Source organism: Silene latifolia, chromosome 7 (assembly GCF_048544455.1).
Source record: "Silene latifolia isolate original U9 population chromosome 7, ASM4854445v1, whole genome shotgun sequence".
Taxonomy (NCBI): Eukaryota; Viridiplantae; Streptophyta; class Magnoliopsida; order Caryophyllales; family Caryophyllaceae; genus Silene; species Silene latifolia.
In genome coordinates, this window is record NC_133532.1 from 41,891,928 (window position 1) to 41,964,016 (window position 72,089).

The 72,089-nt window shown below is 37.1% G+C and overlaps 3 protein-coding genes across 3 annotated transcripts; 2 read left to right on the forward strand and 1 right to left on the reverse strand.

The window, feature by feature from the left end:
- Nucleotides 1–21,351: 21,351 nt before the first annotated feature.
- On the forward strand, nt 21,352–22,453 carry LOC141591034 (uncharacterized). The gene is made up of 3 exons (XM_074411501.1): nt 21,352–21,654; nt 21,747–21,836; nt 21,948–22,453. Exons 2-3 carry the CDS (start codon nt 21,771–21,773, stop codon nt 22,383–22,385), a joined length of 504 nt encoding a protein of 167 aa, XP_074267602.1. The 5' UTR covers nt 21,352–21,654; nt 21,747–21,770; the 3' UTR covers nt 22,386–22,453.
- A 17,869-nt stretch (nt 22,454–40,322) lies between these two features.
- On the forward strand, nt 40,323–53,706 carry LOC141590001 (uncharacterized). The gene is made up of 3 exons (XM_074410619.1): nt 40,323–40,781; nt 40,852–41,905; nt 53,393–53,706. The coding sequence occupies exons 1-3, from the start codon at nt 40,323–40,325 to the stop codon at nt 53,704–53,706; spliced, it is 1,827 nt and encodes a 608-aa protein (XP_074266720.1).
- A 922-nt stretch (nt 53,707–54,628) lies between these two features.
- On the reverse strand, nt 54,629–57,870 carry LOC141591035 (transcription factor bHLH119-like). The gene is made up of 7 exons (XM_074411502.1): nt 57,759–57,870; nt 57,113–57,452; nt 55,983–56,054; nt 55,836–55,901; nt 55,583–55,648; nt 55,123–55,486; nt 54,629–54,986 (listed from the first exon to the last, which is right to left on the reverse strand). Coding segments are annotated over exons 1-7 (948 nt in total). The 5' UTR covers nt 57,761–57,870; the 3' UTR covers nt 54,629–54,948.
- Nucleotides 57,871–72,089: the final 14,219 nt, after the last annotated feature.

The following is a 72,089-nucleotide window of genomic DNA, read 5'->3' on the forward strand; positions in this document are numbered from 1 at the left end:
AGTTATTTCACGAAAGGAATTTTGGAAGAGAAAGAAATTTTAGAAGATTGAAGAATGGAATGTGAAAGCAAGATAAACGGTGCAAAGGTTTTATAGCCGCAAAAATACAACGGATATCACAAGTGGACAAATCCAATCATGACTCTCCTAGGGTTTGATGAACCTACCTCATTTATGAAGACTAGCCGTTATAGAAGTTGAAAGGAACTCAAACTCTTTTTCCGGTAAAATATTCCTATACATTTTTTGCCTGGCCCGAATTTTTATCTCCTTATCCCTGGCCAGCCATTGGGAATAAGAAGATAAGGGGCGATTGTTGGGCCCAGAATTACCCTGCCTGATCAGACAAGAATCAGGCAATGTTCAAAGCCAAGCCTGAACGGAAGACATTCCATACAAAATATTAGAACACCTGAGCAGGCACCAACCAGGAGGGAAAGACAGGTCAGGCATTCGTTAAAGCCGGGCCTGAGAAGATATCTCACCAAGCCACATGATAAAGCACTGTAATACCCGTCCTTTTGGAGACTCGTTGACTGACCATAGACACCTATCTTAACCTTCAGAAACCTTACGAGTTAAACCTCGTGACGTTGTGAGCCTTTGAGTTTGTGTTACTCGATCTAGCGGAGGCTACTCGATCGAGTAGTCTAGGCACTCGATCGAGTAGAGGCCACTAGATCGAGTAAGTGGGTTACTCGATCGAGTAACGTGAGTTCAGTAGGGAATTATAAATCGTAAAATCGTGAAACCCAAATCATTTCTCCACCTTTCTTCCCAAACCTAGATGCCGCCATTCCACTTCTCCTTCACCATGGTTCATTTCCTTGAGGCTTTTGAGAGTGGTTACACCATAGGGGTTGGATGCTTAAGTCGGGTAGCGGTCTTGACGCCGGATTGCTTTGTATAGGTATGTTGTTGTTAGGCCTGGAAATCCGCAGATATTTCAGGATAACATTTCACCCTGCCCTGACCATCAGGACGTCAGGCCATCAGGGTATCAGAAGACAGGCGCCAGCCAAGGAGAGGACAACAGTCAAAATAGAAGGATAATATTTGACCAATTCAAAGATGATGTTATAGTCAATTCGGACAATAATTGGAGCATTAATGGAGAATATTTGGTAATAAAAGCTGGCAAATAAGAGTATAATTAAGCGCATTAAAGAGCATTAACCCGAGCAATTAAGGAGGAATATTCAGCATTAAGTACAAGATCAGGCAGCCATTCAGCATGGGCTATATAAGGAGCACTTGAAGATTATTTGCACAGACAACACATACTCTAGCATACAATACTTTCATACAATACTTGAGCTATTTTACGATCATTTGTGCTTATTACTCAAGAATATAGTGAAACCCTCTCCTGGCTTGGTGCCCGTGGTTTTTTCCCATTTAAGGGTTTTCCACGTACAAATTCCTTGTCTTATTTTTACTTATTTATCTTGCTTTACTTTTCTTATTTCGTACCCTGCCCTGCATATTCATAGATAAGTTCGAGTTAGTTAACCCTGCCTAGACTTACCCTGACCTGATTTCACCCCGCGTAAAATCCATACAAAACAATTGGTGCCCACCGTGGGGCATCTGGCTCTTTAAAATCTTTTTTCCTTATCTCACAAAAATCCAAATAATCTACAAAAATGGCCCAGCCTACCATCGAAGAACAATTGAACGCAGCCCTCCAGCAACTAGCTGAGTTGGAAGGTTTGAAAGACAAGGTAGCCCAAACTGAGGCTGAAATCCTTCAGTTAAGAGAATCTGAGTCAGCTCTGAGACAAAAACTGGAAAAAACTCAAGGAGCAGGCTCTAGATTCCGACCAGGAACACCATTTGCATCAATTATCAAAAACATTGATTTCTCCAACTTTGGGAGTCCAAGTGGCTCTAAATTTATCAATGCTGATGGTTATGGTGAGCCAAACAATAACAATGAAAAACCCGATGAATCCGCAGCAGCCATCATGATGGCAGTGGTCCAGGAGATCAAGAAACTAAAAGAAAAATTCGAAAAGATACCTGGAATTCCTGCCAGCTTGGAGGAGGCTGCCCCTGACAGTTATGCTGATTCACCTTTTATAGACGAAATAATAAAAGTGAATCTGCCTAAAAAATTTGTGATTCCGTCTATGAAAATTTATGATGGGACCACAGATCCACAGAATCATGTAGCTCTCTATAAACAGAAAATGTTAGCTGCGTCTATCTCAAGTGAGATCAGGCAAGTTTGCATGTGCAAAGGATTTGGAACAACCATGACCGGACCTGCTCTACAATGGTACATCAACCTACCAACCGGGAGCATCCATTATTTTGCCAACCTGATCAATAACTTCAACCGGCAGTTTGCAAGCAACAGGGAGTTGGAGAAGCGGTCCAGTGATCTTTACAGGATTACACAGAAGCCAGAGGAGACTCTCAGGGTATTCCTGCCAGGTTCAACAAGGAGAAAGTGTCCATTCCCTGGTGTGACGTTGGAACAGCAGTGGAGGCATTCAGACAGGGGCTACTACCTCATAGTGATTTATACAATGAACTCACTAAGTATCCATGTCATACCTTCGAAGATGTCCAGGCTAAGACTCTTGCATATATCAGGCTGGAAGAATACAAAAGCTACAAAGTTGGATCATCCGATGGATCAAAGGACTATGAAAAGAGCAATAGGAAGAGCAACAAAGGAAACAATTACAGACCTACTCCATATTCCAGGCCAGACCATTCAGAAGTTAACCTGGCATATGAGTATCAAGGTAAGGCTAAAGTATTCCCAGCTATTTCTGAACATAACTTCAGTGTTGCTATTGCAGGCCTGATCCAGCGACTTGACAGCATGGGACCAGCAGTCAGATGGCCTAGGAAGGTGGAAAATACCAACCCTAGGAGAGACAACTCCAAGTGGTGTGAATTCCACATGGACATTGGACACACAACGGATGATTGCTTCACCTTGAGGAAAGAAGTGGCCTACCTGTTAAAAACCGGATACCTAAAGGACCTGATCAGAACAAAGGGCAGGAATGGAGATCAGAGCAAGGAGAACCAGGAGCAAAAACAGGACCGCAACCTTCCTCCACCACCCCCAATTTACGAAGTAAAATTCATATCTGGTGGATCGAAAATCTGTGGCCTGACCAGTTCAGCAGCAAAGAAGATAGCCAGGACACCAAGGACTACAATACCCTGCAAACTAGATCATGGCCCATCAATCACTTTCAGTGATTGCGACCTGGTAAGGATTCCTGATGTTCATCATGATGGCTTGGTAATCTCAATGCAGATTGGAACTTCTACAGTGAGGAGGATTTTGGTAGATGGAGGCAGCTCCGTGAACCTAATCATGCTTGATGTACTTGAAGCGATGAATATTAGTGAAGAGCAAATCACCAAGAAATCCAGTGTGTTGGTAGGATTCAGTGGAGAAACCAGAAGCACATTGGGAGAAATCCATCTCCCTACTTATGTTTAAGGTGTCTCATCCTATGAGAAATTTGGAGTCCTAGATTGCTTATCGTCCTACAATGCAATCCTGGGCAGGCCATGGATCCATAATGTCAAGGCTGTACCATCAACCTATCATCAGTGTATCAAGGTGCCAGCAGACTGGGCATAACAACAATCAAAGGAGAACACAAGACAGCTCAAGAATGCTATACAGCAGCCTTGAAACCTTCCAAGGCAGGTAAGTCCCTTGCATAGCAATTATCGTACCCTGTCAGGAGCACTTATGTGGCGCCGTCCAGAATGGAGACAAATCAGGTAATCTTAGACCTTAAGTATCCTGACAGGTATGTTCTAGTTGGGTCTGACGCTCCAGATTGTGTCAGGCCAGAACTGGTAAAATTTCTTAAAAATAAATCATCTTGGTTTGCTTGGTCTCATTTTGATATGACTGAAATTAGTGCTGATATAATTACACATAAACTTAACATTGATCAATCTTTTAAGCCGGTGCAACAGAAAAGACGAAAATTTGCATCTGAAAGAAACGCAATAATTAATGAGGAAGTGGAGAAACTTCTAGATATGGGCATGATCAGGGAAGTAATGTACCCTGAATGGCTAGCTAACGTGGTTGTAGTGCAGAAAAAGAATGGTAAATGGAGAGTTTGTGTAGATTACACTGACCTGAATAAAGCTTACCCTAAAGATCCATTTCCCCTGCCACATATTGATGCCATGGTAAATGCCACAGCAGGGAATGAGATGCTGACATTCATGGATGCCTCCAGTGGATTCAATCAAATAAAAATGCTCCCTGCTGACCAGGAAAGTACTGCATTCATTACAGACTGGGGCATATACTGTTACACAACCATGCCTTTCGGCCTGAAGAATGCAGGGGAAACATACCAGCGCCTGGTCAACATGATGTTCAAGGATCAAATAGGTGATATCATGGAAGTCTATATAGACGACATGGTAGTAAAATCTAAAAATGCAGAAGATCATGTGAAGCACTTGGAAGTAGCATTTCAAATATTGGAAAGATATAACATGAAACTCAACCCTGCAAAGTGTCATTTTGGAGTCTCTGCAGGTAAGTTCCTTGGATACATGGTGACGAAAAGAGGCATAGAAGCCAGTCCTGAGCAGATAAAAGCCATCCTGGAACTTCAGTCACCCAAGTCTGTCAAAGACATCCAGAAATTGACAGGCCGGGTAGCTGCCCTGAATCGGTTCATATCAAGATCCTCTGAAAGGTGTAAAATATTTTACAATTTGCTCAGAAAAAATAAACAGTTCCATTGGACACCTGAGCACGAAGCGGCCTTTCAGGACTTAAAATCGTACATGTCATCTCCACCTTTACTGGCTAAACCAGAAAAGGGAGAACCCCTGTTAGTATATCTATCTGTCACTGACACAGCAGTAAGTGCAGTCCTGGTAAAGGAACAAGAAGGCCAGCAACATCCTGTCTATTATGTAAGTAAAAGCCAGTTAGATGCTGAAATGAGGTATGGTTTACTTGAAAGATATGTTTTAGCTTTAATTATATCATGCACTAAGCTGCGTCCATATTTTGAGTGTCACCCTATCATAGTCAGGACCAACCTACCCATAAAATCTGTCCTGCGCAAGCCTGAATTGTCAGATAGGATGGCCAAGTGGTCAGTCCAGCTCAGTACGTATGATATTAACTTTGAACCCAGGACAGCGATTAAATCGCAGGCCTTAGCAGACTTTGTGGCTGATTTCAGCCCTAATCTAGAATCTGACCTGAAAAAAGAAGTTAACCAGTTAGAAAATAAAACCCCAGACCAAGAATGGACTTTGTTCATAGATTGAGCATCTAATGCTATGGGGACAGGATTAGGACTAGTCCTAAAATCGCCACAGGGGGACATGATAGCTCAGGTTGTAAGCTGCGAGTTCAAAGCTGCCAATAATGAAGCAGAATATGAAGCCCTGATAGCAGGCCTAAAGGTATGTCTAGACCTCGGTGTTCAAAACTTAAAGGTAAAAACAGATTCACTTTTAATTGGTAATCAAATAAAGGGAACTTATACGGCAAAGGATGCAAAAATGATTTCATATTTAGAATATGCAAAAAATCTTACCGCCAAGTTTGCTTTGTTTGACATAGATCAAATACTAAGAGACCTGAATACGCAGGCTGATGCTTTGGCCAGCCTAGGTTCAAATTTTACCCCCACAGTTTTTGATAAAATTTGCTTGTGTGGAATTATTCCTTACTCTTTCAAGAGTCCTAGTCCTCAAGGTTCTAAAAAGCCTTTCGGGGTCGGAGTTGAATAGAAGAGCTTGGTGATTCCTTCTAGGCATACACTTGACAAATCGTAAGTCTCCTAGTATTTTTACACACTAGGGAAAGGCAAAAATCACACACACTCTACAAACAACGCTCAACTACTAAAGCAACTAACAATTGAGATAAGACTAAATCAAAGACTCTAAATAAAACCAAGCATAACCTAACGCCATCCCCGGCAACGGCGCCATTTGATAATAGGGAATTTGTCGTCTACTCCCTATACCAAAACTATTTATGAAAACCCGATTAAGCGTAGTATTTAGTCGGGGTCGAACGCGAAGACGGCGGGGGTTTCTACTAAGTTCAATTAAGAGTCAAGTTTAGTCAATCAAAGAAGGAAAGTGGTTTTGGTCTTAATTACTAGAGCAATTGAACAAACAAGTCGATGAAAATGAATACGATTAATTAAAAGTTAGGGCTTTCGAAGTCATCTAAATGGTTTAAGGGCAAACATGATGAATCAAGAGGTCAATGATAAGAGTTTATCCAAGGATGTAAAATCAATGTCTTGAATATCCTAAAGGTGACAACTAACTCTCATTAAGTATCACACTTCTCTTAAACATACAACAAGACCTCCACAAACTTTCATTCAATGGGGGAATTAAGCAATAATGAAAAAAAGGCACAAGCTTTCACTCATGCAATTAATCAAACACCTTGTGTGCATGAACAAGAAAGATAAACAATCCACCAAACACCCAAATAATCATACAATCATGCCCATAAAAACCCATATAGACTCCCCCTAAACCCTAGAAGGAAATCTACTCACTCATATTGGGGATAATTATGCTAATAAGTGGGGAAGAACAAATAACATAGAGAAAAGACATGATGATTATTATAGCAATTATAAGAGACAAGATAAATGTAAACAAATGATTAACAAGCATATAAGAGAGGAGATTATACTAAAAGACGCAATTTTTAACACAAACAACTCAAAGATAGAATCTTTGGGTGGAAATAACAAGTATGAACTAAGAAAAAATGAACAAAAGTAGAAAACAACAACAATCAAACAACAAGGATGCAATTTTAACAAAAACAATTAAACAAACTAGAAGGAAAAGCAATATGTGAACTAATGAAAAGAGAGAAATAAACAATACCAACTCAATAGCAAAGATGAATTAGGATAGAATAATAAAGAAGGAGAAACCTTCAATCTTCTTACAACCCAAATTCTATTGCTAACTTAATTCAAGAACTTATCTAATTAGAGAATGATTAACAAAATGATTAATAAAGTTTTGAACTTGGAAAGGAAATATTCTGAGATCTAGGGTTCTGTCTAGAATGAATTAAGGAGGGGGTGTAACACCCCCATATCCAGAGGAGCCTTAACTAGGCCTTCCTTAGCATATAAGGGCGTTACCATCTCGGTTGCCCGAGGAAAGTAACTATCAAACGTCAATAAAAGAACTATTAAGTTATATTACAAGTGATTCAAACCAAAATACGATACAAAGGTACAACTCAAAGACTACTTGCTATGACCACCATATCTCGTGAAGACTCATCCCTGCCCGGACCTCAGCTATCAACAACATCAACACCTGCTAAGACCGACTGCTCACCATAAGGGATCACGGCAGACACATAACAAACAAACAACCACACAAGGTCAGTACTGAGATAAGGTAAGACAACGGCAACTACAAATATCAATGCAAACAACATTACCAACCCCAAACGCATTCACCACAATCCGATCAACTCTGTCACTGACTGTCCACTGGACCAGCCCTGCCAGTGGGGGACCGCAGCCGTTCCCACCTAAGCCCCGCTCATCATACCGAGCGATAACCCTGTCCATTAATGTGCACATCCCCTCCCGTGGCGGGTTCCACGGAGGGCGAAACTAGGGCGTGAAGCCACTCCCGCAAGTGACCCCACTCAGCCGAGAACGCGTCTCGAGAACCATCAACAACGATCACCACCACAATCACAGTACAACACAATTACTATATCAAAATACCACCATACTACTATAACGACCGACACACTAGACCATCTACAGAAACTGAGTAGGCGAACCTACCTTTAAGCAACCGCAACCAATCCACGCCGACAGATAACATATCCAGCGACCAAGCAAAGCCTATAACCACCATACAAATATCTATTACTAACAAGCAAACCCTAACTATAGAGACAAAGACACGGATGATGATTGTGACATACCTATAGGGAGAGACAAGGCAAAAGACCGCTACCCGACTCAAGAGACGCTCTCCTAAGGCACAAGGATCTTTACAAAGGCTTCTATGGAGGTTTTGAGGTGAAGGGAAGGGAAAGAGGCGACTTAAGGATAGGAGGAAAGTGGCGGAAGTGATTTGCGGATTTAACAAAACGCGATATAAAACCCTCGCTGAAAACCCAGCACTCGATCGAGTACCCAACCTACTCGATCGAGTGGCCCCCTACTCGATCGAGTAACCAAGCTACTCGATCGAGTAGCCTCTACTCTATCGAGTACCACTCTTAATACGCACCCCAAGATGGTTTTGGCATACATTCCTAAGATTACTCCCGCTCCCAAGGACAGTCAATGTTGGTCAAAAGGTCCCTAAAAGGGCGGGTATTACATTCTTCCCCCCTTAAAAAGAACTTCGTCCCCGAAGTTCAACTCACCTCTCCCGCTCATGGCACGGAACCAACACAATCTCACCAATCTTCCCGGTCAAAGCATCACTCCTAGTAAACACTATCCCCCCCCATGTCATCATCATCACCGTCCACATTTAAACCTATCGACTCTTGCCATTATCATGCAAGCTTATCACAGTCAACCGTTACTTTATATATGTATAAAGCATCCAACTCGCAATGCGAATCGTCACTCACGATCTCCCAACATACAATAACAACTATCAAACTATCAATCTAGAACATGTCTCATATTAACTTTCATGTGGTATGACTACTGCCACCATGTTACTTGGCAACGTGATTCAAATACGACCACACTCACTTTTTAAATAACTAAAGAAAGTAAGTCGTTATAATTCAACAAAATTTTTCTTTTTATAATTCAACATGATACCAACAACATTATAAACAAGCAAAACATTATTCAAAAACAACCTTTTTATTTCGCGACATTACTCTTCCCCTCTAAAAAGGAACTTCGTCCCCGAAGTTCACCACCCAAATACCACGCATTTTACTTATTATTTGATTCATGACATGGGTTAAAACATGTTATCTATCGCGGACATTACTCGTTAAGCACGAACTCGTTAAATTAGCAATTATACACTAACCACCGGACTAGTTAGCTGCCTTCCAGAAGGCACGATACTATGGTATGCACAAGTGTGTGAGAAGATACAATTCCGATAAATAAGTCGTAATGAGGCGTATGCAACATTAAAGTAACAATAAATTATTACCGCCTTACTAATTGTGACAAATACGCTTATAAAACTTCAAACACGACTTCCAACACACGAAATTAACGGTTCCAAGGTGTTACTACACACTAATAACCACATTAAACATTAAACTTGCCATTATAAAACAATTGAACATTTTTAATTTTCAAAAACCTCCTGTAACAGTGCTACTCGATCGAGTATGAAGCGGTACTCGATCGAGTGCCATGCTACTCGATCGAGTGTCTTGGCAACTCGATCGAGTAGCCCGAGATCAGAATGTTTCCTTTCTTCCTTTCCTGCAGCTACTCGATAGAGTGTGGGGTACTCTGTCGAGTACTTGCAGGCCAAGTACCTTACACAACCCGTTATAGACCAACACATATAAACATAACCGTCACATAATTTGAGTCGGGATGACGCCCCGACTCTCAATCATCCTGCAAACGGTTAAAGTAGCTAATCCGGCCTTATGGCCTAACGATACAAGTTCATAAATAAAGTTTCAACTAAAACAACCGAAATCTAACCATGCTACCAACGACAACTACCACTAACAATCATGAACGAAGATAGAAACAAGGAGTATCACTCCTGCTGCTGCTGCTGCTGCTCAAACATCACCTCATCATCACCACCACCCGAAGTACCTGCTCCTGCTGACCCGATCCCCGCATCCGCCCCCGCTCCCGCGCTCCGGGCCCACGTACCATGGGGTCAAGCCACCGTAAGGGAAGGACTGAGGTGCCCCCCACGTCGACTGATCCACCCCGTAGGAATGGAAAACCCCCGAGTAGTTCCCAACTCCACTCCACCAAACTGGATGCGGTCCCTATCCCCTGAGCGTACGCCATCTCGTGCATGTTCCGGAGTGTCAAGGTAGATGACACTCTCTCCGCCAGGTAACTGGATCGCGTCTCCGGGGTGTCGAGGTAAGGGTAGCATGGAAAAGACTGCCGCTTCTTTGTGGTGCTACTTCGGGCGTGGCCTAGTCTCGGGGCCCTCTCCTCACTCGACGGGGTCCCCTCACCACTCGGGTCTCTCCACCACCCGAACTCCCGCATTCTCACCCTTCGTCGGCTCCGGCATCTCCTCGAGAATGGCGTCGTCAATGAGATAGGTCTGTAGCTGGCGGGGTCTGTCATCATCCTCCTCCTCCTCGTCATCGGAGTCCACCGTCACTACTGTCGGCTCCAAGGGCTCCGTGTGTGGGAGGTGCTCGGGAGAGCGGAACCTTCATCCAACTCATCCCCACACCCTCCACGCTAGGCTACCGTCAGCCAAGGTTCTCAACCATTTCAGGTCGAGATAGTATTCACGATCCATGGTAGGCACTGGGGTAGCTAGAGGCACGTACTCCGAAGAAGCCTCAAAGGAGGTTAGCTTTTCACCTAACCGAGTGGCAATAGCACCACAACTCGTGCACGGGAAGAGGAAGAAGCCATCAAGGCAAGGGCAAAGACAGACTATAGAAGGAGCATTAAAGACCACCTTTCGGCCCGCTCTGGGTTGAGGTAAGACATCAAAAGCAAGACCTCATGGTTATTCAACTTACTGATATCCTTTCGGTCATAGAGGAGGTTCGAAAGAGAACGGAGAAAGACCCTCAAGGTAATATGCTGAACATCATTAATCAGCATGTTGCTCGAGGTGCGAGCTTGCTTCCCAGTCAAGCAAGGCATTAGGCGGCAGACGCCGCACTCAACTGGAATGTCGGTAATGGAGTCCTTGGGAGGCTTGGCCAACCCAAGGTGAGAGGCAAACAAATCCATGGTCAACAGAAAACTGGTATTCATCAATCTAAACTCAATAATCGACCATTTGGGTCATAGATAAAAGAGCTCATGAATTCCAAGGTAAGAAAAGGGTAAGTATGCTTCCTCAGCCTATACAAACCCGTAAAACCCAAGGTCTCGAATATGTGACGGACATCCGTCTCTATCTCCAACTCCTCTAACACACTGGTGTCTATACACTTTGTAGGTCTCATTTTGCGTTTTTGTAAGGCTACAAAACGCTCCCTTTGCTTGAAGTCAACAAAAACAACAGAAGGGTACTCGGAAACTGCGGGTACTACCGGTCCACTAGCTTCCCCCCTCTCAGGTGGATCACCCCTCCCCCGTTTACTTTGGCGGGTTCCAAGGTTTAGTCTCGGCATCTGTTTAAGGCATATGTTCAAGCAACTTGTATAAACATGTAGGCATATACTTCATACAATTTGAGTTCTATATACTTAGCAAGTTCACTAACTCATCAACCAGTTCCATATTTGAAGCACATAAATCATGCCATTAAACTTAGATGCTCAGCTAGGTACACACATTTCATCAATAGTTTCCTCAATTTTAACATATAGTCTCAGTTTGTAGTCACTTATAAACCGCAATTATGAAAATTTGGCATGTGAACACATATACTCAGCAATTCGAATATCCTAGCATGCTTCTAAAGGTCGTTCCATTCACATTGCTAATTACATGTTACTAATTCAAGAGAAAGAATAATTTATGGCATATCATCATCACTTTCATATTATGTTCAACAACTCAACTAAAATTTTCAGACGGTCTTTACAGCTGAGACAATTTTGGCATATATTCATCAATCATTGTTTCTATTATCATATTGAAGTTCAACTCATGCTTGTACTGTCAATTACAACATTAATTTTTCAGTTATAAATCACGAATTTCCATTTAAGGCACTTTTAAGACGGAGTTCTAAGGCAACTTTCTAAGGGTAAAATCATCAAAATCTATCCTCCAACATGATATAAACAATACTTAAGGCTCAATTCTACCATCTAACCATTGTAAAACAACCAAAAATCGATTTCAATTTTGGAAACCCTAGAAATTTCGGGTTCATCTTTGCAATTTCTAATCTAATTTACAGCAATTAACCACCAACAAACATGGAAAGAAGGCATGTGAATCATGTTTCAACAATTAAAAGCACCAAATTGGTCATTATGATCGAAAATTTCAGATTGTTTTACTTTCCTAGCACACTCAAAGCAATAAACCATGTACATAAGGAAGAATAGCATACCTTGATTGATGAACAAAGTAGAGAAACGGAATTAAACTAAGAAATCAACCCCAAGATTCACTACTAACCCAAGAGAATGAGAGGATTTGAGAGGAAATAAGGAATTGAGAGAGATTTAGGTGTAGGTGTATCAAAATATAGAGGAATAAGAAGAAGAAATAGAAAGATTAGGGGTTTTAAGAAAACCCGTAGGACTCGCTGTACAGTAACCTACTCGATCGAGTGCCTGGGGTACTCGATCGAGTACCACCCTACTCGATCGAGTAGGAGCTAAATCGTCGAGTAACTGCAGGGATTTTCCCACATCCCGACATCATAGCTTCCTAATTAGATCGAGTGAGGTCTACTCGGTCAAATAAGCACTCGCACTCGGTCAAGTATAGTTAAGTACTCGATCATAAGTACGAAGTAACTTGAAGATTCCTGCAAAAACAACACCGCGTGTCGATTCCAACTAGGTTCGGAATTCGGCACTCATTATCAAGTTCATTCACGCATTACTATTATTAACAAAGCCCACCATATCGTCAAACAAATGAAGTTTATTCCACTTACACTACACCCCTTACCCTACTCGGTTTACCTGCTACCGAATCTTCCATAAACATAATCACGTCATCGTATTACATTTAAGCTTACTTTATATATTACTACCAAATTGAAACATTTAAATTAACATTAGTTCATTCTTTCACGTATTACATAAATGCATACTTTTCAAAACAAATTAATCTACCATGTTTCACATTCTATCATAAGCAATGTATCTTGCATAAATCAAATATTACGCAGCGGAAAAATTTCAACTAAATAGCAAAGCATATACACATTACCATATACCGTGATTCGAATTATTACTCATCTATACTATAATTATCATTATAGTCATCGCGGTAGGATCTATAATCTCACGTACAACTTCCGTCATTATTAATTTTATGGCAAACACCCACGTGTTCACTATTCATATTACACATTCTATTTCACACCTTCACGCATCTCCATGACGTATAATTTCGTCACATATCTCATAGCTATCATATAAGCTTACTAATCATTCAAAGAACCTCACTAATCTCATCGACAATTACCATACACGGTCTAATATGTCACTAATACACCCCTATCAATTCTAGCAAAGACTTGACCGGAGGTAGCTCCGGCACAATTAACACACATAGCACACATAGACACACGGACTCCACATTCCCATCCCATGTGACTGGCTTAAGTGTCATGGGGCCAAGATTTTGAAATAAGGGCGCCTACTCACCCAAAATCTAGCATCAGCCGGGGCTCCCATTACACATACACCAGGTTCATTTTATTAGACTCCCTACGTTCATTATGTTCATTTGTTACAGGTTCCAAAATCGTTGCTCTGATACCACTTTGTAACACCCCCATATCCAGAGGAGCCTTAACTAGGCCTTCCTTAGCATATAAGGGCGTTACCATCTCGGTTGCCCGAGGAAAGTAACTATCAAACGTCAATAAAAGAACTATTAAGTTATATTACAAGTGATTCAAACCAAAATACGATACAAAGGTACAACTCAAAGACTACTCGCTATGACCACCATATCTCGTGAAGACTCATCCCTGCCCGGACCTCAGCTATCAACAACATCAACACCTGCTAAGACCGACTGCTCACCATAAGGGATCACGGCAGACACATAACAAACAAACAACCACACAAGGTCAGTACTGAGATAAGGTAAGACAACGGCAACTACAAATATCAATGCAAACAACATTACCAACCCCAAACGCATTCACCACAATCCGATCAACTCTGTCACTGACTGTCCACTGGACCAGCCCTGCCAGTGGGGGACCGCAGCCGTTCCCACCTAAGCCCCGCTCATCATACCGAGCGATAACCCTGTCCATTAATGTGCACATCCCCTCCCGTGGCGGGTTCCACGGAGGGCGAAACTAGGGCGTGAAGCCACTCCCGCAAGTGACCCCACTCAGCCGAGAACGCGTCTCGAGAACCATCAACAACGATCACCACCACAATCACAATACAACACAATTACTATATCAAACAACCACCATACTACTATAACGACCGACACACTAGACCATCTACAGAAACTGAGTAGGCGAACCTACCTTTAAGCAACCGCAACCAATCCACGCCGACAGATAACATATCCAGCGACCAAGCAAAGCCTATAACCACCATACAAATATCTATTACTAACAAGCAAACCCTAACTATAGAGACAAAGACACGGATGATGATTGTAACATACCTATAGGGAGAGACAAGGCAAAAGACCGCTACCTGACTCAAGAGACGCTCTCCTAAGGCACAAGGATCTTCACAAAGGCTTCCATGGAGGTTTTGAGGTGAAGGGAAGGGAAAGAGGCGACTGAAGGATAGGAGGAAAGTGGCGGAAGTGATTTGCGGATTTAACAAAACGCGATATAAAACCCTCGCTGAAAACCCGGCACTCGATCGAGTACCCAACCTACTCGATCGAGTGGCCCCCTACTCGATCGAGTAACCAAGCTACTCGATCGAGTAGCCTCTACTCTATCGAGTACCACTCTTAATACGCACCCCAAGATGGTTTTGGCATACATTCCTAAGATTACTCCCGCTCCCAAGGACAGTCAATGTTGGTCAAAGGGTCTCTAAAAGGGCGGGTATTACAGGGGGTATTTATAGTTTACAATTATTTAGGTCGAAAATTACAAGGGAGTTCAAAATGCGGAGAAGGGAGTCTGAGCCGGTGGACCGGCCGCCGGTCATCTGACCGGCACAAAACCCGCTGAAAATTTTGAGTTCCAATTAAGTCATCAGGTATGGCAAGCGGTGACCGCCGCCATTGTTGACCTTGGCCTGTGGGGTGTCTTCACTGGCCGACGATCGCGCCTGGCCGGCTGGGATTCCTTCTTCACACTACAAGAAAAACGCGGCTTACTGACGGCCCTACCGACGGAAAAAAAGTGGCCGTCAGAAAACACGGGTTACTGACGGATGTGTGACGGAAATTCCGTCAGTAAAGTTTCCTGACGGATATCCCGTCAGTATCTATTGGCGCGTTGACCAAGTCAAAGGCGCCAAAAGAACTGTGTCGGAAATTCCGTCAGGAATCTTTTAATACTGACGGAAAATCCGTCAATGGTCTTTGCGCGTTAAATTGGATTACAGCTGGAAATCACTTTACCCTTCTGACGGAATATCCGTCAGTTTTTTCAAAAAACTGACAGAATATCCGTCACTTGGTCAATTATTAGTTGGTGGTAGTGTGTGACAGGGTGTCACAATAATTGACCTAGTGACGGATATTCCGTCAGTTTTTTGAAAAAACTGACGGATATTCCGTCAGGAGTTTTACTTTAACTGACGTGTACAGTCCTTGCATTATTTTTCTGATAAAGTGAGCAGTGACGGATTTTCCGTCAGTTTAATAAGAATACTGACGGAATGTCCTTCAGGATTTCTATTTAACTGACGGAATTTCCGTCAGTGGTTTCTATTAACTGCAACACGCGAAGAGATCCTCCTTCACTTTACTAAAATTCCCCCAAATCAATTAAAATCGCCTCAACCCCTTACCTCCTTAAAACCCGACACCACCACCACCCTCCTCCACTTCCGGCGCCACCACCACCACCACCAACACCACCACGCCGTCGCCATCACTATTTTCTTTATCTTTTTCCTTCTCCTTCATCCTTTTCCTTCTCCTTTTCTTATTTATCTTTTTTTTTTTTTGTTAATAGTAGGCCGCCGCCTCCGCTAGCCGCCGCCGTCGCCCCGCCGCCAGCCGCCCATGACCGCCACCTGCACTTCCTTTTTCATTTTTTTTGGTCAAGTTAATTAGGTATTACTCCTTTTAATTAGTTTAATTAATTTAGATTATTAGTTATTGTTTTAATTCGTCGAGGTTTCTATCGACGGATATTCCGTCATTTAATTGTGAAAAACGACGGATATTACTCTTTTTAATTTTTTTAATTAGTTTAATTAATTTAGATTATTAGTTATTGTTTTAATTGTTGTTGAAAAAGGGTTGGTGTTGATGCATGTTGACTTAGGATAGAAGCCAATGTTGTGACGGATGTATGTTGTTAATGTATGTGGTTAATTTAGATTATTAGTTATAATTTTTTTTTTATTTAATGTATGCATGTTGAGTTAAGATAGATATTTAATTTTATTATTAAAAATTAGATTATTGTTAAATGTTAATTAGAATAGATATGAATTAGACTAGATATGTAAAATGAAAAGTAAATCATGTTAGTTTTTGTTAATTGAAAAAGTAGTCATTGTTGTATGTTTTGTTTTTAATATTGTTAAAATTATTGTTCATATTGACCTAGTACCCGATTCAAAAATTACTCACTAGGAGTAATTTTTGAATAGTCCCCGTTTTGGGACTGTCTTTGTACGTTTTAAGTCACTTAGGTAGTAAACATGTGCTTGTGATTTGTTAATGAGAAAAGAGTTTGGTGACAATTCCTTTAATGTTCTCTAAATGCATATGTAGAGTAATTATTTATTCTATATTGTGTATTTGGAGAACGGATGGGAATTGCTGCCGAATTTTTTTTCTCATTAATAAATCACAAGTACATGTTTGCTAGTGACTTAAAACGTACATTGATGGGTTTAGGTTGGAGTGATAAGGACCCAATTCAAAGAAATACAATATTTATATTGGTTAAAATGTTAAATTATTGTTTATTATGCTTGATTTTGATTATTGTTAGGTTATTATCTTTTTTAATGATATATATAAATGTGTAGATATATAATAACATGAAAAGATTAGAACGGCAGTGGATGTATGAAAGATTAGACGAAAAAAAGAAACCCAAGAAAGCATATGCAGAGGGGGTGAAAGAGTTTATTAAATTCGCGGAGGGAAGTAGTGAGTACAAGAATTTAGGTGAAATGAGGTGTCCGTGTAAGAAATGCAAAAACCTAGGTTTTAAAAGGAAAGCGGATGTTCAAATTCATCTTTGGTCGTATGGTTTCGCCGATAATTATTATGTATGGACGTATCACGGTGAGAAACTACCTAGTACAAATGCTAGTGAGAATCCTTACCGTGAGTTCGTGGAAAATGCATTGCGTGATACTGTTGACCAAATTTTGGAGGATCGACTTAATCTCGATGACCTTGACGATGAAGAAGTGCGTTATGAAACCCCGAACCCCCAAGTTTCTTCGTTCTTTAAAATGTTAGAGCAATTTGAACAACCGGTGTTTGAGGGAAGTGATATGAGTTTGTTGCAAGCAGCTGCTAGGTTATTATCAATCAAATGTGAGAACAACATATCTCTTAGATGCGCTAATAGTTTTGTGTCGTTCGTTGGTGACATAATTCCAAAGGAAAATCAAATGGCGCGCAATTTTTATGAGATTAAAAAAGTTCTGAAGGGACTCCAACTTCCCCATGAAAAGATTGATGCATGTATCAATGGATGCATGCTTTTTTGGGAGGAAAATTCTAATCTTGAAGAATGTACAAAGTGTCGTGCATCTCGGTATAAAGGTAAAAAGAATTCAAGTGGGAGGCGAATTCCATGTAAACCAATAACTTATTTCCCGCTTGCGCCAAGGTTACAACGACTATATGCAACCAAGCACATAGCAGGTGAGATGAGTTGGCACTACAAAAACTCTCGATTAAGAGAAAGGGGGACAATAGCACATCCAAGTGATGGAGAAGCGTGGAAGCATTTCGATAGAGAGCATCCAGATTTTGCAAGTGAACCCCGGAATGTTAGGCTAGGTTTGTGTACGGATGGATTTCAACCTTTTGGGCAGTTTGGGACGAAATACTCTTGTTGGCCCGTGATTGTGACTCCGTACAACTTACCTCCTTGGTTATGCATGAAGAGACAATTTTGTTCTTATCGTGCTAGTTCCGGTCCTAAGAATCCGAAAACAAATTTAGATGTTTTCCTCCAACCGTTGATCAAAGAGTTGAAACAACTTTGGGAAACCGGCGTGGACACCTATGATGTCTCTAAGAAACAAAATTTTCAATTAAAGGTTGCATTAATGTGGACGATCAACGATTTTCCGGCATATGGCATGCTTTACGGTTGGTCCACAAGTGGATATCGTGCCTGTCCTTATTGTCCGGGAAATGATCATAGATCTTTTTGGCTTAAAAATAGCAAAAAGGTTTGTTGGTTTGATTGTCACCGTGAGTTCTTAACACATGATCATCCTTTCCGCGACAATTGTAAGCATTTTCTTAAAAAAAAAAACCGAGAATCGCATAGCCGATCGAAACTAACGGGTGATGAAGTGTGGGAATCCGTAAAAGACTTGCCTAAAATAGTTGATGCTTCAGATAAAGAATTGAAAAGATTGAAAGATCAGAATGAAGGTTGGTGGAAACAAAGCATATTCTGGGAACTTCCCTATTGGAAAACGTTTGTCGATTCGACACAACTTGGATGTTATGCACATTGAGAAAAAATTTTTGAACAGACTTATCAACACCATCATGGATGTACCAGGTAAAACTAAATTTGACACTAAGGGTAAAGAAAACTTTAATGAACTTTGCTATAAACGGAACACATCATCTAGGTTTGTTTTATCAAACGCGGAGAAAAAGGCTCTATGTGACTGGGTTGCTAACTTAAAATTCCAGGATGGTTATGCTTCAGATTTGAGTCGGTGTGTTGACCATAAAAAGATGGTGTTACATTCCATGAAAAGTCATGATTGTCATGTCTTTATGGAACGACTACTCCCCGTTGCCTTGAAAGAGTTGCTCGACAGTCCTTGGAATGCAATAACCGAGATAAGCCAATTTTTAGAGAGACTGTGTACTTCTACGATTAGAGTTGATTCTATGGAACGTCTAGAGTCAAACATTGCGGAGATAATATGCAAGTTAGAGAAGATATTTCCCCCGTCTTTTTCAATTCCATGGAGCATTTGCCTCTTCACCTACCTTATGAAGCAAAAGTTGGAGGACTGTCCAATATCGATGGATGTATCCATTTGAGAGATTTCTTAATCATATAAAAAAAAAGATTGGCAACAAAGCTCGGGTGGAGGGTTTAATATGCAACGCTTTTTTGTTAGAGGAAATTTCAAATTTGTTCTTTTTATTTCAAGATCACATTGACACAAAAGCAAAAGACTTAGATGTTGGTGTAAATTCCGATGACCAGTTGAAATCTAAGTTACCCGAGTTATTCAATGATGACATGGGAACTACAATAGGAAAATATATACAGAGGTACTTAAGCGAGAAAGAGTATGAAGAAGCTCATTTTTATGTGCTAAGGAACTGTGGAGATTTTTTAGATACTTATGAAAAGTAAGTTAATACTTCATCATTACTCAATTGTTTTTTAATTATCAAATTAGATCGAATTTATAGGTAATTAATACATAACTAAAACATGCTTTCCCTACTTATAGGGAATTTGAGGCACATATCAAAATCAATTTTCCTGATGTCACATCCTCTGATGATGTTTGGGCATCACATGAGAAAAGTTTTCCAAATGGTTAGAAATCAAGTAAGTGATGATACATTTTCTTTGAAATTGAACTATACATTTAGATTTCTTATTAGATATTGAAAAAAATATAACAACTTAATTAACATTTTTTTATTCATAGGTTCATAGATTGAAGGATCATCTAATAATAGCTTTAGCATTGGGTCCTAGTAACATGGTGAAGTCTTGAAGACGGTATTCCATCAACGGCTATAAGTTTCGAGCTTTTAAGGAGGAGTTGATGTTTCGAAGTCTACGTTAAGCAATGGGGTTTCTGTGAATTCAACTGAAGGGTTGGACTACTATGGAACCCTAAATGAAGTAATTGAGCTTTCTTATTATGCCGGGCAAAGGGTTTATAGGGTTATATTGTTTAAATGTGATTGGCTTGATAATTCCCCACAAGGACTTAGTATCCATAAGGTTTATGGACTTGTAGATGTAAACGAGAAAAAGAAACTTCGTGGACATAACCCATTTGTGGCAGCTTTTCAAGTCGATCAAGTTTGTTATGCTCCTTATCCAACCATTAAGAAAGGTAATCAAGGTATTCGGTGGTCCGCGATTTTTAAAACCAAGGCAAGATCACAAGTTGATGCTCCTATTGAAGAAAGTGTCTTTCAAGAAGATGTGGTTGTGAATGATCACTCAATTTCACCGATTTTGTTGGAAGATACAGATGATGAAGATGTATACGAAGTGACAGTGGAAAGAGGTCAAGGGGAATATGACAGAGACGTCGAAGAAGAAGGGGATGAAGATGAAGTTGAAGAACTTATTAGATACGAAAATGAGGAATCAGAGGAAGAAGTGGGAGTGCTTTTTTCAGATGATGAACCTGTTTTGATTTGTAGTGATAGTGATAGTGAGGAGGACTAGTTGTAATTGTACAATTATTAAACATTCAATAAAATATGCCCTCCGTTTTTTATTACTTGTCGTTCTAAGCTATTTGGTTTTTTGTTTTATACATGTCGTTTTAGCTTAACATCAATAGTGTGTTTCAATTTTCAAGATTTGGTTATAAGAAACCTCTCAATTCACCCAATAAAATGCATTAAAGAAGAGGCAAGTGGTAATTAGTTCACAGTTTTCCATAGTGTTTTTTTCAATTGTTTATATATACTAACGATTTGAATTGTTAACATGCAGTGATTATGCCGAACATTTTTCGCCGTATGATTGGGAGCAATAGTAAGGCAAATGCATCTCAACGGAATCGGGAGGACGAAGAGGTTGAGGATGAGGAAAATCCTGAATTTCCATCAAATAGACAGGAGAACATGCAGGTGATTCTCTCGAGAGGCCGTGCTCGGCGAGATCATTATTGGTAAGTTTATGTTAATTTTTCTTAAGTTTAAAAAAACTTTAACATTTCTGAGTTTTAATTTCAAATATTTATGTGTTTTTCAGGTGGGATGACGAACCAATCAAGAAATATGTTACTTGGTCATTCACCGTAACACGAGAGATTAGTACTTCACTAGGTGGGGTGAAGCGAGTAACGCACATCGTCGGAAGATGTGGAATTACTTTGCGGTAATTATGTTTTTCAATAATAATTTTCTTAAGTTTATAATAATTTTCTTAAGTTTATAAGAATTTTCCAAAGTTTTATATAACTAATTTCACACTTGTTTTTTGAAACAGACTCATGTAAGATCCATCGATCCTGGGTATGATCCTATTCCTGAGTGGCAGGCGAGGGTAACGAGGCGGATTACCACTCTTATCAATGGAATAAAATATAACAAGAAACCGCCAAAGTGGGTGCCTGTTTCTTGGTTGGAGAACCTTAGGAATAGGCCAAATGATGCTACTTTTGCCAAACATTCGAAAATCAACACGGCAAATAGGAAGTCGGGTGGGAAAGATGGGAAAGCATTGGGCACCCACACTCTTGGTCGGAAGAGTTGCTCCGATGCTTTCAAGGAATTGGTAAGTATTGTTTATATTGCTTTTAAAAAGTGGTTAATATATATGATTGACAAAAATATACTTGATTTTACTTGTTTCCATAATAATTTCAGGGTCAAGAGGCCACCCCCCACAAGATGTTCATGAAGACGAAGAAAAATAAGAAGGGCGAGTGGGTTAACCCTCGAGCGGCTGATGTTGAGGTAAATTCTTGAATTTAATTTAATATTTATTTTTATTACAAAGAACGATAATCTCTTTCTTATAAAGATAGGTATATATATATCATTTCTGACGATTTTCTATTTTTTCAGCGTGATTTCCAAGAGGAGATGAGGCAGCCATTGCCACCTGGACAGTCTCCCGACGAGATTCAGGCCTACTACAAGGCTGTAGGAGGATTTGACGAGAAGAACCGGATGTTTGGGACAGGACCTACAGGGGCCCAAATATGGTATGATCTTCCTCCTAACAAAGCTGGCCGACGGTCTTTATCTTATGCTCCTAGCATAATTTCACAGCTTTCCACCCAAATGAATGATGAGCGATCCGCTCGAGTTGCTCTTGAAAGACAGGTTCGTGAACAGGCTGAAGAAATGGCGGCAATGAGAAAGGCTTGGGCTGATTTGCAAGCATCTCAACCCCCAAACACGTGTTCACAATTTACTCCACATAGACGGGATGACTTTGGGGGTGGTGATGACGGGTTTGGAGGTATTGGTGGTAGTTTTATTGACCCTATAAACACTTAGAGCCTTTAAGTTAGAGCCTTTAGGTTAGAGCCTTTAGGTTAGAACTTTAGTTTAGTTAGTATTGTCGTCTAGTAAGTATGAAAGACATGGTAAAACAATTCTCTGTTTAATTTGTAAGACAATGTACAAATTTGACTATGTTTTTATGTAAAACAATTTGCGTCCCCTTCTCTTTTGTTGTGTATTGATTCCCGCATTAGCGGTCGACGTGAAAATGGATTCCGCTTGGCGGTCGCGATTGGATGTGTTTTGCGGGTTTTGTTTATATTGGAAACGATGCAAATAGGCATCGTGGTGGTGTTTGTATTTGAAACGATGCAAAAAACGAGATCGTCGTGGGTAGGTGGCAGACAGTTCTTTGTTTCTGGATCCGTTATTTAATACATCGACGGAAATTCCGTCGTAATATTAAAATACCGACGGAATTTCCGTCTTGCGTTTTCCTCCCCATTTTCAGATTTAACTAGAAAGCGCCACGTGTCCCACAAACCGACGGAATTTCCGTCGGTAAACCTAAAAACGACGGAAATTCCGTCACTACCCTCTGTTAATGTGATTTGAAACCTACGTGGAATGCCACGTGTCGGTCATAATCGACGGAAATTCCGTCGATAATGCTAAACATCGACGGAAATTCCGTCACTATTGACTTATAAAAAAGGACGGATTTTCCGTCACATATCCGTCGATTTTGGAAGGCGACGGAATTTCCGTCAAGATGGTATTTTTCTTGTGAAATAAGTCGACCCACAGTTCTTCGACGGAATTTCCGTCGGAAAGGGAAATACGAACGGAAAAGCGTCAAGTATGGGCTTTATTTTTCCGTCGTTTCCGCGTTTTTCTGTAGTGTTGGTCTTGATTGTCAATGTAAGCATAGCGGGACTCTCGGCCCGGTGGTGGGCCAGTGCTGCCGACCAACCGGGAGTCCTTCCTCTCTTCGATTCACTCTTCTTCCCTTCACTTCACTCCTCTCTTCTAAGCATCTCTTGAAAGTTCAATACCTAGCTCCCTTAGCCCTCTTCCTTATGCAAAATCTGGAGTGAGGCATACAAATTTCATAGTACGGGCTAAAGCTACAAAATGGGGCTAAAAAGGGTCAAAACCCGCATGTGATCAGGAAATATGCATAGAGAAGAAAGGTGAAATAGACACAAAATGGGGACTCATCACATAAAAACCATAAAAATTTGAAAAATGCAAAAACCCAAAAACATGTTCATTTCCCTTATAGTTTAGTATTGTATATATTGTGTTTGTCTATCCTTTTTCACATTGATCAACTACGCCACATCCGAGACATGAGGATATTGAAGACCGCGTGGTATGATCTTTCCAATCTCCTTTTTCCTCTTTATGTTAATGACTATGTGGCTTTATTTTGATTGATGCGGTATAAACAATGTGATTATAGGATTGCATTTAGGTTATTTGGCATACTAGTTGGTAGAAGCATATGCATTAGGTTATATATATGTTAGTTGCATCATGGCATATAGTTGCATTTAGGAAAAGTTTTGTGAAATCATCTATTTGGGAAACTTGACAAGTGTATATAAGGCCCTTGTAGATACTTTTTCTTCTTGAAACTTTGCTTGTTAGAGTACTTGTAAAACACCCTAGGATGTGTCATGCTAGTATCCTTTGACCCATGGATTAAGGCCTAGTCAAGAGTACCTTGTGGTGTGATAACTCCTTGGCTAGCGTTTATTCCAAGGTGACCCTTGAAACCATGCAACCATCATCCATATTCCACCACATTTTTGTCATCAAAAAGGGAATGGGCACAAAAATTGTTCAAATTTGAGTTCAAGAATTGAAATGAAAAGAAAAAGTTTGCAATTGTATCAAAAAGGAGAGAGGAGTAACAAAAATAAAAACTCCTATGCTTCAAATACAAGCACCCTCACTACAAATGGGGTAGCTCTGAAAATGTTCAAAAGAAAATGCAAGAAAAATTTGAAATTGTCAAGTGTTGAAATGCCAAACATCAAAAGAAATGGCAAAAAGAAAATATTCTCAAAATGTCGAATGCCACAAGAAATTGGGGGGGGGGGGGGACAACAACAAAAAGCAAACTCCCACATGAAACTCAAATTCTATTGATCCATTTTCCATCATATCCACTTTTCTGCATGGTTGAGAGGGGACGGCCATTCTTCTTGTTTAGGCAAAAAGGGGAATTCCGCGATCCCCAGTGTTTCTAACACCATAGGGAGCATACCCTTAACGAAAGCATTTAACGATTGACGACAAAGGTACCCTAGCTTGACACAACTTGGAGGTGATTTATTGGTATCCTTCTAGGCTTAGTAGTTTGAAGAAACCGTATCTATGATGGAATGTGTACCCTTAGATTACTTCCCTTGTAGATAATTCCGCCACTTAGATGAGGAAAGTGGCTATTCATTTTTATAGATTCATCCATTACTTGATTTGAGTGCTTTAATGATTGGATGTATCGCCATTTTGGCAAGCCCTACCTTGTCTTGCAAGAAGGCATCCTACCTCATGGTTGTCTTGTTGTGAGTTGAAGGGGCACAGTGAGACCCGCTAATTGTCTCACATCGGCTATATTAGTAGGTTAGTTTGAATAAGGGTCCTAGTTTTTGTCACCTCTTTACTCGGGACGAGCAAAGGTTCGGCTTGGGGATGTTTGATGTGACTCATATTTGAGCACATTTAGTCCCTGAATTAGCCTCGTTCCTATGTTTTATAGTGCATAATTGGGTCATTTCTTATCTTTAGTTTCCCATTTTACATATTCTTTGAGGTTTTGTTTCCTTGGTAGAAGGGGAGTGCAAACCTTGCATTTACATGGCGAAATGGAGCTAAATTGATCGCACCTAATGACCAAGCATCAAGGGGAAGACAATACTAGATGGCCTATGTAGATAATAAAATAGATTGGGCAATGACGAAAGGATCCTTGCATCCCCGGATTGATCCTCGCGGATTATGAAGGACGAAAAGAAGAAATGTTGTCTGCCAAGGGATCCGAGCGGATCACAGAGGATCCGAGCGTCTCCCCACCACCATCCGAGCGTCCCATGACCAAGCCGCTCATCCTGAAGCAAGAAGATCTGAGCGTCTCCCTTGACAATCCGCTAGGATCGTACCCCAGAGAGCCCGTGCCTGTTTTCAAGTCGCTCGGATCATGGCAAGACTAGAAAAATGGAGATGCTCATCTTCTTGGAGAGGAGTATTTTCTCAACTTTTCTTAAGGACTTAATACTCATTTAAGCCCTTAGTAACCCTAATCTTTGTACTTAATCTTTAGTATAAATACCCCATTGTACTACCTAGATTATCATCATCTAGGAATCAAGTTGTAATCAATTAGTCATCATTCCCTAATCTTGTAATCAACTCTTAATCTAGTCTTAATACAAATCCCAATACTTAATCTTTCCTTAATTTTTCTATTGTTCATCATTTATTTTGGGTAATTAGAAGATCATTTGGGTTTATTGGGAGATTGACAACCTTTCATCTATCATCAAGTACTTCTATTATTCTTTGCATTATTATTTTGGAATCTCCATCGGTATAATTCCCTTAATCCTTGCTTTAATTATTGTTAATCATTTTCATTCATTCATCATGTTTTGCCTTGTTAATGTGATTGACAACCTTGTTAGCATGTTAAACTTGATCATGAGTGAGTAGTTTCCTTAGCTAGGGTTAATGGGTAATTAGGGGAAATCAACATGGGGAATGATTCATGCTTAATCTAATATGTTCACATAATTTATTTGCTTATTTGTTGTGATTTCAACTTATGCACGTGTTATGTTTGATGAAATGCGAGCCTATGAATCCTTGCATTTTTTACCCATCACTTATCTCTTCAATGAGGCTTGTAAGACATAAACCAACTCGAGCCTCATTAGACCATGCATAATGTTGAATAGGAAGGATTAAGTCGACTTGTAGGTGTTGTACAATCTAATCGAATCGGCTCCGGGACCCAAACCTTCTTAGGGATTGTAAGATATACACTAACTCGATCCCATCACAACAATAACTGCTTGCTTATAATTTGAGAACATGTTTGTATGATCAACTCCCATGTATTCCCCTATGAACCCATGATACCGTAGTGCCTTTAATCAATTGTTTACACCTTCATTTTATCTACCTTACTTTGATTTTCTTGTTGATTAGTTTTAATTGATCTCCTATCTCAACCCCAAATTGTGACACCCTAAGACACGACCATTTACAATTGAAAACCCTACATCAATACCCGTTCCTTGGGATCCGACCTTTACTTACCTCTTTACTAAGAGTAGTTGGTGAAGTTATAAATATTGTTTTGGTTGAGTAACTTTTGACGACGAGTTTTAAACCTTCGAACCAATAATGAGATATGGAATTTAATCCATTCCTTGAAGTGAATGTGACATCTCATAAAGACTCTGTCTGTAGCAGAGATCGAGAATATGGCGTTATGATAAGCCTAATATTGCGGCCTTAATTGAGCCTAATAATGTGGCATTTGATGAGCCAAGTAAAGAAGCCTTAATTGAGCTTAATGATGGGGCCTTATTGAGCCAAATTCGTTCATTGAAAGATATAAAAATATCTCATGAAAGTGAATATCTCATGAAAAGTCATGTGAGAATATGAGACTCACATATGCAAGAATTTGATATGAGAAAAGAAAAGTGATCTACGAGATGAAATTTTGATATTCATATTATGGTCTGAAGTTCATAAATGTTACAAATACTGAAATTGTGACCTGAAATTCACAATGTTTACAAATTATGACCAGAATCCTCTTTACTAGATTAGTATTCACGATAATTCAACTCAACTCCACTAATATCTTGACGTAAGTTGTTATAATGTGGTAATCTAGTATGAATGTTAATTCCTAACTCGGTTTAGTATAATACTTTGCGAACTATGCTGAGTATAAGAGACTTCATGTTTAATTTTTGTTACTTTAAAAATAGTTGATTCATGATTAATGTACATATATTTTGACATGACGCTTTAGAGTTTTTATTTGGTGTCATTAGTGTCATCATGGATTTGGTCCTATAATTTGGTTTTTGTTGTAAATGGCTGATAATAAAGGTATACGTAACCAATTAAGGATGCTAGTGGTTGTATAATAAAGTATACATAACCAATTATTTTATAATTTGCGTTGTCGACCTTATTCCCTATTAGTCATATCGTTGCGCAAACCATAATTACACCATATAGTAGGGTCTTATCATGAGATATAGTGATATTTATCCGAAACATAAACAATGATGATGCATATCTTGATTTGGACGATGTTGATTTACTAATAGCTAAATAGTGTTGTTACTTGCCACATATCTTAAAACAATTTACATACTAATCACATATAAAGTTAGACTTGTAATAATAGGCAAAAATTTATATATTAATTACGGTTAATAGTGTAATTATGTAAGGATAATGGTATTATAAATTTGATTGTGTTATATTATAATCATTGTTTATAATTGGTTTAAAGATACACCCTCTGTCAGTTATAATGTTTGGTTTATTAGGTTTCTATATGATGAGTTTGAAGGCAATAATTTATTTAAAAGTTAAATTATGTTCAGTATCATTGTATACGTTGACAAAAATATTTGTTGAGCGTGTGACATAATAATTATATTTTTTTGATAATAATACTCAAAGAGTAATATAGTCATGTTCCCTGAAGGAACATTGATGAGTCTTGCCTACATATACGAGAAACCTGTTGTGTCTTATGTCACATCATTAATCTAGCCGGAGAGATTATAAAAGATTGTCATGGGTTGTTGACAACTAAGAAACTTGACATGAAATGATCTGGATGTGACAGTTCAGGCCATCCGGGTTCTTATTACATACACCCGTTTTGATAAACCTGAAGTTTATCCTAAGGAAAATATAAGTGCTGAAACTCTTTCGTGTAAATTTATTAAAGGCAAGACATTACACGAAGACTGAGTATATTTAATATTGGAGATCACAGTTTGATTATTATATGGAATCGTTAGTCTCCGAAAAAGGCATTGTAATTCAGCACATTTAAAATCCAACTGCTTTATCTGTTACTCCCAAAAAGATTTTGTTAATGTACAAAAATGCCCATATAAATTCTTATCGGTGATATGAGAAATTAAGGTCTAAGGTGGTTATGGTTTTTACCACCTTAGGGGATAATGATAAGGAAAAGTTGGTAAAAACAAACAAGTAAATTATCCCCAACTGAACCTGAAGTTCAGTGGTTTGTTTTCAATATGAAATGCATCAAGTAGAGGTTCATGGAATTAGAAATGATGGTATTCATTTGGTTATAAAGATGTATTATGATACCACTTTTACCACCTTATCAAAATATGATATGTTACATTAAAATCTATGATTTAATTATAGACAGTTTAGCCATATATGTGGTATAGCGAGTTATACATTAGTCATAGAAAATATATGTAATGAAAAATTAGAGTCTTGCCAAATTTAACAATAAATTACACGTGAAATATAGTGTGAGAGTCATATCGGTTCACATATTTTTAGTAATAAGAAAATGGCAAGTTTGGGCAGTTGGTACTTCTATGGAGTAAATTTTTTTTTTTTTTTTTTATGACGAGGGGGTTGAATCCCCCCGGGCCCATGCATTCCCGCACCACCACATCGACCATGTAAGCCACCCCCTTCGGGGGCTGCAGTGGCCAAGTGATCATCGCCCCAGCTGGTAGTCGAACCCGGGACCTCTCAACTCCTGCATTTCTACAAGCTTCAAGGTTTAACCCGTCTACCACTGGACTAACACCACTTGGTTGGAGTAAAGAAATTTGGATGTCCTGAAAGTGACATAAATATCTGAATGATAATAGATGGCCTATATAGAAAAGGAATGGTACCAAATATATTCAGACATCATTGATCAGTACTGGCAATATCACGAGATATTGAAATTATATCGATATGTTTAAGGAACCGATATGCATTTACGCACGGAAATTAATGGGCTAGAAAATGGGGATCTTATAAGTAAGTCCAATTTTTATTGTCGACATATAATCTATGATTATAAATGAGCTCATGGACTAAATGTCCAACTATTGACTTGAACTCAATTGAAGTTAGGAATATTGGAAAATGAAACTGTACAGTTTGCATTATCGAGTCATCATCTTGTGCATTTAGAGATTAAGTTCATCCTTTGCATGTTAATTAGTTTTATTTTATATAAATTATTGCATTGTTATATAACTGTTGTTTAGAATTAGTTTTATATCATATGTATGAACATGTTTTATAATATTGTTTTAAATGGATAGATGTTTAAAAAAAGGAGAAATGTTATCTTATGAGATACTCCAACGAGGATAACTCCCTATAGGAGCCTCTTGAGTTTTGGGAACTCATGATTATATATGAACCTCTACGACACGATTGAAATGTTATCATGATTATTTCCAAAATGGAATATTTAAATTCATGTAGAGTTTACTTGAAGGAAATTATTATTATCTCAACCTGAAGTTTGAGCATATGAGAATAATGATTTATATGAGCTTCATGCTCAACATGTGAAATTAGTTTATGGTCCAGAACTACCATAACGATTGGAAAATAATGTAGTCAAAGTCTACAATGAGAATGTCAATTCATACATATGTGGTTTAGCAAAGAAAAACGCTCAAAAGTATTGGATGATTTATTCAATAATTATCGGATTGATTCTCCTTAAGATAAGGAATTAAGGAATGATGGCTACACTCTTTTTTCCTTCGACTAGGTTTTTTGTCCCAGTGGGTTTTTCCTAGCAAGGTTTTTAACGAGGTAGCACAATAAGCGCATTGATACGCTATGATTATTAAGATGAGTTATTCTTAACATATAATGTTATGTCATCTATCAAGAAGTTCCTTATCACTATTGTGAAAATATTATTTGAAATGATGATCCAAGAGTCATCACAAATGACTGCACCCAGATTGTGAGAATTAAAGAAATATGAAGATTGAAATTATCAAGGATTTGAAGATATCAAGTTTATCAACTACGATGGATTTTATTTAAAGATCGAGAAGTTACGTCAAAGCATGGTTCATTTCAAGATTTATCAAGTTATGTAACCATCATGGTGAGTTGACACGCGCTGTACTCTTTTTCCTTATCCATGGTTTTGTCCCACTGGATTTTCCATGGAAAGGTTTTAACGAGGCAGCTATTATCACGTGTGTTTGAAGATTATTGTACTCTTTTCCTTTCTAGCATTTTTCCCATAGGGTTTTTCTAGTAAGATTTTTAACGAGGCATGTTCTTCAGTAATGGACATCCAAGGGGTAGTGTTATGAAATATTATTATTATTATTATATGGATGTCCATATCTTATAGGATTATAGAATATATTATCTTATGGAAACTCTACCATTGTATGTGTATATATACCCCTTCTAATGGAATAAGAATACAGTTTTGTCTCTTTTCTATTCTCTCTAAATTCTCTCTATAATTATCTCTCCCTTTATTTCACAACAAACTTGTCCTTTTCAGAATATTATTATTTTTATACCAAAAATATTATATCATATACTCCCTCTTAGTCTGAGTGTAGGTTCCCCTTTCCATTTTCATGCTAGCCGGGTGTTGGTTCCTCTTTCCTTTTTTGGTAAGTTTTGTGTGGTCCAAATTCAATTCCATGTGGGGTAGGGTGTTTTGTGTGGTCCAAATTCATTTCATTAATTTTGGTGCCCAAAATAAAGGGAACCAACACTCAGACTAGGAGGGAATATACAATTAAATCAAACTTTATATTATTTAATACATTTACATATATTTATTCATATAACACCTCACATGACCCTTCTTGTCCCTCCCTAACCCTACGTCAGCAACCACTCATGTCTACCGGCCACCACCACAACCATCATCCAACGCACCCCCACTAGCCATGAACCAGCGCGTGCGACGACGACCCCGCCGGTGACGATTTCGACCACCACCCAACTACCTTGTAGTCGACAGCCACCGCCTGTTTCGTTTCAGATCTACTAATGGTGGTGTAATGTTTTATTTCAGATATACTAATGGTCCATCGTCATTTTTGCAGTTTATACAATGTAGCGGATTATAATTAAAATCTACCACCTTTAGAAGCGTTGAAGAATAAATTTCCATTCAATGTATATTTTGAATGTATTGGCTGAACAATAGCATGTGTATCAAAGCATTTTTTATTGGCATTAGTGTGTACATGTTTGGAAGAGGTTTTTTAGCCATGAAGGGTGGGCAGGTGGTCGTGGTGGAGGTTCTGTTGGCGGTGGGAGGCTCGTACAGCGGGGGTGGGCTTGTGAGTGGACTTAAGAGTGTTGCCCAACTCGCCCCTCCCTAAACCACAACTTCAATTTCCGAGTCTAATATGAAGCATTGAAGCTTTCATCATTTGTATATCTTTTTTTCTTTTGTCGATAAAAGCGGTATTCTTATTGTTTTAAGCTTAATTGAGTTTAAGTTTATTTAATTAAGTAAAGTTAAGTTAAACTAATCATATCATATCATCATATATTATATTAAAACAATAACCGCCAACCCCGTTGATCGCCACGTGTCACAACACCTTCAAACGCCACGTGTCATTCTTTATTTAAAAAAAATATATAGGATGACCAATCACGTAAACATGAAAAAAATAAGGAAGTTGCTAAGTTTGAAGTTTATTTGTGCGTAATTTTAGGAGTTATTTTCGGTCGAATATTTCAACAAATCAACTTAAAAATTTTTAGGAAATATTTTCAGTATCATTTTTTAACATATTTTCGGCATAATTTTTTTAGGAGATATTTGCGCAATTTTTTTAGAAGATATTTTCGGTAGAAGTTGCTAATATTAAGTTGATTTGGGGTGAAGTTTAGGAAATAATTTGGGTACAATATTAACCTAACAAAAACAATATCCAGAGTATAATTTAGCATTACAAATATAGTCTATCAGTACAATCTTTCCTTAAGTTGTGATGGAGTATACCGCAAATTATGAAACTCCTACGTAATTTTAGGGAAGAATTAATTATTTAATAGATTCTTTTACTAAAAAAATTAATTATTTAATAGATTTCCTAAGATAGTCGGAAGAATTCTTGGTTGACTATAAAATAATGTTAACTTTGGAATATAAACCTGATATGCAAAGATTTTCAGGTGCTGTTTGGCCTTGCTTGTGTGAAAGAGCTTCTCCTTTTTAGAAGGAGTTTTTTCACAAGCTACTTTTTGAAAAAAAATTATTTGTTTGGCCATACTTTTGTAATAGCTACTTCTTATCAAATTTATATGTTTGGCCTAACTTTCCATCTAGCTTTTTGTTTTTTTTTAATACTTGTTTTGTTTGTAGAATCATTATTTTGAATAAAAACTAATTTTTAAAAATTTACTGTAATCACTCGAGAATTGTACTTAAAACATATGATTACTCTTCAAAATAGTTTTATACACCTTTGTCGAATCAAAATTACGCCGATAAATAGTTGGAGTTGATGATTGATTACATGGTACTTTAATGGTGTGTATGTGAGAGAGACAAAGGATTGTGCAGAAGAGAGTAAATGGAAACACCAATAACACAACATATAAAGGGTTACAAATTTTTTGGAGGCAAAAAAAAAAAAAAAAAAATTGACGCAAAACATTTGGATTTTTTGTTGCTTCCTTGAAAAGTCGAATGAGAAGTAGAAAATTGTTACTTCTACTTTTTGGGGCCTAGAATGAGTTTTTGGCTTTTCAAAAGTAGTTTTACATTTGTATAAATTATACTGTTTGGCCTGGCTTCTCCTTTTCCAGTTAGAAAAGCACTTAAAAAGCTTGGCCAAACAGGCCCTCAATTTGGAATTCATACTAATATGCTGAGATTTTTTTTTTTGACAATTAATATGCCGAAATTTTGGCCAATTATGAAACTCCTACGTAATTTTAGGGAACTAGAATATTTTGGTAATTTTAATAAGGAAATAAATATTGTATATTATTTCTGCTATCTTTTGAGTTTTATACATTGGAACAACTTTATAACTTTTCTCTCATTATTCTTCCTCTACGAGAGTGGAGTACAATGAGTAGATTATACAACTTGTTGTATGCAGTTGTATGATGCAGAATCCGAGCCGTGTACTAAAGTTTTCGAGTTTTGTTTAGAAGAATCTGAGCTATGCTGTAAAGTTTTTGAACTCACACACTTAAACAAAAAAAAATACTCTTATAAAACTCAGAAAAATTACACATAAGCTCGGATTAATGTATAGGGTTGTACAATGCTTATTATACAACTGGTTGTATAGTATTATTTGTGAAGTATAGAAGACTATCACTGCCATAAAAAACCAATTTTTAAAGCTCTCAAGGTAAATCATGATTCACTATAATTATCATATTTCACTAATGATAAATATCTCATGCTTTCAAATATATTAGTCAGTTGCTTTACTTTATGATGAATTTATTTCTGGTATTTCTATTTATAAATCTTCATATTGTTGCAAAAAATTCTATTATATTTCTCTTATGCGCTCCTCTGCCCATTTTTTTGTAAGCTAAGAAACATTTTATGGGATAATAGAACAAGCTTCACAAAAGGTTGTGAACTCTACTCAAAAGTGTGTGTTTCATTTTTCTATTAGTTCGGTATACTCTTTTTGGTATTTAATAAGATATTTTCATTCCCGCTTTCAAAATGTTCTACGAGTACAAAAGTTTATATCCAGTCCATTATTAATCTATCCAAAAACTAGATCCCTCATTATTTATATCCAGTCTATTTATTGTCCAAGATAATATGAAGAAGATGTTTATATTACAGTAACTTTGTAAATCATTTTTGGTCCAAGGTAATACGAAGACGATGTTCACAAATAACATTATACCTCCAGTGGTACAATAGCATCATACAGCCAAGTTATATCTTATCAAGCTTATGTGTAATTTTTTTGAGCTTTCTTAAAGTTAAATTTTTTATGTTTAAGTGAGTGAGTTCAGAAATTTTATGGTATAGCTCGACTTCTTTAAAACAAAACTCAAAAACTTTATTATATAGCTCAGGTTCTAGAGCATACAACTGGGTACAACTGGTTGAAGGATATATTAACTGGACGATGTTTATATTACAATAACTTTGTAAATCATTTGTGTACCACATATTATAGAATAGGACAATCTCACACCGTGAGACTATTCATTTTTGTAAAAATATTATTCATTTATTTAATGTTAATAAATGATTTTTCTTTTAAACATCACCGTCTTACAATGTGAGACCGTCTCAAACAATAATTATTGTTTCTTAAAAAGTTTTATGGCGGGTTTGTTCTTCAAAAATGATCAACACATGCATAAAGACCGCAGAATACTACAATTCAAAATAAGATGATCAATACATAATGACTTTATTTGCTTTTATTTTCTCTGTCGCGTGACTTTTGCAAGTTTATTTCAGATGTTTATTTAGAGTTGACAAACCACTAAATCAGGTCATGGTCTACTCAATTCATCTGTGTCGTATCAGGTTAGGTTATTGAGGGATTCGCCTTCAATTCGGCTACGCTGTTACCCAGTCATCTCGAATATGGGTTATTCGTGTCCGATTATTTCAGACAAGGTTCGTTTGTGTCATGTCATTTTGGGGTCGATTATTTATGATAGAGTCATGCATTAGCGAGGCAATGGTTAAAAATGATGTTTCTAAATTTGATTAGTAAGGAATATTTTGCTAAATTATTTTTTTATAAGGCAATGATGATAAATGGCATGAAATGGTTCAGGATCAATGAATCATAATCAACCGACCAATAGCTAAAAAGAAACTAATTAATTTTATTACAAATACAAATTTGTTTATTAGTGTCACAATATAAACGGCGAAAATAGATTTGAGGTACGTAAATGGAAAAAAGAAAAAGGTTTACGATTGATACAGGAAATACTAACTAGAAAAGGGTTATAAATTGACAAAAAAAAAATAGTTATTAAAACCTAAGAATGAATATTTTTAGCACATAAAGATCAAACTAAGAGTTTAGGCCAATTACATTTGAGTTTGGTCAATTTAGTTTAGATTGTTACTCTGTATATTTAAGCATATCATTATTTCACACCTAATATATGAACATTAAAATTTTAATATCATATATGACTTAAAGTTTGTTTAGAACATTTCATATATATATGGAGGACGTATGATATGAGTTGCAGGGAAGGTGGTTAGTTGTGGGGGGCTCATGAGATAAGGGTTGAGAGGGACGTCGTGGTCTAATGTGTTGGGTGTGGTCATCACTGTGGTGGAGGTTTTGCTGGTGGATCTCGAGGTAGTGGGTCAGTAATGGTGAACACTGCTTCCAGGCGATGGTGGGTGAGAGAGAAAATGATAGAGAAGGTAGAGAATTAGGAGGAGAATAAACAAGGGGGTAATATGAAAAAAAAAAAAAATTACGCACAAAGACAAGTAGAACTAAATGTATATTGTGTAAATAAACATGTGTATGAAATCTGAAATAATTTTATATCAGTTTTTCAGATTCCACCTCTCATAATTAAAAAGTCGAGAAAAAAAAAACAAAGTACTTCAAATAAAATTAAGCAACATAAAGTTATCAAAAGTGTATGGGTAGATAAATTTTTTTTTTCTAATATTTAGTTATTTACTAAATAAAAAAATACATAAGTCTTTATTTATAATAATACTTTCCGTTATTACCCGTGCATTGCACGGGTTCAAAAATTAGTATTATATTAAAGTTGTAACCAGCGTCCTATTTGATCGCCACGTGTCAACGCCTACTCCTACGCCACGTGTCATTTGCTGAAATCCTAAAACTATAAAAAAAAAATATTAATATAGGCAATCACGTACAAATTCTCAACACTATTAATATAGCTTTCCTAATAATTTCAAATGTGCATTAAATATTCTAATCAGAGTAACAAGCACAATCCGGGATATTATCATTTATACTCCTTGATATCCGGGATATATTTGACTACCCGAAATCTTATCATTTTATACAAATATATTATTGCTATCCAATTATACAAAATAACTAATCAAGTCCTTAATTATCATCCTTTATTTAAGTTAAGAATATTAAAGCCTGTTGATTGATTATGATAATCAATTAATCCGTACGTTTCCAATATGATCAATATTCGCTTCCTCCCATATTTACGTTATGACTTTCCATTTCAAGATTACGTCATACTGTAGAAAATTGATTTACATCAATTCTCAATTTTTTGATTTTTGGGTAATTTAGTTTTACTAATTAGTTGAAAGATATTAAAATATTCAAAGAAAATTTTACACATTTTTTTCCTGAACTATGTAGAAAAAACGTTTCTATATAAGTTGAATATGAACAAATCTTTATGAGTAGAGAAACAAAGGTAACAATAACATTTTATATACGTTGAATTAGAGAAAACTGATTTCTTTTGATTCCCATTTGTTTAAAGAAACGAAGTGAGAATAATGACTTTCTTGTGTACATATTAAGGTGGTGTAAAATTATATCAATATTTAAAATGGTACTTTCTCCGTTTTCGTATGATGTACCCATTTGTTGAATATATGAGTGGAGTATTTTAATAAAATGGGTACATCATATGAAAATGGATGAAGTACGTAATAAAATTGGTCTACATACTCCACAAGACTACAATAATAAGGTGAATACTTACGTCATTATTTATATAGTTATAAAATATACGGGTTTTTTTCATGGTACCCTCGAACTTTGGCGGATTACACATGGTACCCCTCCTTTTAGCTTTCTACATATGGTGCCCATCAGTTTGACTTTTTCCTTCCCCAAATGCCCTTACTATGCTTGCCATCATAACGCCGTGAGTGTATTTTATTTGGCGTCAACAACATAACCAACACACACCCTTATTTGTCTTTATTCTAACCTAAACACATACTAAAAACCTAAATTTCATTCTCCCATCATCCTAAACAAAATATATTCATCTTCCCAAACAAAATCCCTAATTTTCCCCCAAATTATCCCAGAATATTTTCCAAAACCCTAACCCCAAACAAAATCCCTAATTTTACCCCAAATCCGAAAGTAATCTCCTCTTTCAAGCTTCATCTGCGGATTTTCGTCCTTTCAAAGTGTAAAGGTAATATCTTTAGCAACTATCTTTATTTTTCAATTAAGTTCATAAAAATTGTTTATTTAGATTCAGTTAAGTTATATGAAGCAGTAATATGTGTTGCATGTTAGTATTTGTCAACAAAATTTCACGAAATTAGGGTTTGAGTTATATTTTTGATTAATTTTCATCATTGTGTGTAATTATAGGATGGATCCTGCAATATGGTTGGAATTTAACTATGGGGGTAAGTGCTTTGATTATTCAGTATATGATGTTGATTTAATGCAATTACTGGATGTAATTGGTGAGCTTGGGGATGTAAGTTTGAAGCAGAATGTACTCATACCATCAGTTTACGACTTGTTTTATAAAAAATGGTAGGGGTCAGAAAATATATATAAGAAATGATAATGATTTGTTGAGCATGTTTGCTAATTTTGAAGGGAGAAATGTTATTAAGGTTTGGTTGGAGCACACTGAACATCTTATTAGTTTGTTTAGGTTGGGTGAGGGATTGAAAAAGGTACAAAGAGAGGTAGAAGAGAAAAAACAGAGGGAAGAAGAAGAGAGGGCTAGAAGGCAGAGGGAGGCAATAGAAGTGGAGCCTTTGAGCATTGAAGTGCATGTGGTGGATATAGATACTAATGACACTGAGTATGTAAGAAATTACACCTCCCAAGAAATTGCTGATGAAGTGCCACTAACCCAACCCAATGATCAACAATCTACTCCACATTCACAACCTACACCCAAATCTCCTCCACAACCTACTCCCAAATCTCCTCCACATCCTACACCTAAATCTCCTACAAAGCCTACTCCTAAATCTCCTACACAGCCTACTCCCAACTCTCCTCCACAACCTACTCCCAACTCTCCAGAACCTGTAACACAAACAACTCAATCATCACAATGTCCCACTTCTGATAGATTCCATTCATAACCATCACAACCTGTTTCTAAGTCAATCCCAAGAAGGAGTCAGCAAACATCAAATAAAAAGATACCTAAAACCTCTGCCAAGAGGAAAGGGGTATATGTTCCAAAGGCTAAGCAGGGGACCCCTACAGAGGTTAATGGTGTTGAAGATAGGCCTAGAAGGAATATAGTGCCTCATTCTTCTATGGAGGTGGAGGATGACATTGATGAGAGTGATGAGAGTGATGAGGACTATTTGTAATACTACGGTTTTATGAGCCTCTGGGTACTCTATCGAGTGGGCCTTACTCTGTCAAGTAAGGGTGTTTTGGTTTTTAAAACAGTAGTCTGCCTGTAGGGTACTCGATCGAATAGCCTTGGTACTCGATCGAGTAGGGGGCACTCGATCGAGTACGTCAGCTACCCGATCGAGTGGCTCGGTTTACGGGTAATATTTTGTCGGGTTTTGTTAATAATGCGAATTAATATATAAACCTTTCCGTCACTTTCATAATACACTTTTATTAAACCTAATCACTTCAAAAGAGATTTTAACCTACGTACTTCGCATCTTTCGCATTATTGACAAATCTCGGAGCTTGGGAGGTCGGAATCTATCGTTCTTTACATCCTTGTGATCCTTGCGTCGAGGGTAAGATCTACGTACCGATTTTATAGTATTTTATTAAGTTTGTTTAAGCCCTAATTTGGGGATTTGGGGGTTTTGTTGGTTTTTATGATTGTTAGTAATTATGTGATCATATGTTAGGAGGAGAATTCGTAGAGGAGGCTTTTTGATAACAGCTGTTGAGATCGTCTAATTGTTTTGCATTCCAGGTAGGGTTTCCCTACTCAGTATTATTCACATATGTGTTGGTTGTGATTTATGATTGTTGAATATTATCATACGAGTATTGTGCCGGTTGTTGGAATTGATTACTGCTGGTAGTTGTGTTTGATTGTATCTGTCAGTGATCTTCGGGGTGCGTCCCTGGCTGAGTGGGGTCACTTGCGGGAGTGGCTTCACGCCTATTATTCGCCTTCTGTGGAACCCACCACAGAAGGGATGTGCACATTAATGGATTTGGGTTATTCGCTCTATGGTATGAGCTGGGCTTAGGTGGGAACGACTGCGGTCCCCCACTGGCAGAGTGGAGTACCCTGTTGCGACGGGTACTCTGGCAGGACTACACACTTTAGTGTGTAGTCAGAGATGAGGAGTTGATTGTAAAGTTTGGGTTATGTGACGGTTGAGATATGTTGGTTTCTGTCTTATAGTAATTGTATATGTATGATTGTGTGAATAGTACTGACCCCGTTTTATTGTTTTAAAACCTGTGGTGATCTATTCGGGGATGGTGAGCAGTTGTTGAGCAGGTATGAGTCGAGACATATGGGCTAGCTGGGATGTGTCACCTTCAGATGATAGAGTCTTCCGCTGTAGCTTGAGTAGTTTATCAGACATTTGATTAGTTGATTAGACAGTTGGCTTATGAACATGTAATCCGTATTTTGGCAGTTTGGTTTTGGATTGTACTCACTTTAAAATTTATACCAATTAAATGTTGTTTCTTTATTGTCTTTTGATTATCATTGCCTCGGGTAACCGAGATGGTAGCACTTCCATGCCTTAAGTGGTTCTGGTAAGGCACTTGGAGTATGGGGGTGTTACACTATTATTGCAGTGATGGTGAGGATAGTAGTGACAGTGATGACAGTGCAATAGTTGAAGAGCATGAGATTGAGGAGTTGGATGATAATGTGGCTGTTCATCCATTTGATGTTGGGCTCACTGTTGGAGTTAATGAAGAGGATGAAGAAGATAATGAGCAGAGTTTGAAGAATGGAAGGATGTATACACTAGCTAAATGGGGTTAGATTGTGTTAAAGCCATGGCTAATGTTCATGTCTAAGGGGGAGTTTATGTCAGTGCTATCTGATTACTGTGTACAAGAGGGCTTCAGTGTCATTGTGTTAAAATCTGATAAAAGAAGATATACAGCTGAATGCAGTGAGAAGTTGTGTACTTGGAAGCTTCATAGCTCATGTTTGCCTGACTCTATTAATAGCTCATGTTTGCCTGACTCTATTACACGGGCTATTAAGACTCTAACAGGGAACCATAAGGAGTACTTTAACTTGAAAAGGAATCCTATGGCCACTGTTCCTTGGATGGATAAAAAGTTAGAGACTGGATTGAGAGCTCATCCTGAGATGCCAGTTAAGTCTATGGCAGATTTGTTAATGAAGGGTTATGGCATTGATGTACGCCTAAGGAGAATGTATAAGGTCAGAATTGCTGTGGCTGAAATGGTGTATGGGGGATTTGAGGAGAGTTACAATAGCTTGGCAGCTTATGGAGAGGTGATAAAACAAACTAATCCAGGTTCTTAATTAGGCTTTAATTACCTGGCATAACCCTCAAACTGGTTAGACTGGTGGTCAAACTGGTGGTCCAGTCCACTTCAAAGCTATATTTGTGAGTTTTCACTCATGGATCCTTGGGTTTTTGAGAGGTTGTAGGCCCATCATTGGTGTTAATGGGTGTCATCTGAAGGGGAGGTATAAGGAGATGTTGTTATCTGCTATAAGTGTAGATGCCAACAATAATCTGTATTGTATTGCATATGCAATTGTGGGGAAGGAGAACACTGAATCTTGGAGTAATTTTTTCAGAAATCTAAGGTTAGCATTTCAGAGTGTTGGATGTTCCAAATGGGATTGGACATTTATCAGTGACAGAATGAAGGGAGTTGAGAGGGCACTTGAAAAAGAGTTTCCTCAGTGCACCAAGAGGATTTGTGCACAACATTTATATTCCAACTTCAAGCTAAAATGGGGAAGGCCTGCATTCCATGACCTGTTTTGGAGGGTCGCCATTGCAACCTCAACTCATGCATTTCACAAAGCAATTGAGGAGATAAATAAGTTGTCCAGGCCAGCTGTTGATTATTTGTTAAGTGTTGAGGACCAATGGTCAAAATCACAGTTTGACCCAGTCATTGCTTGTGACCATAACACCTCCAATTTTGTGGAGTCATTCAATGCACTTATAAATGATTTAAGGGAGAAGCCTATGATGACCCTTATGGAAGGAATCAGAATTGATTTCATGGCAAAGATGGCTGAAAGGATGGAAGTGGCAGATGGCTTACAAATGCATGAGCCAACACCTTATGCTATGGAGATATTGGAGTATAATATCCATGGGAGTAACCAGTGTATGGTTATTAAAGCAGGTGGTGGGGAGTTTGAGGTGCTTGAGGGTACTAAACCTCATCCAGTAGACATTCTTAAGGGGACATGCTTATGTGGGGAGTGGCCGATAACTGGAATCCCATGTAAGCATGCATGTAGAGCCATTTTTGACAATAGGGATCAACCAGTGGACTATGTGCATGGATTCTATAGGGGTCAATGTTACAAGCTCACCTATGGAGAACATATGCATCCTTTACCTGATAAGGATGCATGGCCTGTTGGGAAATGTGTCCTCAACAATAGTGCGATCATATGATTTAAATATCATTATTAAAATCTCATTTTAAAGAATACAATTGGGAAGTATTTTTACTGTCAACTGGTCAACATATATCGGTAATGATTGGCTGACTAGAGTTTGACATTACTGTCGTGTGACGGTGGTGATCAGTTGACCCCCTAGGTCATACCTATAGGGCAACACTCTTAATTGATCATTTAATTAATCGTATAATGTTACGAGTTAATTAAATTACTTGAAAATTGACGGACGATTTTGAAAGTAAAATTTACGTATCACATCGAAATGTGATTAAATGAGATACGGTCTGAGTAATTGAATTGTATCATTACTCAGATGGAATTATTGTTTAAGGAAGCAATTGAAATGAATGAATTATTATAAATACGATTTATAAACTGGTGAAATATTTTGGTACAAGTAATTATGAATTACTAAGTTGATTGTTGTACATGACGTATTTTTATTAATACGTTGATTTTTAATATGTTAAAAATACATAACAAATTTATGTTACATATGACATGTGACATATTGACATTTGACAAAAATAATATGGAATCCATATTATTATAAGTGCCGAAAATTGGAGGTGGTTTAGGCTAATATTATGGTTGATTTAATAAGTGGAAAACACAATCATTCTTAATAGAGCCTAGCCATGCAACCCTAGTTTGCATTGTGAAGGCAAACAAGGGCATGCATTGGGTCTTTCTCTTCCCCCTTTCTTCCCTCCTACCCGGTTTCACCCTAGGAAAGACAAAAGGATTTTTGTCTTATACTTTGATATACACTACATGCTTAAGGGGGTATCATTCTTACATATTCATTCATTCTAACTTCTTAAGTTTTAGAAAGAGAAAAATCCTCCAAAAATCCCTCTCCTCTAACCGGTTTTAGAGAGTTAAAATACCAAATTATTTTGGTTCAATTTTCTTCAAATTAATATTGTACTAGTTCCTATAATATTAATTTTATTAAGAGAAAGCCTTGGGTATTAAGCTTAGGGAGAGATCCTATACTTGGATCTTGGTTCTTCCATTAAAGGAAAGCTCAAGAACAAAAGAAAAGGAGATTTCTTTTGTGCCCTTAAAACCGAAACATCCAATGTAAGAACATGATTTCTCCTCTATTTTGCTCATTTGTTTGCATGCATAAAATCCATATTTAATTTTATGACAAATTAAATTAAATCATATATGAATATGTATGTATATAGATCTATATTTCCTTCAATCGGTATCAAGAGCCATGGTTGTTTGCATGCAAATCGATTAAAAGTTTTTCCGAGTTATAAGAATAACATATAAAACTTGTAAAATTTGTGTTATTATGATATATCACGAAATTAATTCATGCATGTTAATATTTCTGGTCCTAAAATGTTTTAGGATATTTTGGTTAAATTTACGGATTTTTATTGTTCATATTTTACAATAATGGCATTTAAATATGATTTTATGAGTAAAAATGTCATTTTCGGTCTAAAATGAGTTATACTCCGAATTTTCCAGTGATTTTTGGATATATTGTCACATATATTATTTTGAGATAACCTGTAAAATTTCATAATTTTTGGACTTGTTATGCTCGAAAAATGGATTTTTCATTATTAAATTCGGATTTAGGTGAAAAATAGGTTAATATGAGTTAAATTTCGAATCTGGTCATAGAAATTTAATATGTTGTCACATGCAATTTTACAAGATGTGTGTAAAATAATTGGCTATAAAGAAGTCTTTTTGCATGATTTATGGATTTTTGAAGAAAAATTGCATGAATAGTGACTTTATTAGTGAAAAATTAATAAAACATAACCTATGACTTAGGAAAAACGTCTAAATGTTGCATTTTATTATCATTTTCAGATCTAAAATTGAAAAGTTGATGAAAATAATTTTTCTCATGTTTTTAAGATTATTTTGTTAAAACCGATAAACCGCAACATTGTTTTTCCGGAAAATTTCGAAATTTTTAACCTAAGATTTTGAACATTATGAGTGTCATGGTATTTTTCCAGAATGTTCATGAGTTTAAATTTCAAATTTCAAATTTATTTGAAATTTTGTGATTTATTTGAAGTTTATAGCTTATTTTTGTAATTTTTGGTCCATTAATGAACAATTTTAGAAAATATGAGTTAATTATGGTCAAATAATTAGTGATGACTAATTTTTGAGTCCTAAGAGGTTAGGGTAATTAACTTATGCATAAATATGAATTTATGTAATTTTTGTGATTATAAAATGTTGAAATCACGCAAATCCGTAAAAACCGAGTAATATACGATATTGGCTAATTAAAGGCGATTTAGCATAAAATTGAGCATGTTCATACATATTATAATGCTGCATTTTCTTTATGATTGTCATAATTTTAATTTATGTAATTTTGAATTATGTAATTTTACTTAGTATGGCCTTAGTTTTAATTGGTATTTCCCGAAATGTATGGGAATATCGATTCGGTTGTAATTTTATTGTGATCTCGTATCACCGTTTTGTAATTTAATAGATTTATTTTATTTTAGTTACAAATGTATAATAGTAAATTATGTAATTTATTATGTAATTTATTTTATTCCGGAGTTCCTAAAGACTGATTTCTTCAAGAATGGCGATACATAAAGACGGTGTTACATCGAGATGCGTGTCACAACCAAAGTTCAAGGGACCAATGGAGTTGGTTTCCGAATATGTAATAGTTAAATAGTTTTTCTATTTTAGGATAGGCCATACTAGGATTCTTTTTATGCTTGCATTTTATTTATATGTCACATGCATCGCTAAATCGCCATAACTAAAACATGCATCTTCTTTCATCGAGTTTATCGACCGTGTCAATTAAAATTATCGTAGTTCACCGCTTTAGTTCACTTAAAACGTGATAGATAATAAATTGACATGACCTCTCGCTAAAACAATTAATTGAGACATAGCCTTACCAAATAGTAGAAACCATGAAAACCTATTTCGCGAGGGAGTGCACTCGGCCCTACCGGGGTACAAACCTTGTTACGTAGGGGAAGTGGGTGATGAGTGTTTATCTACCGAGTTCATGTTAATGAGGGTTTCATCGGCCATACCGTGCCCAAGTTGATATGGATTTGGATCATGGACACATTTATTCGAAATTTGGATTGAGCTCAACGGAAGTATTCGCGACCGTAGTTGCATGTGTTCCGGGCTATAGATAAAAATTAGAGTAATTTTATCGACTGAGAGTTCTAAAAGTAGAATCGATTAAAACGTTAATCCACCGAGTTATATTGATAAGGGTTTCATCGGCCATACCGTGCCCAAGTTAATATGAATTTGGGTCTTGGAATCATTTATTATAGTTGGGTAGAGGTCACTATATAAATGTTCATATCTTGTTAATATTTTACAAGTATGATTTAAAAAGACAAATGTTAATATTTCCTTTTCCTCCACATTTGTAGTTCATTACAATGAATCCATCAAATGCTACCGCACCGATAACCATTGAGTCTTACCACAATGTTTTTGACGACGTATGCTCCAACAATGATTTCGACACTACTAGAGAACTTCATTTTGGGATAGGTTCGGATGGAAACCTTAACTTCATCACTTCTTCTATACCACCTACTACTACTAGACCTCGTGTGAGTCCGTCTCAGGAAGACTACCTCATACAATCAATAGGGTCTTTTTCTCTGGAAGATAAAGATGCCAAAGCTAGTGGGAGCTCAAGCAATCAAGCTCTTGCTTCAAAGGGCAAAAGGTTCAAGAAGAAGGGAAATAAAATCAAAAACTTCAAGCAAGTTAATGATGAGTGCCATTATTGCTATGGCATGGGACATTGGCTTAGAAATTGTCCCGTATATTTGCGAAATATAAGGGAAGGAATCATCACTCCGAAAGGTAAAATTCCTAAAGAAATTTATGTTATTGATATAAATTATACTTCCACTACGACATGGGTACTAGATACCGGTTGTGGTTCTCACCTTTGTAATCATGTACAGGGTTTAAGAGATGTGGAGAGGCTTAGCAAGGGAGATGTGGATCTACGCCTTGGAAATGGAGCTCGGGTAGCGGCCGAATCCAAAGGAACTTATGTTCTAGCTTTGCCAAATGGATTTGAGTTGTATTTACATAATTGTTTTTATGTGCCTACGCTCTCTAAAAACATTATTTCAATCGCCATGCTAGACATGGACGGTTTTTGTTTTGTCATTAAGAACAATCGTTGTACTATTTCTAGGAATGATTTGGTTATTGGCCAAGCTTCTTCCATTAATGGCATTTACATTTTAGAGACCTCAAATCCGACAAATGATATTTATAACATTCAATCAAAGAAACTCAAAACAAGTGACCCAAGTGAAGCGTTCATTTGGCATTGTCGATTAGGTCACATAAACGAGAATCGCATCAAAAGATTAATTTCGACTAATGTGATTACACCATTTGATTATCAATCATATGGTACATGCAAATATTGCCTACTTGGCAAGATGACTCGTAATTCTTTTAGTGGTAAAGGGACACGAGCTAGTGAACTATTGGGACTCATACACACCGATGTGTGTGGACCAATGAGTATCACCGCTCGTGGTAATTATGACTACTTTATAACCTTCACCGACGACTTAAGTAGACATGGGCATGTCTATTTAATGAAACATAAGAGTGAAGCGTTTGAGAAATTCAAGGAATTTCAAAACAAAGTAGAGAACCAATTGAACAAAAACGTAAAAGCACTACGTTCCGATCGTGGTGGAGAATATCTTAGCCTTGAATTCGATTCACACTTGAAGGGTTGTGGTATTATATCACAACTTTCTCCACCTGGAACACCACAACTAAATGGAGTTGTCGAAAGGAGAAATCGAACTCTACTTGATATGGTTCGATCCATGATGAGCCAAACCGAGTTACCGAACTCGTTTTGGGGATTTGCGATTCAAACCGCAATTAGATCTTTGAACAATAGTCCCACTAAATCCACCGAAAAGACTCCATATGAGATGTGGACGGGAAAGGCTCTCAATATATCCTATATGAGGATTTGGGGATGTGATGCTTACGTCAAAACTAAGAATGACAACAAGCTTGCCCCAAGATCCGAAAAATGCACCTTTGTAGGTTACCCCTCGCATTGTCGAGGATACTACTTCTACAAACCTCAAGAAAACAAAGTGTTTGTGTCTAGTGAGGCTGTCTTCTTAGAAAGTCAATTCATTTCTAAGAGACAGAGTGGGAGAAATTTTGAACTTGACAAAGTTCAAGAGCCACAAACCGAGGTAGAGACGCAAGAAGAAGTTCCTTCGTCGTCCAACACGGTTGTACCTCCTCCACTAAGAAGGACGGGTCGAGTAATTCGCCATCCCGATCGATATGTGGGACTTATCGAGGAAGATGGAACACTCGATGTGTTGCTCATGGAAAGTGACGAGCCCGCCACCTACAAGGCCGCAATCTCTAGTCCTAATTCTTCGTTATGGCTTGAAGCCATGAAATCCGAAATGGATTCTATGCTTGAAAACCAAGTTTGGGACTTGGTAGATTTGCCTAAAGGGGTAAGACCCCTTCAATGCGAATGGATATTCAAAGTCAAAAATGGCATAGAAGGACATGATGATGTCTACAAAGCTAGGCTAGTGGCAAAGGGATTTACCCAAGTCCAAGGTCTCCATTATGATGAGACCTTCGCCCCCGTAGCCATGCTAAGATCCATACGGATTTTGTTAGCGATTGCCGCATTTCATGATTATGAAATATGGCAAATGGATGTCAAAACCGCTTTTCTAAATGGGCATTTAGAAGAGGAGGTGTACATGATACAACCCGAAGGTTTTGTTGATTCTAAAAATCCTAACAAAGTGTGCAAGCTTAAGAGATCCATTTATGGTCTTAAGCAAGCATCTAGAAGTTGGAATCATCGATTCAATCATGTTATAAAGGAAAATGGTTTCACTCGAAGTGTTGAGGAACCATGTTTATACATGAAATTCAGTGGGAGCAATGTTGTGTTCCTAATCTTGCATGTCGATGACATACTACTCATTGGAAATGATATTCCAATGTTGTCTTCTATTAAGAAGTGGTTAGGTAACCACTTCCAAATGAAGGATTTAGGAGAAGCACAACGCATATTAGGTATCCGGATCTATAGAGATAGATCCAAGAGGATATTGGCACTAAGTCAAGAGTCTTATGTTGATAAGATTCTTCGACGGTTCAGCATGGACAAATCCAAAAGGGGTTTGGTACCTATGGTAACCGGGACGATTTTGAACAAGACTCAATCTTCCTCCAAACCCCATGATGTTGAACGCATGAAGGAGATCCCTTACGCTTCCGCTGTCGGATCAATCATGTACGCCATGATATGCACACGTCATGATGTCTCGTATGCTTTGAGTATGACGAGCAGATATTAAGGAAACCCAGGTGAGAGTCACTAGATTGCCGTCAAGAACATCCTTAAGTACTTAAGAAGAACTAAGGACTCTATCCTAGAGTTTGGAGGCGATGCTGAGTTGCGTGTTAATGGATACACGGACTCAAGTTTTCAAACAGATAGAGATGACATGAAATCACAAGCTGGTTTTGTTTTCATGCTCAATGGTGGTGCCGTTAGCTGGAGAAGCTTCAAGGAAGCTGTAACCGCGGATTCTACAACGGAGGCTGAGTACATAGCAGCATCAGAAGCTGCCAAGGAAGCTGTGTGGATCAGGCAATTCACGGAAGGTCTAAAAGTAGTACCTACCGCCAATGATCCCATCACTCTCTATTGTGATAATAGTGGGACGATCTTCCAAGCTAAGGAGCCGAAGTCTAGTAATAGATCTAGACATGTACTTAGAAAATATTATGTAATAAGAGATTTTATTGATAGAAAGGAAATTGCGATTTGTAAGGTTGGGACGGATGACAACATAGCCGATCCGCTCACCAAACCTTTATCGCAGGCTAAGCATGATGGACATGTTACGTCCATGGGACTTAAACGTGTACCAAGTTTATGTTAGATTTTGAAATGAAATAAAAGTGTTGTTTTTGTTCATGTTCACAATCACATTTGTCTTTTATCTTTAATTTATACATTGTTACATCCAAACGGGTTGTAGTGACAATTGAACCCCGTTAAAGTGAACACGGATTAACATAGTATTTGCCCATAGTCACTTGTATGAGGTGACGTCTCGAAGTGACTAGAGTGTGAGGCGATTGATGGCAAGTTCAAGTGCCATAGAGTCATGTGAGATGACTAGTCGATCACATAGGCAGACTGTTAGGAACATTTTGTCGGGCCTTATGACCGCTTATAGAGTTCTGGCAAATTTATATAACCTGATCGTGGCGAGAGCTACTATAGTATTCAAATGAGTCGATTCTTTTGACTAAAGACTATTCACCTAAGATGGCACGGTTTCAGATTAACTTTGATTTGTGTTACTACGACCTTCGTAAATGGGGTCAAATGGGCATATTTTGGGTTATGATGGCTGTGGCTAGTCGAAGGGAATGAGTGCGATAGGAATTGTCCACCCCTAGTCAGGGTTATAACAATATCTCAGGGCCACTCGAGGAGTAATGAACTGGAAATGTGTGGCCACGCTCGGAAGGTATCTATGATAGATAAGTCCGGTCAATCTGTTATTCTCCAGATCGAGGAAACCACTCTCGATATGATCACTTGCAAGTACGACCTGAAAGACACCTTGCATTGAGTGGGAGATAGTAATAGGACAAGAGAATTGGTGACGCACACTTGTCGAGGACAAGTGGGAGATTGTTGGGAAATGTGTCCTCAACAATAGTGCGATCATATGATTTAAATATCATTATTAAAATCTCATTTTAAAGAATACAATTGGGAAGTATTTTTACTGTCAACTGGTCAACATATATCGGTAATGATTGGCTGACTAGAGTTTGACATTACTGTCGTGTGACGGTGGTGATCAGTTGACCCCCTAGGTCATACCTATAGGGCAACACTCTTAATTGATCATTTAATTAATCGTATAATGTTACGAGTTAATTAAATTACTTGAAAATTGACGGACGATTTTGAAAGTAAAATTTACGTATCACATCGAAATGTGATTAAATGAGATACGGTCTGAGTAATTGAATTGTATCATTACTCAGATGAAATTATTGTTTAAGGAAGCAATTGAAATGAATGAATTATTATAAATACGATTTATAAACTGGTGAAATATTTTGGTACAAGTAATTATGAATTACTAAGTTGATTGTTGTACATGACGTATTTTTATTAATACGTTGATTTTTAATATGTTAAAAATACATAACAAATTTATGTTACATATGACATGTGACATATTGACATTTGACAAAAATAATATGGAATCCATATTATTATAAGTGCCGAAAATTGGAGGTGGTTTAGGCTAATATTATGGTTGATTTAATAAGTGGAAAACACAATCATTCTTAATAGAGTCTAGCCATGCAACCCTAGTTTGCATTGTGAAGGCAAACAAGGGCATGCATTGGGTCTTTCTCTTCCCCCTTTCTTCCCTCCTACCCGGTTTCACCCTAGGAAAGACAAAAGGATTTTTGTCTTATACTTTGATATACACTACATGCTTAAGGGGGTATCATTCTTACATATTCATTCATTCTAACTTCTTAAGTTTTAGAAAGAGAAAAATCCTCCAAAAATCCCTCTCCTCTAACCGGTTTTAGAGAGTTAAAATACCAAATTATTTTGGTTCAATTTTCTTCAAATTAATATTGTACTAGTTCCTATAATATTAATTTTATTAAGAGAAAGCCTTGGGTATTAAGCTTAGGGAGAGATCCTATACTTGGATCTTGGTTCTTCCATTAAAGGAAAGCTCAAGAACAAAAGAAAAGGAGATTTCTTTTGTGCCCTTAAAACCGAAACATCCAATGTAAGAACATGATTTCTCCTCTATTTTGCTCATTTGTTTGCATGTATAAAATCCATATTTAATTTTATGACAAATTAAATTAAATCATATATGAATATGTATGTATATAGATCTACATTTCCTTCATGGCCAACCTTCCAATTCCCTCAAGTTTTAACCCTTATTCCAGAGAGGAGCATAGGAAGACCTATAAGGCAAAGAAAGAGGAAACCAAACGAGCCCAAGAAAAAAGGTAAAAGATCAACAACAATCACATGCTCAATATGCAAAACTGTTGGACACAATGCAAGATCTTGTAAAGGAGGTCCAACAGCAAAACAGAGGAAGGCTAGTGGTGGTGGTGGCAGTCAGAAGAAAAGGGCAAGGGAAGATGGAGCTTCAACAAGCAAGGGTTAAGTATGTTTCTGAAAAGACACTCATTTTTTGGCTAAGCTAGGTTGTTAACTAAGTCAGCTGCCATATTTTGTTGTAGTGATTAATCAGCTTATATTTTGTGCATTTCGTAAACTGTTATGCGTATATTTTGTACAGTTTCTTAACTGTGTTACAGCTTTTGGTGATTTATATATCACATAGTCAACAACTTTTTGGTGATTTATAAATCACAGGAACAACCTTTGTATAATTAACAACAATGATCAAAGCTAGCATTGCAAGTTTTAATCTTATTAATTGCATTTGATTCTATTACAGTTGTTGCATATTATATAGTTTCTTATCCACTTCTTTGGTTCATCGTGACATATAACAGAAACATGTACATAAAAATGGCTATTTTTATGCTAAGTTGTAGTAGCTTTGACATATCGTCCATTTTTGCCTTCAACAAATTAAGCATCTCAACTTGTTCCTTCATATTCTTCGTCACTTCATGTTGATTGTCTTCTACTATTTTAGCTTGGCACCATTGAAACCAACCACAATCATCACACTTATAATATAGCTTTATTGGATTTGCTGCAGTAGGCCCCGAGGACCTTATGTTTGATCTTTTATTGCATCTTGGGCATTGTTTGTTTTCTACTTGAATTCCTCTTGAATAAGAACTTGCATTAGATGTGTAAGACATTATTGAGTTTCCTTATGTATTGAACTTGTTTTAATTGTAAATGAGGGAGATTTGGCTTTTAAAGCAACAGATTCCAATGGCTACATCAATATAGCCGTTATTTTTGTTCTGTTCTAGAAATTGGGTACATTGGGCAAAAGTTTGAAACACAGGGGTACCATGGGCAAAAAGTATACAATTCAAACTAACTTTCCCACCAAAAAGTGAAAACCTAACTGACGTTAAGAAAACTTAACAGCCGTTTGTCAATGGCCATTTTGGGAAAGAAAAAGTCAAACTAATGGGTACCTTATGTACAAAGTTAATTTGAGGGGTACCATGTGTAATCTGCCAAAGTTTGAAGGAACCATGGGAAATTTCCGTAAAATATATATACTACAGAAATAAACAGCAACACGAAGGTCACAATATATTGAATGAAATAGTCTCATAATAAAATCATGATGAGATGAACCCCATATATAGTACCAAATATTTATTTCATAATAGTTCGGTATTTTTTTTCCCACCATTTACTTGATCCTTTCATCTACTTCGATTAACACTCTACATCGTCACCCGTACAGTGCACGGGTACAAAAACTAGTTAAATTAACTCAAATTCATGTATTGTATAACCGGATTACCCAAAACACGTAATTAAGTCAACTAAATCACTCTATTTGTATAACATATAGTTGTTCTTAATCAATCTAACAATAATTCGCCTCAAATGTATACCTTCTAAACTAAAATTACCTAAAATTGTTGATAAGATGACGATGTTATCACGTACTTAAGTCAATTACCGAAAATCATTTTTTTAAATCCGATTTATCATCAGTTATCACTTATCACTATTTTTCTGAACATCCCAGATTAACTATTAGTGAGGCAAAATGAAAATAAGAAAAGAAGCCACTTATTAAGGAGCCAATTTATTCCTAATATAATAGTCAGGCAGCGGGCATGGTGGTCGGGTTTAGGTTTGTTGGGGTTGTGGGGTGATGGTGACGGCTGGAGTGTTGTGGGGGATGATGGGCGGATTTGGATTTTGGGTGTCGACGGGAAGGGATTTGTGAAGGGAGATGATGTGATGTTTGATTGGTGAAGGTGGTGAATGATGGTTGGTTGTGTGTTGGTAAAAGGTACGGGATGGAGGGAGAGATTGGGGAAGGCGGGGACCTACTTTTATTCATCATTAAATAAAGAGTAAATTATCAATTACACCCACGCTTAATCCCCTTTTTTACATTTACTCTCACGTCAATTTTTTTTAATGATTTACACCCAAATTAACTACTCAGTTTATATTTTGCACCCAATACCATTTTCAGACCATATTTCCGTCAAAACAAAAATTTTATGACGATTTTGCCCTTGCTTCTTCTTTTATTAAAGATTCTTTCTCCTCATTCATCCTCTTCTATATCCTTCTCCCTCATTTTCCCCAATTTAATTTTCCCAAATTCGATTTTCCCCAATTTAATTTTCCCAATTGATATGGTGGTCTTCTGACTTAGATACGATTAGTATGGTGGTATTGTCGATTGGGCATTGGTATTTACATACAGCTGTGTACTTTGACGGGGATTCAGTGCTTGGATGCCATTATATTGAGTTCTTTGATGTATTTGGCAAGGCATTTAATACCACTCTCAAGGAAATAGTTGATCGAAAGAACTTACAGGGCAATACAATTGATGTGATTGTTACCACATTCTCACCGCACCATTTTGAAGGAGGTTGGGATAAATTTGGTGCTTGCCCTAGAACAAAGCCATTCACGGAAGGCGGGAAGGTTCTTGAAGGTATGGATGCTAATATGAGGAAATAAAATTAATAGTGAAAATCAAATTGGGGAAAATTAATGGGGAAAATCAAATTGGTGAAAATGAGGGACAATGATAAAGAAGATGATGAATGAAGAGAAAGAATGTTTAATAAAAGAAGGAAGAGCAAAATCGTCATAAAATTTTTTTTTGGCGGAAATATGGCCTGAAAATGGTATTGGGTGCAAAATATAAACTGAGCAATTAATTTGGGTGTAAATCATTAAAAAAAAATTTGACGTGGAGTAAATGTAAAAAAGGGGATTAAGCGTGGGTGTAATTGATAATTTACTCTTAAATAAATAGCTATACTATCTAAAACTATGCTATGGATTTTTACGTGAAAATTTAGTATATCCGCCGGAGATTGTATAAGACCGCCATCTCCGGCTAGCGGTTTAAACACGAGGTTGTTGCGAGCGGAAGAGTTTTTGAGAGAATCGAGTTTAGGCTGATACCATGTTAGATTATGAGAAGGGAGATAACTGGATGACGTGATTATTATTATTAATGAGTCGGTTACATTATATATAGTAGACCGTCTTGAAGGATAATCCAAGAATATTCCTAATATTCTGTAAGATATTTTTCTTAATATGATAATATATTCTCTAATAACTACGTATATTATACAAGAACGAACACACTATTACCTTGTGCTTTCGACCGATAGTGACAAGATGACAGAAATAAGGTGACGGAGTGCGGTTGAGAATTGACGGCTTCTTTCTCTTCTTCTCTTCCGTTTCCTTTTGTTTTTCTTTTCGTTTGTGTGCTTGAGTAGATTTGGACGGTAAAGATGGTGCTAATAGGCACGATTTGCTAACTACTCGAAATTACCTAATCTCAACCCGACAAGTTCTTTAATTTCTCTTGTTTTGAATTAAGTCTCCACTCAATACTCAATTTAATGTAAGAAATTTCATGACCAAACCTTTAAATCTTATAGTCTGTGATACTATGAAGTTTTTGTGTATTACCTAAAACGGCATCAGTAAACATGGTATACACGATATTATTACGCTAATACTTCCCGTTACAGTACTATTGCGTCTAGTATTACTTCTCGCTAATTTCTATCTCTGCTGCTACTCTTCATGTTTTTCTGCTAATCCTTAGCTTCATGTAGTCCCTAAGCTTTTGGCAACTCTTTTATTAAACGCTAAACTTTCTTTTACTAAATATCTTCCTCATCGCCGCCTTCACTTTTGCATTGTGCTCGGCTTATTTGAAATTAAACAGGCTGATTAGTCCTTGGGTTCTGTCATCAGAGTTAAATAATGTCCTGCCGTTGAAATGCAAGAACTAATTAAACACTTGCAACTTTGAAAGGAAGACCGCAAACTAAAACACTTGTACAATATCATACTCAAACTGACTCATACCAGGTATTCGATAAAAGGAGAGGAAGCAACTATCACCTGTACTGCCTGCATGCATTAGCATCTGTTGGTAAGAAAGATACGGTCCATGTGGATTCTCCGTGTTTGTGATTTGCGTCATTCCAGGAATCTGAACGCCATATTGATTAGCTGTAGAATCTGCTGCAGTGTTTGGTTGAACACCAGGCACGGCATAAGGCAGAATGGGTAATCTTGGTGCCAAGGGAAGTATCACGTTTGTACCAGGACTTGTTACTACTACTGCAGGGCCAGGTATAGCAGGCGGATAGGACATTGGCATTACTGGGAGGCTCATGCCCATATCCGTACCCATACCCATTAGTGGCGCGTACTGCTGTTGCATCCCAGCATACATCATTCCATATCCCATTGACATCATGATCTGAAAGCCACAATTTTATCGGAATGATTCTCGTTAGTAAGAGAATATATAGTTCAGATTTTAGCTTCAACTGATGGTCGGCGGTTATTTGCGTACCTGTATTTGCGTTTGCAATGATTTCACGTACTCAACTGCCTCATCCAGCATGGAAGCTTTATCCGACTGTAATCAAGGATAAAAGAAAAGAAAATGAGCAGCACAACCGATAAAACGGATATAGGGCAACTATATATTGAGTTCTGTATGTTGGAATGTTGGATGATGTGAGCAACCCACAAACGATTCATCTCAATCATCGTTTATGCGTTGGAACACTTTGTTACACACGGCAATGATTTACAATACATACCTTGTTACAACAAGGGATGAGTTCCTGCAATGCCTTCATTTTCTCATTTATCCTATCTCGACATCTCTGAAATTAAACAGTTGAATGTTAAATGGTCGAAAGGCGTACAAAAAATGTTGTGAAACAATATGATAATATGATACACACCCTTTTTGATAGATTGTGAACATCTGCAGATCGAGTTCTCTTAGTAGCACTTGAACCACCAGAATGTTTCTTCTGGAAACAAGCATGTCCCCAAGTTAGCTCAGTAACAAATATAGAAAATACTCCGCAAGTATTAAAGCATCAATCTTAGATGTACTGTACTACACTTGCATGTTGCATTTATATTACCTTGTACATTTAGATAAGAGAATAAAAAAAAAAAAATTACTAAATAATCCGTGAAACTCAGAAATTTCCAAACCTTGTCTAGCAAGAGTTTCATTTTCCTTCCAACTCTGTAACTTTCAAAATTTTCAACTAATAAGGGCGCCACCGGGGTGGCGCTCAAATTGGATGACACCCTCTCATATGCATTCTTAATTGAAGGGGTCTCTACTCACCCCATGTGAGAGAGGGTGGTGCCAAAATTGAGTGCCTTGTTAGTATCTGGTGGTAGGCTAAAAAAAGGGAAATTTCTCAGGGTACTCCTGTGGTTTGTCACTTTGTGTATGGTGTCCTTCATTTCAATGTGCCAATGGTACCCTAGGTTGAATATTTATGTCAATGGTACCCTTGGTAGATAATGCAACGTCTTGGTGAGAAGTTATCTATTTTCATTCTGTGATATATTTATTTAATTCTCGTTCCTATTCTTCTTTTTCTTCCCTTTGTTTGTGGACACAAGTATTAAGGAGAACTGGGAGGAATAAAATAGATTAAAAGAGTTGGGTGGGTTTGCTGATAGAAGACAAGGATGAATAATTACGAGTTAAATTAGAATTGTGGGCCACAAACATTAAGGAAAAGAATAAAATAGGAGTAAAATAGTTGGGTGAAGTTTGGTGATAAGAGAGGGATGAATAAAATAAGAGTAAAAGTTTCCAAAATAAGAAAAAAAAAATCTGAATAATCCGTTTTAGGAAATAGGGAAGAAAATGGGGAATAGGAGGGAGTAGTTATGTATTCCTATTTTTGTATGTTTTTGTGGGCCTCCCCATTCCCCATTAGCAATTGAATTTGGACACACAAAAGTTTCTAGGAACGGAGATATGGAAGAAATTCCAGCCAGCCTGAACAAGGAAAGAGGGAAGAAATGAGTGAATAGGAGAGAGTATATAGAGTAGCCTAACCTCAATTCGAGCGAGGGCTGCAGCGGGTGTTGTAGCGGCAAAAGACTCGTCAAGTTCTTCAATCTTTCTCTTTCGACACATCGCCCCGGTGGTAGGGTCGGTTCCAGTTCCGGAACTGCTCGATGACGAGGTGGTTACCTCTTCACTCGAATCTTCCTCGTCTTCGTCACCAGGAACAACCGCCACCGTCATTGAATCCGTAACATCCGCCGCCGCCGGAGAAATCTCAATGGGTCCCACTGTTGTCATACTTCCACTTGTTATCAGCGTGTCATTGGAATCTACCACGGTAAATCCTGACTGTATGTTCTGCCAAAATTGCTCCATCTCATTGTCTCCCCTGTTTTTTACCATTCAGAAAAAAATAGAGTCAATTTATCAACAACTTGAATAGATCAGATAAAAAAGGCGATAAAATGACCCAACAGTTTTCGTTATTTAGATGCCTCTGTTTAAGTCGTTTATCTTTGATTGAGACGAACAGATTACCTCTGAATTCCAAAATAATTTAGAATATGAAGAATAAGGACGCATTGCATTCGCAGTAATGTTATATGCTAAAATCATATAGAATTTTCGCATTAGTGTAGAGATAAAATGGGTATGCCAAAACAAGTGACTAGAATGAGGGAAAGGAGATACGTACATGTGTACTGAATGAATGAGGGTAGAGACAAGCTTCAGCTTTTAGGGAAGTAATTGTGCTGCCAGAGAGTTGAAATTAACATATAATATCAAACCCAAATATTCAGATATATACTCCCTCCTATTCTTAATAGGAAAACCCTCCCTATTCATGAAGGGCACGGGATTTAAGTAATGGGAGTATTATATGGTAAAGTATTGTCGTGGGGTAGAAGATTGGAGAGAAGAAAGGTATTGTGTGATTAAAATAAGTATTGTTGTGGGATAAGGTGATTAAAATAAGATAAAGTATGAGTATTGTAGGGTTGGGTTGAGTGATTAAAATAAGTATAGAAATTTGTCAAACAAAGAAATAGGGAGAGTTATTTAGAATCAGTCCGTTTTTCTTAAGACCATTGCTTTTGGTCTGAAATAAGACGGGTAACATGTCATCATTTTACAATAAAATGTTGTTATTTTTTGATAACATGTTACCATTATTGTTCACATCATTTTCAGGGTAAAAAATGACATCTCTAGTCATAATATTTTGTGAATTAATTGGTTACATTTTCTTAAAAAATGGCAATATTTTATCCGTCTGACAAATAAGACCAAAAATGTCGGTCTCAAACAAGAATTTGTGATTTAGAATAGGAGGAAGTATATATATCCATTTCTTCTTAAAATAAGACCTAGTAAGCTATAGCTATAGAGTATTTTGCAGATTTCGGAGAAAAGAGTTAGGGGCTATGAATTGATGATGGCATGGGTCCTACCAGTTACGTAATATCTATATCTATTCCCTTGATTAATAGAGCCAAAGAAATTAAAAGTGCTCGTTTGTCTGTTTTCGGGAGGAAATTGCCGCTTAGTCGGCAAATGTGAAAGGTAGCCCGTAGTTAGCAAGAAGGGGCGTAGGCGCGTAGTATATGGCTTCAGTGGAGACAGGCCTCGTGTTTTTTTTTCTAGGGACTTTGAAGATGGTAAAGGACACCTATGTTTGCCGCCTCCTTGTGCCAAACAGCATACACCAACTGACTACCTCTCACGCTTAGGGCACAACCCATATCTGTATTTTTCGATACTGTTTATATCACAACTTTTCGACTAAGGCCCTGTTTGGTAATCAGCAGATTAATATTAGCAGAAACAGATTGGTCAAACAGATTATAAATAACAGATTGGATTAACAGTTTGACTAGTATATTTCAATTAGCAGATTTAGTAGAAGTGTTTGGTAATTAGCAGATTTTGGTTAATAGATTGTTGTATCTATGTGTAGATTGTTGACGGATTCATATTGAGCAGCATATTGGAAAACAGTAGATTGAGCTCCAATCTACTCTTTCAATATGTCATTTACCAAACACTGAAAATAGTAGATTGGTGAGTCAAACATGCTAAAAGCCTTGAATATGCTGAAAATTTACCAATCCGCCGTTTACCACACCCCCTATATCGCAATCCAGATCCATTACCCTCATCCAGATTCCAGATGTACTTCCCGCAGCACTATACTTTTCCAACTAAATAATTCATCGCTTAGATATAATAACTAGAGGTGTGGCAAGTGTGACCTGAACCCGAGCAAATCCGTTTCGACAGAAGTCGAGAATATTGCAAACGAAATTCGATCCGATCCGATGACGACTCGTAACTCAACACGACCCCAATAATCAGTAATCCGACCCAACCCCAAACCGACCTGATATAAGTCGGCCCGATATTGACCCGATTAAATTGATAACTCGATAATGCTAAAGTTTAATATTGAAAAAAATTGAAAGCGAGTTGTTTGATTTTTTGATACCTTTGACTTAACAATGGACTAATTAAACCAAATAATGGATGAAAAAACTAAATTTAATGGTAAATAATTGAAGTAATGCAATAAAATCGCTAGACCCGGCCAAAACCCGACTCGACCCGATACATCATTTGACTCGAAATGACCCAACCCGACCCCGACTCGACCCGAAATAGTATGCTGACCCGGCATGACCCGAACCCGATATGACCTGGCCCAAACCCGGCCCGAGTGACCTGATTGCCACCTCTAGATATAACTCTCATTGCCCCTCATTTGTACCAAAAAAAAAAAAGATACAACTCTCATTACTTTCACAAATTCTTATTTAAGAGGGACTAAGTATTATACATAAGACAAAAATAAAATACCTAAATTTTAGCAAAAAACTTGTTTTATTTATACAAGTGTGGTTTGAACCGTTTTACTCATCAGACGTATATCCGTCTTAACAAACACTAATTGCTACTTTTTTGTTTTACAAGAAAAAGTTATACTCTTTCATTCATCCACTTGAGGGAATAAAAGAGGTTTCTTACAAGATATATCCACTAGACAATCAATCCTACTACGAATTTAGAGCTCCTACAACTTCAGACTCCTGAATACATGGCCGGTTCTGAGAGACGTCTGGAGGAGCGGTGACCTAAGACCCAAACTATAAAGGGTCTCATTTTTTTAGGTTTTAAAATAGTAGTAGAAAATAAAACAAATATCTAATTTAGCAAAAACAAAGCAACGGAGTTCTAATTTTTTTTTCTCCCCTATTTTTTATTCCAAGACCTAAATTCCCGATTCTTTTCTTCCTTAATTAGAATTTAGATTTATAAAACTCATCTTCTAATTTCCAAGCAACGGTTTTTTAATTTCAATGGCTCAGTGTTAAGGTATACGACCATTGATTGAGCCTCAATCATAACCTTAAGTTTTAGTTGGGATGATTTTCCAGTATAGTATTAGAGTCTCGTTCTCTTGATAAAAGTTAACGCCAAGAGTTAATCCCCTTCCGCTATCATTGTGCACCACCCTTACTCACCTTCTACAACCCCAAGAATTGCAGCAAACCCACTAGTAATATTATGGCCTTAACTATTTCGATTAACAGACAGTCTTGTTTGTGACGGTCACAAGCTTGTGACCTTTCACAGAGTCACAGGTGCTCTCCCACTTGCCTTCCCACTTGCTCCTTGGGAGAGGTCACAAGTTTATGACGGAATAATGCCGTCACAAAGGATAATTTGTGTTCGACTAAACCACCACCAAAATTATAGACCATAACTCTCTCGGCCAAATTAACACCAAAATTGCATCATCTCACCACTAAAATTCGACCACCAACCCTTTGATCACCACAAAAATTCGGCCATAACCCCTTAGAGTAGATTTTTTTGGGCGAAGGTAAAACTACCCACCCAAATCCCGGCATGGCTTGTGAGATTTAGAGAAGTGGATAGTTTTTGTATATATTTAACAAACGTAATTACAAGTACAATGATGAGGAGCCACTAATCCTAACCTAGAAGCTATAGCCACAATACAAAGATTACAAGCAAAGATTACAATAAGTTGTTAGCATAATTAGATGATTGACTAGCTCTAATTATGGAGAGAAATAAGGAGAGGATAATAACAATATAACAATAAGATAAAAAACAATATTATGCAATATTCTTGACACGCTCTCGCAAGATGGACGATAGAAGAGTGAGAACCAATCTTGGAGGCTAACGAGTGAAAGCGGGTTTTCGGAAGAGGCTTGGTGAGGATATCAGTGAGCTGATCATCACATGAAATATGTTGAACTCGAATAGTACCAACCTGGACTTGTTCACGCACGAAGTAGAAGGCCAAGGCAAGGTGTTTCATACGGGAGTGAAAGATCGGGTTGGTTGAGTAGTGCGTAGCGCCAAGGTTATCACAGTATATAGCTGACGGTTTGGAAGTGGCAATGTCGAGCTCAACCAAAAGAGAACGAAGCCATAAGACTTCGGTAGTGGTATCCGCGACAGCGCGAAATTCAGCTTCGGTTGACGAACGGGATAAGGCACGTTGCTTCTTGGACGACCAAGACACGGGGTAGCAGCCAAGATAGACAATATAACTGGTTGTGGAGACGTAGTCGTTTGTGTCACCCGCCCAGTCAGTGTCACAGAAGGCATGTAGACAAAGGGGAGTGGCACGATGAAGTTGGATACCATGATGCAAAGTACCATTAAGAAATCGAATGACCCGTTTCAGCGCGACCCAATGATCTGCCGTGGGATGAGTGATGAACTGTGCTAGCTTATTCGTGGAGTAAGCAATGTCGGGACGAGTTAAGGACAAGTATTGTAGGCTACCAACTATAGCACGATACGTGGATTCATCTTCAATAGGCTTTTCGGGTTGCTTAATAAGTGAAAGGGATTCAAAAACCCTCTAATTAAACTTATTTAATTGATGATCTAAATTACTCTTTGATTTAGTAATTAGATCTAGTGCATGCGTAACAAAATTAACAAGGTTAGGAGAAAACGATTTTCTTACATTGATAATGGACGAAATATGGGCACTAGGTTAGAACACCTTCCTAACCTAGATCTTGAGCTTAAACATATTAGGATGATCCTCCAAAATCTTCAAGTATTCATTGTGGAATACCTCCTCTTAGTTGCACCAAGACTATCCCAAACATTAGTATAAATATTAACTAGATATTGTATACTAGTGACCTTAAATTTAATCTAATATTAATCTAATTACTACCATAGTAATCTTGTGATTTTATTAGAATATTATCACAAATTTTGAACATAAAAACCATTTTTTATGAGAGAGGAAGTGAGAGTTTTCATAAGAATAAGAATAATAATAAGAATGGAAAAATAAGAACACCTTCTTATTTTAAAAGGGGGGAGCCGGTTGGAAGGTGGAACCAAGGCCAATGCATGGCATTTGCTTTTTGCCTTTTTCTCTTATCTAAAACATAGGCATGTAAGGCTAATCTTTTAGGGTTATCATGGTGTTCTTTACAATTAAAAACACAATAAAAACTAACCCTAAAATACCCTACACCAACCGGTTTTGGCTCCTTATTATGGAATCCATTTTATCTTTAGTAATTTGTCAATTGTATTATGGTATGTCATGTGTCACACAACATGACTCATATGTAATAAAATGCTTATTTAACCAATTAAATACCATTTAATGACAAATAAATTACAAGTGACAAATTAATTAGTAATTCATAATTACTAATATCTAAAATGGGTCATGTTAATATAATTCACAACATTTTATAGTTATATTTAACTAATCATTCTTATCTTAATTGTTTCATAAACAATAATCAATTTTAGTAATATAACACTTTAATTACTAAAATAAATCTTGTTTAATCCTATTACAATAAGATATAATATTCTCTCTCACAATTATAATTTGTTCAATTTAAGGAATTAATTAATCCGTATCGATATACAATTAATCAACTTTACAGTTTGGGAATCGTCCTTTAGGTGTGACCTTAAGGGATCAACTGACCATCACCGTCAAACGACAGTAATGTCAAACTCTAGTTAGCCAATCATTACCGATTAATATTGATCATTTGACTATATATATTGAATCATCCCTTACGTATTTTTATCATGAGTTTCAATAATGTGATCGCACCATTGTTGAGGACACATACTCCAACAATCTCCCACTTATCCGTGACAAGTGTGCGTCACCAATTCTCTTGTCCTATTACAATCTCCCACTCAATGCAAGGTGTCTTGCAGGTCGTACTTGCATGTGATCATATCAAGAGTGGTTTCCTCGATCTGGAGAGTAACCGTTTGACCGGAATTATCTACCGTAGATACTTTCCGAGCGTGGCCACGCATTTCCAGTTCACTACTCCTCGAGTGGCCTTGAGATTTCAAATAACCCTTACAAGGGGTGGACAATTCCTATCGCATTATTCCCTTCGTACACCCACAGTTCATCATGACCCAAAAGATGCACACTCACCCCTTTTGACAGAATGGCTTGGGGCAAAAATCAAAGTCAATCAGAAACTGTGCCGACTTGGGCGAACAGTCTCTAGTTAAAGAATCGTCTCAAAAGAATACTATAGTAGCTCTCGCCACGACCAGGCTATATAAAATTGCCAGAACTCTATAAGCGGTCACTGCCCGACAGAGTGTCCCATACAGTCTGCCTATGTGATCGACTAGTCATCTCTTATGACTCTATGGCACTTGAACTTGCCATCGTAGCATGAGTCAGTGATTGTTCCTACCACGGAAGAGGAAACTGTTATCTCTTTAGCTTTGTCTTCTGCATATCTACGAGTTAATGTTTAAATTTAGCTGAACGAATAGACTTGACCTGAAATTTTGGCAAACCACTTATAATTTCTAAGATTTAGAGCCTTAAAACTGGTGTCATTTATGACCAGTTTCATGTAGGATTGAGAGTAGTATACTCCTTGCAAAGCATGTATCATCAATTTGCACGTATATGAAATTCAATTGCTTTTTGCCTACATACATTCGGGATAGTGGTTGGTGTCACATGCAGGGAGGCGCTTACATTCCCTTTTCTTTCATTTTTACCCATTTAACTTCACATTAGCCAAATTTGCCTTTTGACCCTTAACTACATCCAAATTTAGCCTGCCCTGTCAAGCTAGTCAGTGTATGTTTTGCGGTATATAGTTTATTGTGCCAAGTTTGGTTTGCATTTTGTTATCAGGAGTTGGTAATTTGTGAAAGAAAAGGAGGATGAATAGAAAAAAAAAAAAGAAAAGAAAAAAAACGTGAAAAAGAAAAAAAGAAAAAGAAAAAAAAAAAGATTGAATAAGTTGGTTTTTACTCCTATGTTTCATTTTGATCATTTGAGGAGTTGATTTTATTCGGTTTAGTGAGAGTTGATGCCAATTAAGGGCATTGTGCTTAATTTTGATGGATGGGAAATGGATGATGTCAGTTTGATTCTGTTTAGGTACTAGCTTGGCCGCCTATACCCTCACATTTCCAAAAATGTTTTGCCTTTTCTTACCCATTGCCTCACTAAACCATATTTTTGTAAGCCCTCGGCTGTGACAGACCTTGTTTGGTTGGAATGTATGTAAGGTAGTTAGAATTGTCTATCATATTAGTTGCATGCATGTTTATGTGGGTCGTAGTCTAGGTGAGCGTCTACTTTTCTTCTCTCTTACACTCATATGCTTACCCTTTGCTTCATGAGAGAAGAGTGACCCGTGAGAGTCCATTTTTAAAGGTCTTGCAAGGTCGACGGTTCAGCTTTATTATAAACATCTTAAAACTCGTTTGCATTAGACTATTTCGCTATAAGTGTTAGTTTGCTGCATTAAATTGGTTTAAGTGGGCATTCGTAGCTAGCTCTGAGCTATCTTTTCCGTTCCATTAGTTTGCATTTAGTTTACTCGAGGACGAGTAAAGGTTAGGTTTGGGGAGATTTGATACGTGCATTTTATATAGTCTTTTTAAGTCTCTTATGCACATATTTCTATGCGATTCTCGTGGTTTTATGCTACGAAATGCCCCGAATATTCTACTTTGGTTTGTTTTGCTTTATTTGCAGGAATGGACCCGAAAGAAGCGGAATCAAGCCTTTTATCGTCCGTTATGCCCCGAATATCCTAACGTCGGAATCATTGACAAAAGAGTATATTACCTCCCCGGCAATGGCGCCAAAATTTGATACCGCCGTTTCAGTACCAAAAATAAATACCTAAGTACAACTAACAGAAGTCAGCGGTAAATAGGGTCGATCTCCACAGGGAGGCGGTCACTATCTACTTGTCAATTCGGTCTTCCTAAGGTCACTAATTAGGGGGTTGAATTGGTTGAACTAAACTAAATGAGATTAAAGCAAGAGAAAAGGATAAGAGGGATTAGCAATAAAGAGAAAGAACTAGGATTGTCGGGTCATCAATGAATATCAGATAACTGCAGCTAAGGTCATAGATCAGTCGCATGTATCGGTCTAAGGGGTAGCGAATATCTCCTTCCGGTCTCAATTCACCCTAAAACGCTATTAGCTTAGCTTCCGCCCTCACTAAAGCATCCTAATGTTCACTGCAGGTCTCACCCCTTCCAACCTTCCGGTCTAGGTTATGGCTTACCAAATAAATTAGCTAATTACATCAATTCAAGCAGCTAATTACAGTTATTTGCAGTGATTAACAACAAAGACATGATAACAACGAAAAATCTGTAAACTTAATTAGCAACTAACAATAATTCATTGAATCCCCTAAATCCTAGCGGGAGAATTAGCTAAACATGACGAAGAGTAAAACGGTAGAGAAAGATAGAGTAATAACAAGCATAATAAAAAGATGAAAGGAAGAGAAATTAATACTAGAATAAGGGAGAAGGAGAAATTACAAATTCAGATCCGGAAAGGAAGAAATAAGCATCTGACTAATGCGGAATGAAAGATAGATCCCAAACCTAATTATCTCTCTCCTATTTATAGGAGAGAGATTTTATTCGACCTAAAACAAAATAATAAAACAAAAGCCCGTGTCCATCAGCTAATCACTCGATCGAGCCATTTAGAAATGCTCGATTGAACATTATCCAGCAAAAAAAACTCGATCGAGTAGCAAAAGGACTCGATCGAGGAACCCCTAAAAATCACATTTCGATCGAACACTGAAAGCATTCGATCGAGGTCTTCTCCTCTTCAAGCTACTCGATCGATCATAAAGAGCCTTCAATCGAGTGACTTTGACTCGACCAGCTCAATGCGTCGTTAGTTCCAGCTATGACTTGTTATTTTAGCTTCCGAAATGACTTTACGCGTCCCATAACAGCAGTATTTCCGCTCCGAATCCACTCACTTCCTAAATGCAAGCAAAACGGACGATAAAAGGCTTGATTTCTCTACTTTCGGGTCCATTCCTGCAAATAAAGCAAAACAAACCAAAGTAGAATATTCGGGGCATTTCGTAGCATAAAACCATGAGAATCGCATAGAAATATGTGCATAAGAGACTTAAAAAGACTATATAAAATGCACGTATCAAATCAACTCACACTCTAGTCACTAGGAGACGTCACCTCATATAAGTGACTAGGGGCCAATACTATGTTAATCCAGTTCACATAAATAGGGTTCAATATTGTCTCGACAACCTATTTGGAAAACAAAGTATTATAAGAAAAGAATTTTTGAATAAAACTCAAACAATGAGTGCATTATCACATATGTAAACTTGATACAATATCAATTACTACATAATCTATAATTAATTTTTAATCTTGTATGTAGTGGATCATCTCAATTCAATTGAAATGGCATGACTTATCATGCTTAAGCCTATGAGAAGGTCTTGGTTAGTAAGTTTTAGCAATATTTTGCACTTTACTAACTTTACTATATACTTTTTCCCTTTGTTATGTATAATCTTTATTATAAAAACTTTTTGAGTATATGTGTCTAGAACCAATCTAGACATAGGCTATCTTGCTTTAGAATAGCTCCCACTGTCCTCACAGTGAGTAGGGATAGGACCTTCGGTTATTGGAACGAACTACCATAGTTCTTCCAATTCACAAAACCGAATCCTAATATCATCCCTTCTTTCTTGCATATCTTATTATTGCAAGTGTACTCAATTTCCGTTGTGTATATCTCATTGTTCAACTGCCTATGACGTTTCTAGTAGATATCCTCCTTAAATAATATAGCCAAGATGGTTCTCTAACCATCCTTATGTGTTTAGAATATGGTTTTTGTGTAACTCCTTGCACATAAATCCATCTCACTTCTAAATGCTTAGCTTCATATCTTTAGTACTTCCTGAGTACTAACTAATGAACTATGTGGCTATATAGAGACTTCTCTCAAAGATTCGATTTATAACTTCTCGTCATACTCCAAGTATACGAAGTTTAAGAATGGTGATACATCTTAGCATAATGAATTAATCTTGGAGCGAAAGCAAGTGGATTCAATTTCTACATGTTCAACACCTTTGAACTTGTCAAGATTCTTATTAACATAAGAATATTAACTTTATGCTAATATCCATCGAACTGGATATCTTAGAGATGTATTATTCTTCTCCTAATTCTTTCATCATTCACAATGATCAATATGTCGTTTACATATAAGACTATTAACACCACCTTACTCCCATTAAACTTCATGTATAAACATAACTACTCGACAATTCGAGAAAGATTTATCACATGACCCATGACCAAAACATAAAGTTCAACTCTTTGACATCTTCTTAAGACTTCTTCTTAAGTTCGTATCCTTCCTTAGGATAGTTACGATTTAAAAAACTCATGCAAGATGATTTTAAAATCCAACTATATCAAATCATATCCGAATACAATGAAACGTTGTTGTTGCGTGCAAAGCCCTTTTGCCACCAACCAACCAAGCTAAACAAACATTTTCATGTTTATGCTTATTTCGGACTTTTGCGGAGTTGAAACTAGATAAAGCATCTTAATGAGTTATAGGTTTGTTACTTTCAAAAATAACATGACTCCTGTCCACTTTAGATTTCGAAGAAATAATTACTGATTTTGACCAAGAAGGAACATCTTCTTACGCCTTATTCTTAGTTTGTGGCTCTTGAACATTTTCTCCCACTCTGTCTTTAAGAAATAATCCTCTTTTCTTTAATAGACAGCATCACGAGCCACAAACCTTTTGTTCTCGTGATCATGTAGGAAGAAAGAGCACATGTTTACTATCGAAACAAGCTACAATTTAGGTACAATGCCTAACCATATCTCATATAAAAAGCAAATGATTGCTTTAACCATGTTTTATATTAGTGGAAAATTTAAATGCCAGATAAATTTTTATAACATGAACTACCTCCAACTACAATGTAAAGATTCAATCATATCATAATGAAAGTGAACTTGTGATACCATATCACACTCCTTTTGGTGCAGATAAAAGTCATCACTTTATTGTTCCCCATTTTAACAAAGTACCAATACTTTGGTTTTATAATCTGTAGGTTTTGATACTTTTAAACATTCATTGAACTTATTCAAAAAAATTCTCTTCTTACCTCATTAAGTGGATACCAAGTATCTACCTAGTTCGTTGGTAAAAAGAGATGAAAAAGTAATAACCTTATCTGGTTGAAATTGTATTCGACCATACACTTCAAAGTGTAAATAAGGTGAATACCTTGCTCTATTCATAATCCTTTTCCAGAAAAAATCATGAATTAACTTGCTTTGAATACAAGATTCGTACACACCAAAAGATTTCCAATCAAATGGTTTGGGAGACTAGTCAAAACTAGTTTCTAAATGTGATTTTCAATCGAGAATTGAGAAATGATTGGGGTCATCAACTTGAGTCTTGTATATATGACATTTATTTTTAGTTTGAATATAATTATCTTGATTTGTATGGTCTCACCATAAACTTAATCGTGGTATGTAAGGGCACAACACTTATTTTAATTGCATAATAGTGGAACCCTTTGCGTTTTATACAAAAACTTGAATTATATTCTTATTTAGACATATTGTACATCATAACAATTATTGAGGTACATTTCTAAATACAAAACTAAAATGAGTACGCTACTACATTCATATGTTCATGGATGAAATGGCAACTACCCTAGTTCCATTCATGCAAATTTCTGAACTTATTCTTACTAGTCGTCATACGATAATGCCAAATATCATGACGAAATCCACAAATTTGTATCAAATACTCATGATGTAATAATTGGCAAGAATGCAATGTCAATGTCATAGATATTCAGAAAGGAATATGTTGGAGTCACATGACCAACTTCCTTGATCTTTACTTATTGGGGTTTGTATCTATTTTAGTGTTTAACACCTTCTCTTTCGAACCTAGTTCTATCCTTAATGATTAAGATAGGTACTTATTTCTTATTGCTCCCACTGACTTCAAGAATTTCTTACTTGATGAAGACTTATCTTCATATAAATTCCTAGTTAATCCTTCACAAGGGTTAACTCTATTGTGGTATTTGGTTAATCAAAATTTCTAACAAATCAATTTACCAATTTAATATTTTTCATGTTCTTAATAACTTAAATGTTTGATGACAAGTGTTTAGTTTGAGCAATAAGATTTTTGAACCGTGGATGCATAGATGATATTATCAAAACATATTTTGACTAATCATTACTTCTATTCACACTTCTTAACAAGAAATCATACATAGGTATTGTTGGACCTTATTCGTATAAGTTTTGATAATAACAAGTATTATGATTTGTAATATGTTATACACTTGTGCTTGTAATTGTTTGTTGAATGGTGCACATCTTAGTTAACAATTACCTGGAAAGCATGATTGTGGTTATAGCATATGATGAAATTCTCATGAAGAAATTGGAGCTTGGTAATCAAGTTTGGTTATGGTTGTTTTGCCTATAACCATAGAAGACTAAATCAAGCAAAACAATATATTATTTGATGGAAGCTCAAGATGAAGAGCCTCTAGATCAAGATAAAGAAAGAAACCTATATTTGAAGATCTCATGAAGATTAGGGATATAGGATTTCATTCTACTAATGGTATGAACAAAATGGTTTTTGAGAAAGTACGATTATAGCTATTTCATCTTTAACCTTACCTATCAAAGTTCTTGGTTGTAGCCATACCTATAACCATGAACGACTTATAAGAGAGCACAATCTAAGCTTTAAATTTATTTATTATTTCGAAAATTAAAGTGATATTTATACTATATCTTTTCTAGATGTAATTAGTAATATAGATTATGTTAATCCTACTGATTTATCATACAACTTATGGGTTGTTATGTAATCTAGGGTTTCTAATCATATTATCTTAGTTTTATGATTTAAAACTAATTATTATTAGGGTTTCAATTAGAGTGAAATGGATTATGGCCATATCACCTTCTAGTCGAAAATATCCTAGTAGTAATTAGGGTTTTTGAATAAAAGGTATTTTGTAGATAAAAATAAAAGATTGGACCTAGCCCACTTCATGGAATTTCGGACCTAAGGGAGGCGGCTAGGGTTTCGATTTTTTGACCTAGTTTTAGGTTTTTCCTACTCCTATAAATACCAAAGCATTTCATTAGAAAAGGCAAGACACTTATTTAAATTTTAATTGAGAAAAACCTTTGCAAAAACCCTAAGCATATTTCGACTTTAGTTGTTTCAAAATTGCAATTGTTTTCAAAACCCTAATTGTGTCTAAAGCAAAAAACCGTGTGCCTCTTTAAGTCAACCATTCTCGTTCATCTCATTAATAGGATAATAGTACTCATTGTATTCATACTCGTTCATTAACGTGAACACTAGTAGAATCTAGTAGTACTTTCTTATTAACGTAAGATAGAAATCGAGTATTTAACGATTCTCAAACTGAGTTACAACTATAGTTAGTTGTACGAGTTAGATTGATAATTTTGTAATCCGTAGAAAGGTACTAAAGTTATTAATCGAGAATAGTGGACGTAGGTTTCGACTTGTGAAACTGAACCACTTCAAAATTTCGTGTGTCTTCTTTATTTACGCATTTATTGTTTCATCTTCACACAATACGATAAATTAATTAGTCGAGTTTAATTAATAAACTTCGAGTAATTAATAAATTATCAATAAATCGAAAAAGTGGGCAAGAGTTTTACATACTCAATTCACCCCCCCCCCCCCCCTCTTGAGTATATCGCTATATAGACTCTTTAATTGGTATCAGAGCCTCGTGCTCTTGATAGCCTAATAGCTAGGGGTTGATCTACTTTTTCGGTTCCTTATTTTTCCGCTGCTATATACATGTGAAATGGATTCCAAATACCTCAAATGTCCCGTCTTTGATGGGAAAAATTATGGTTTATGGAAAAACATGATGACACACTACATTAAAGGTATTGATTGGGAATGTTGGAGAATCGTTCAGAATGGTCCTATCAAAATTTTGGTAGGAACGACTGAAGGTCCTTCTTATGAGAAAAAAGAAGAAGGCTATATCGAGACTGACTACAAGAAGGCAGAAAAAAATTCAAAAGCGATAAGTCTACTACAAAATGGTATGACTTCAACTGAATTTGATCGCTTTTCTTCTTGTACGACTGCCAAGGAGATATGGGATGGATTGGAATTAGCCTATGAAGGAACGTCCATTGTTAAGAAAAATCGTATTGATCTTTTGATACAAAAATACGAACTATTTTCTATGGAGCCTAATGTGACACTTGATAGCATGTCAACACGATTTTTAAGTATCATAAATGAACTAAAAAATCTAGGTCGCACTTTTCCGACTGAAGACATAGCTAGAAAAGTTCTTAGAAGCTTAACAAAAAAATGGCGTCCTAAGGTCACTGTTACGGAGGAATGTCGTGACCTCACTAACCTCTCATATCAAGAACTCATTGGAGCCCTAATGGCTCATGAACTCACTTTAAATTCTGATGAAGCAGGAACGAGCACTCGAAAGAGTATGGCGCTCGCAAGTGAAAACAATGAGTCTGATCTAGAGGATGAAACTGTGTTGTTTGCCAAACGTTTTAGAAAGAAGTTTTTCAATTTTAAACA

Excerpts from the sequence above, each read along its gene's own strand:
- LOC141591035 (XM_074411502.1), bottom strand. Across the intron at positions 55,649-55,835 it reads TCATCCCTTGTTGTAACAAG|TCGGATAAAGCTTCCATGCT; the intron begins GTATGTATTGTA and ends CCTTGATTACAG. Across the intron at positions 55,487-55,582 it reads CATTGCAAACGCAAATACAG|ATCATGATGTCAATGGGATA; the intron begins GTACGCAAATAA and ends TGTGGCTTTCAG.
- LOC141590001 (XM_074410619.1), top strand. The coding sequence starts at position 40,323 with ATGTCTAAGGGGGAGTTTATGTCAGTGCTATCTGATTACTGTGTACAA. Across the intron at positions 40,782-40,851 it reads GCTTGGCAGCTTATGGAGAG|ACTGGTGGTCAAACTGGTGG; the intron begins GTGATAAAACAA and ends CAAACTGGTTAG. Across the intron at positions 41,906-53,392 it reads TGCATGGCCTGTTGGGAAAT|ATACGATTAGTATGGTGGTA; the intron begins GTGTCCTCAACA and ends CTTCTGACTTAG.
- LOC141591034 (XM_074411501.1), top strand. The coding sequence starts at position 21,771 with ATGTTCATGAAGACGAAGAAAAATAAGAAGGGCGAGTGGGTTAACCCT. Across the intron at positions 21,837-21,947 it reads CTCGAGCGGCTGATGTTGAG|CGTGATTTCCAAGAGGAGAT; the intron begins GTAAATTCTTGA and ends CTATTTTTTCAG.